Source organism: Chelonoidis abingdonii, chromosome 6 (assembly GCF_003597395.2).
Source record: "Chelonoidis abingdonii isolate Lonesome George chromosome 6, CheloAbing_2.0, whole genome shotgun sequence".
NCBI classification, from domain to species: Eukaryota; Metazoa; Chordata; order Testudines; family Testudinidae; genus Chelonoidis; species Chelonoidis abingdonii.
Window position 1 is genome coordinate 66,088,277 of NC_133774.1, and position 72,089 is coordinate 66,160,365.

Consider the following 72,089-nt stretch of genomic DNA (forward strand, 5'->3'; position numbering starts at 1 on the left):
CTTATGGTTTGAACTACTGAAGTGGTTTTGGAGGTTCAGATGGAGGGAAGCTGTAAGAGAGCTTGCAAAGTGTTGGTGGGACACTGCATACTCTAGAGTCACATGAGGGGCCTATCACACTTTTCAAGAGATGGCATTTGTTACAATAAAGTGGCGTAGCATTAATGGAAGTTATGTGATACTGCTAATTTCATAATAGCTAACAGCTCTTGTTAAATATTCATCAGATTCATTTTGTTTTGACATTGCACAGTATTGTGATCTTATTGCAAACAGAGGTGACAATAGAAATATAATATTTTAATGCAAAGAGTTTGTCCCAAAGTACAAACTGCTAAAAGTAGAAAACAGTACTGCAAGTTCATAATTCAGGGCAAGGAACACTGACATAAAATAAATGTTTCCAGCATGAATAGTGTCACTATGTAACTAGAACATATCTATTAGTCTGACACAGATCCTTGGTGTTAAGGAGGAGAGAATCTAGGCCACTGTTAAAATTACACCTGAATAACTTGCCTTCAACAATTTTCTAGTGTGAGATGTAAAAATAAATAAATAAATCATGTATTTATTTCTTCTCTAAATGTCCTAATCTACATACATCTATGCAAAATATTCATGAATACAGAACATTTTGCAGCATTTTAAAAAATAGTCATTAAAATAAATGCAAAAAGATGTTGTAAATCATGGTTCCTCAGTGAAATGTAGGTTCTATCACATCCAAACTGAGCCATAAAATGACACTATCAGGGAATGTTATCTATTTACCCAAAGTACATTCTGAAAATTTAGCACATAGATTAAATGCAGGAACTTGCTGTGAAACCTGAATTACAATTTATTAAGTTTAGTATTTCCCCAACAAAATACTGGAAAAGAAGCTACATGTGCTTCTATGTCTGGTTTCACCCATACAGGAAATTAAATAGCAGGATGAACAGAATATTTGTAAACTAGTATATGTCAAAAAAATTTCTCACAGTGAAATACATATTCATAATGTAAACTGAAATGTAACGATCTGCTTTCATCACTTTGCTGTACATTTACATTAAAATAACATATTACTTATAATCGCTGCTAGCATGGAAAGCTCAAACAGTAACTGATTACGAAGTAAAAATTAAAAAAGTAAAGTTAGGACCATTTGTTTATTTCATTGTGAGTAGATTACAAACAGACAAATAATAGATAAGATGTAGATTAGTCTGTTTTTCTTTATCTGTATTGTTGGCTGGCTTTTCATTTATTACTTTTATCCCGTACCTATATTGATGCATTTACATACAGGTACATCAAAGATATTAGTTTTGTACAAGGTCACTTCTAAATGAGAGAAGCGCACAATAATGAATAGCCAAGCAGAGAGAGAGGGGTGTGTGTGTGTGTGTGTAAACACTAGAAAATTTGCAAAAGGGAGAAAACACAATCACACACTTGCAAAAGGGCGATTTTTATTAAAAAAAGTTTGCAAACATTATAGCCTCTACTGTGACTGTTAATGCCTAGCCTCCCTTAGTAGGGATGCTGATAGAATCTGCTATAGCAGCAAGCTTCAAAGGCATTTTGGTTGCCTCAGTGCTGAAGCACTCCAGGTGTCCTGAAAACATCAGAGTGGCCACTGCTAAACCCTTTCACACTGTTCAGTGTGTGCTTCTCTCTGCATTGGCCCTAGTCTTGAAGTTAGTGACAAGGGGGACTTTCCTGGCTGTCTTTGAACAGTCTAATGCGGTTATCAACACTGTGACTAGCACTTGGAATTCTGGTTGTGCAATTCTGTGTCACAACCAATTCTAGTTATTGAACACCTGTGCAAGGCAAACCACTCTAGCCCTGTTTTTATCTGATTACAAACATATTTGGAATAAAACATTTTACTAATGAGGCAATTTTGTTCTTACCAGACCTCTCAGGATGATTGAGTCCATCAGCTTGAACACCACACAGGCTACTTCAGACTGAACAGGGGTCCCACATGTTAGTAATGTTTGTTGTCCAAGGAAAAGTCAAGGAATTTGAACTGATAAAGGTGAATGACAATGTGATGAGAATGTCCCTTCAGATCATAAGAAGTGTCTCTTCTGGATTTCTTGCACTGGGGAGATACAAGAGCTTCTCCATGCAGATATTTTGAATGAAAAAGTAGGAGGAATTATTTCCATATGACAAATCAAATGGAAGGAGTAGAGGTGGTGGGAAAATGTTCAATTGAACAGTTTTCTGTCAAAAAATGCTTGTAACAGGGCCAGCTGCCACCTGATCATCTCCTTGGGTGCCTCCTTTTTCTTGCTCTCTCTGCTCTGACTGCTGACTAGGATTTCAATTAGTGTCAGTTTTGGAAGGTATCATGATATATTTATCTGTCCACTAGGAAATTTAATTAGACCACCAAAGTATATTTTGCATTAAGCCATCAGTTGGAAATTACTTTTTGTCACCAACATCAGACCCAAAACAGACTTTTTAAAATCTTCATACCTTTTAAAAGTAAAATAAACCAAAGGCCATCTCTGGTGTGGAAGTAAATTATTTCATGCAGTTTTCCTATTGATTCAATTGAGTAAGAGAAGTCTGTGATATGCTGGGACAGTTTGGGAATCTGTCTATATAAACCTATGAGTTCCAGGTTGATATTACAAACTCTCTGTATGTTTATATCCTTATGGTTGTCTTACACTGCATCTTCATAATATCTATTGTATTAAGGGGAGAGCACTGGCACCTGGGTGCTGCATCCAAATGGGACAGACATTAAGGACCATCAGCAGTTAAATAAACTTACCCTATTATCACAATGGAGACTCATTGGATGGACTATTGATTTACTAATGACCAATCCTCTGCTCCACCCCTCTGAAAGGGGGTTGTGTACATGAATGCAGTATGAGGTCTCACACTAGGACTCAGGGCAGGTCAGTGGTGCTGTAGTGCTTTAATGAAGATGCTCTACGCTGATGGGAGAGAGCTCTCCCATCCATGTAGTTAATCCATCTCCCCAAGAGGTGGAAGCTATGTCAAGGAGAAAAGCTCTCCCACTGTCATAGCGCTCTCTATACCAGGGGTTAGGTCAGCATAATTATGTCACTCGGGGTAAGGGGGAGTGGATGTAAGTCTGTAATGGAGACCAAACCTAAGGACCAAAACTTAGGCGGGGGAGGAGTGTTGGGTGTGTTCTTAAGCAGAGAGAGACAGACCAGGACCAGGACCAGGACCAGAACTACAAAACAAGCGTAGACAATAGGAGAGCATGTGAAAGAATTCTGGACTTTCAAAGACATTAAGGCCCAGAATATTCCCAGGAAGGGGAAAAAAAACAAACCTGAGGCAAGGTCTTACATGCAGTTGTTTGTCATTTTTCTGTATATCTCTTGAGTTTTTGGCATGAGTAAAGTGTGTGTGTGTTTAGAAATTTGTGGAAGCAGAGAAAGAAATGACAGTTTGTTAGCAAGAGTCAGGCTAACTGTAACCCTAATAACGCGAGATTTGTAAAAGCGAGGATTGTGCGAGGCAAGTGGAAAAGAACTGTGTGAGAAGTTGTTTCAACCTTGTGTAGATAATATGAAATATAGACTAGAGTCTAAATAAGTGAGCAAAACAAGATATCAGGATGACCTATGTATAAACAAAATGCAGCTGTTGCTTATTATTGTCTGTAACAAAAGGTATAAATGCTTGCTGTAATTGTTTACCTGTTGAGAGACCTGTCTAGGAAGGGGAGACCCTATGTCCTAGTGCACTCTCTCCCTGCTGTAGCTGCTAAACAGAATAAAGTATCTGACTTTGCTGTCCCCAACCAAAAAGTGAGAACTCCATTATTCTCCAACAAATTCCTTTGCAGAATGTGTGTTACTTGCTCACACAGATACATAGTTCTACAAGAAACAAACAGTAGACCCTAGAGGTCCACAGCTTCTGTGGAATGCTGTGAGCAAGCAACAGCTATTGCAGAGACTTAGGCCTGGTCTACACTACACTTTTAAACCGATTTTAGCAGCGTTAACCGATTTAACCCTGCACCCATCCACACAATGAGGCCCTTTATATTGATATAAAGGGCTCTTTAAACCGGTTTCTGTTCTCCTCCCTGACGAGAGGAGTAGCGCTGAAATTGATATTGCCATGTTGGATTAGGGTTAGTGTGGCCGCAAATTGACGGTATTGGCCTCCGGGCGGTATCCCACAGTGCACCACTGTGACTGCTCTAGAAAGCAATCTGAACTCGGATGCACTGGCCAGGTAGACATGAAAAGCCCCAGGAACTTTTGAATTTCATTTCCTGTTTAGCCAGCGCGGAGAGCTCATCAGCACAGGTGACCAAGCAGAGCTCCTCAGCACAGGTAACAATGCAGTCTCCTGAGAATCGAAAAAGAGCTCCAGTATGGACCGCCTGGGAGGTACTGGATCTGATCGCTTTATGGGGAGAGGATTCTGTCCTAACAGAACTCCATTCCAAAAGACGAAATGAAAAAACATTTGAAAAAATTTCCAAGGCTGCATCACTAGCAGCCTTCCAGAGGAGATTTCCCACTCCTAAATTAGCCGTTACTGACGGTAGCGTTGTCTGGCGTTGCATAGGCTGGTCCAGATTGGGGCTATTTGCCTAGCTCTCTCTCACTTGTTGAGGGGTGCTCGCATCTTAGTTAGTTTTTTGGCGTGTCATGGCAGGGGAAAAGCAAGGTCACATGGCCAATTCAAAGTGTTGTTTTACGGCAAGTTTGCGAACGTTCGCAGCTCACTGGTAACGTCCCAAACCTCGCAACTATCAGTCTCCACTCAGGTTGTGCTTGTTTTTCCCTTCAGGGCCCTAAATTGTGGCGCGCATATGGTCTAGAAGCTCCTCATTATCAGCATGGATCTCCAAAAAGGCAGGGTCGCAGTGTTGAGAGCATGTCTGTGTCCGATTGTGCTTATTACTCTCGTGCCGCGCTGCCGAGCCGCCTCCTCTACCTGGTTCTTTTTGCAGCTCCTGGTTTCCGCACAGACTGCACGAGAATGCGTGAGTGTTACAAGTCCACCCTCTGTTTGTCTTGATCTGAGCGGGCCATGCTTTGCCCTGTGCTATGCATTTGCACAGTGTTCCCACCCAGGAAAAAGAGGTGTGAAACGGTTTTTTGGTCTGCTGCTTTCATGGAGGGAGGGGTGAGTGCGTCCCCGATACCACCCGCGACAATGTTTTTGTCCCCATTCTAAGGCTACTTGGGATCTCAACCAGATTGTCCAAGAGGCAGGTGAGACTGTGGATTTATGGGATATGCTCGGATAGCTTACCCACATGCATGCTCCAGAATGACGTTCTAGCCTCGTTACATGAGTGCAACTCACTCTAACGTCTTCTCTAGCCCATGTTACCCCAAGCGGGGTATGGCCGGCCAGGACCACAGATCTTCTCAGTAGTCCCGGATCATCCTGGCATTGTGCTCTAGTCTGGTTCCAAGTATTAGCCCATCTTTTTGCTATCACCGAAGGTTGCGTCCGCAGGTGTTTCTTGGACGGCCTCTTTTCCCGCTGCCTGGGGTTCCACTGCAGTGCCTGGCTGTAATGTTAGTTGGCCTGCTTGCGGTAGTGTATGTCCCTATCCAACCCCACCTTGCTCTCTGAATATCTTTCCCTGTCTGGAAGTTATCGGGTCTCTCGATGAGAGGTTGTGTTTACTGATGGTGTTGTTTGGTTCCATGGGGATCTTGGAGAATTCTTTCTTGAGGCATTTTGCTATTAATGAAAGTCTGATCTTTCCTTGGAGTTGTTTTTTGGTTGTCGCTCTCAGGTTTTCGATGCTCCATACAGTAGGTACTTGATTTCAACTAGTGGACAAGTTGTTGAACGTCGAATTGTTTATTGCCAAACGCTCTCTTGGAGCTCCCAGATGTTGCTTTGAGGTGCCGTAAGAAGGTCTGCTCTGTGCCTTAGTCAATGCTTATTTCTTGTTTGAGGTCTTTGCGTCGGTGCTACGCCGTCTGGGCGAGGGAATCTTATATTGTTAGTGTTAGGTGAATGTTGGATACTGCACTTCTTCCGATGTGGGGCTTCTCATTCAGTAGTGATTGGGTCGTTTTACTGATGGAGTTTAACCTAAGGATCTTTTTGGTCTTTGTCCTTGTGAATGTGAGGCCAACCTGGATGATCATGGCTGTCCACTACGTGCAGTCTATTTATTGCATCTTCTTGTTTGGACTGTGTTGCGAATAGAATATGTGTATATTGTGTCATCAGTCAAAGTTCCAGGTTCATCAATGCTGGCACAACGTTACCATTCTGGATTTTCCGGTTCCTACGCTCTAATAAGGTGGATGTTCTTTCATAATCCAGGATTTCGGGATAGACTGGAGGAAAAGAGTAAGTGGTGACATGACTAAGCATCCTGCTGACCTCAGTTCGCACTGGAAGCTGTTAGTGAAAGCTGCCCTCTCATGGATCAGCTCTACTAGGTGTATACCGATCTATATGTTAGTTCTTGAGGCAGTGTGTGACGCAGTGCTTGGCTGGGATGCCGTAGTGCCGGAGGAGCTTCCAGGGAGGTCTGGTCGTCGATCCATCTCTATGGATACGCTTTCTCCATTATCCACAAATTTAATAATGGTACAACGTAGGAGGTTCCACTCCTTAGGTAGACGGCTCTGACTAATTGATGCGAGCGTTGCCTATTTGTCTGGTCCCGATGCATGATCTGTTCTGCCTGGAAATCTCTGCCTGTTCATTCTTGTAAGTCTGGTGGGGTGGACGCGCATCCTCATTTCTCTCTAAGAGGACTCAGTTGGAAGAGGCTTCCCTGGCACGCTGACAGGTAGTTGTGATTCCCTCTATAGATTGGCTACAGTGTTGCTATAGATTCCTTTCTGGGGAGTGGTGAGTGAGATATTTCCCTCTTGTCTGTCGTTGACCGAATCACGGCTTGCTCCATATCTTCTCAAAGAGTGGGTGTCAGCATTCGCACTGAAGCATCTAGGTCGGCTTTCAGAGGCCTCGTCGGGGATGTCATTCGGTGCTCAGCCGCCTTTTCTGTTCTTGCATCATGGTGATAGGCTTTCTTGTGTTGTTTTTTAAGCATTCATCTCTGGTTGGTTTATGGCAAGTGATTTGTGGAAGTCCTCATTTGCTGGGTTGATGTCTGGTGGATTTTTGTGGTGCGTCTGTTCAGGTTCCTCATAAGTCCTGCCTCTCCATCTGTTCATCTGTTGTTGCGTATTCCTGATAGAGCTCCTCTTGCGGGCTTTAACGGGACTTCTGGCGTGCTGAACTTTCCGAGTAGCAGGTCGCTTCCTGTTATGAACATAACAGCTTGTTCAGTTACCTTTTGCTGTATGCTGCCTGCGCCGCGTTCTGCGCCGTTCATTCCTTACAATACTTTCCTGCTGTCCGTTCCTATATTTCGTCTCTTTCACGCTCTTGGGCTTCAGCATACGCTTTATTGAGCTTTGGCCTATTGCGCTCTAGTCTGCTCGTTGGTGTGAATGCTGCCTTCTTCTCTTTCTATCATTCTATCTTGGTCAAGGTCTGTGCTGTGATCCACTCTTTCTGCTGGTGTTTCTTAATTCCAAGCACTCCTGGCATACTGACCTAAGTGTCTCTCTCACTTTCTGCTCATCTGTTTAGTACACCTGTCTTCCTTCCTCAGATCGATCCTGTTAATAGCTGAAAACTTATTTCTTCAAGCATCGAGTCCAAAATCTTCCTTGATCTTCTGGTCTTTCAGAGGCTGACTTATACTTCACCTCTTCGTCTGACACGTCTACCAGTTCTCTTCAGCTTCAGTCGCAATCTGGCATCATTCTAGTTTTGGTCGCGGTACGCCGCGTCGGCCCTCTCTTTCTAACCTAACGTCCTGCAGGATCTTCTGAACTGTTCTTTAGATTGCAGCATGGTCAATTCTGAGTTTGTGCTGTCGTGCTGCGCTGGTTGATATTCCCAGGTACTCTGGTGTGGATCCCTTGTGAGGAAAAATGCACCCCTTAGACAGGTTTGTTATAGTGTCACATCGATCCACAAGATCTCCTCCGAGTTTTTTTCATCAGCTCATCCCAGAGCATGGGGGTCCCCTGACTTGTTCGTATCCTGTGTTGTCAGGTCCGAATTTGGCATGTAAAGTCTGCCCACCATAGACGATGATGTCTTTGTCTGGAGAAATCTCTAATATTGTTTCTGGGTCTGTTTGTAAAACTTTTCTTTGTCCTCCTTCTTCCGCTTTAGTTGGAGGCATAGGCACTGAACCAAAAACATTTTCATATGCTTAATGCGTCTTCATTAGTTTCTGACAGGATGCTTGTGATATCCTGGGGACCTTGGCCTCCCAAACCATCGTCGTGCTCGTCTGTGCCTGCTTGTGACAACATGAAGCCTATCCTGTGTGTCGGGTGCGTCGCTCTCTTCATCGTCCCTGATACAGCAACAGGGCCTCTCCTGTCACACAGTTCTGCTCTGTCCAGGCTTGCGTCCATCTTGTTCTCGCTAATGCCTATAGGGTCCAGGTGTTGCTCCCTCATCTTGTGCTGGCAACTGCGTCGTCTTCCTGACTCGTAATGGTCCTCGGATGTCTAGCCACCACTAAGTGATGGTCGGACGCCGCGTCTGCTCCTCTTCTAACTCTAACGTCCTGCAAGGATCTTCTGAACTTCTTGCTAATGCAGACATGGTCAATCTGATTTTCATGTGAAGAAAAGGCCGCACCAGGGACTCGAGTGCAAGTGCAGAGTGAAAGTTAAGGAGCTCAGACAAGCATAACCAGAAACACAAAGAAGCAAACGGAAGGTCCGGGAAAGTGTCGAAAACAAGCCTGCTTCTAGCGAGCTGCATGCAATTCTAGAGGAGTACCGCCACCAGTTTCCCCACCCCTGTCCATGGATTCCAAGGTGGGGGGGGTAATATCTCAGCCATGGCTGAGGATCTGCGGACGGGGAAGAGAGGAGGAAGAAGAGGACGAGCTTGCAGAGAGCACACAGCACTGTTCTCCCCAACAGCCAGGAGTTTTTCTCACCCAGACGGAATTATCCTCCCACTCCTCAAGCCACTAGCCCAGACAATGAAGCCATGGAAAGCGACCTGGTGAAGTGTACCTTTGTATATATAAAAATGGTTTAAAAGCAAGCATTTTTTAATTATTAAATTTGCCCTATAAGGACTTGGGATGCATTTATGGCCACTACAGTTATTGGAAAAGTCTGTTAACATGTCTGAGGTTGGAGCAGAAAAATCTTCCAGGGACAATCTCCATGAAGCTCTCCTGGAGGCACTCCAAAAGCCTTTGCAGAAGGTTTCTGGGCAGTTCCATGTGCCTATGGTAATCCTCCTAGTTGCAAGAAGGGTAATCGGCTTAGTGGCTTCCTCACGGCTTTCACCACACAGCGTCATGCATCTTCGAGTTGAAGACCCTTCTTTTTCCAGGGTAAAAGTCTCTGTTGTCTCTATTGTTGGCATTTCTGTAGCAGGTTGTTTTTTTTTTTTTTTACAGGTGGAGTTGCTAGCCCCACGCCCAACCCTCCTCCTTTATCCTGACTTGGGACAGGCAGATGGCCCCAAAGGACCTCTCTGGTGGAGTTACATGGATGCACACCGCCAAATTAATGTGCTTAGTGTGGCCGCGTGCACTCGACTTTATACAGTCTGTTTTACAAAACCGGTTTATGTAAAATCGGAATAATCCTGTAGTGTAGACATACCCTTAGGTGTGCCAGCAGTAGTTTCTGGCTGGGCAATCGATAGTGGGGATCCCATAGTTAAAGATGGGTGTCAGACATGGGTCTGTACCTCACGCATGTGCTTAATGGTCCAGAGCCAGAAACAGTGCCTAATCTTTGCCAAACCACAAGCACAAGAGACTCAAGATACTGGTCCGGTACAGTGACCAGGTGAGTGTTTAGGAGTGGGAGTTCATCCAGGATTTTAGTGCATGTATTACAGATAGAGAATGTCATTTAACACCTGGAAAAAAATTTCACATAAATGAATTTTTATCTTGCTTCTCTTTTTTCATTGTCTATATATTTTGTTTCATGCGGTGTGCTTTCTACAGCCCCCGCACCCCGCCGGCCCAGTATTTTCCCTTTGGAATTTTGTATCAACCCTGTACATTTTTTTCCTGTACAATAGCTATAAAATAGCATGTGAATTCCAATAATGGTTCTAGCCAAGCTCACAATGTTTGAGATTACTGTAGAATTACAAATAGTTATTTTATTATCATCAAAAAAGAAAAAAAAGTGCTATTTTTCACAACCTTTGTGTTTTCATTGATCTAGTTCTAACGTTCTTAACCAAGCTTGTAGACAAAGCAATACAGATAATTTGGACTTGGTCAACAAATCAATGTACGAACTAAGTTAAAAGTTTTGATAAAATGGAATTGTTAGCAGAATTGAACCATGCTTTTCAAGGCTCTGTAACACTGATTCTTCATATTACAAAGATTCCCATCCAGAAATCAATAGTTTTGAACAAGAGTTATATTGAGGCATTCAACACTACATCAAGGCAATTCTGGACTCCATCATTAAGGGTCTTTTCATGACAGGTGATTCAAAAGCTGTGTGTATTGAGTTTGCAGCATTGGCAGCTGGTAAGAAAGTACAATATCTTTATTCTGAAAGAAAACAACAAAACTAAGTGAGTTATACTAGTCAGTCCTCAAAAGGAGCTGCCCACAAATCAAATATGCGATTGACACATAAAACCATATAGTGAGCTAGTATAAACTTGTTGATTCCTAGGATTAATTAAGATAAGCTAATTAGGACAATTTTGAAGATTACATATGGGATATAAATTGTATAAAAGATGTATTGCTGAATTTGTTTCAAGTCAGAGGCTTTGCTTTCCTTTTCCAGTTTATCATCTTATATTACTATAATTGTGATTCTAGTGCTTAAAATAGCTACATTATATTTAAGACATCATCCATGACTGATTATTTCAGGTTCTGCATAAGAAGATTAGAACTGAGTATTACTGATTGACCCTAACAAAAGCACTGCCTACAGTATGCTACACGTTTTGGATGTAATGAAAGCCGAAAAAAATTGTTTACCAAACAAAAAATCCTGAAAACACTTCAACATCCTTCTCAACTGCATACTGGGAAACTGGAAAAAAAAAGTCTGTTGAGTTCAAATATAGATAGTATCTTGTTAGTTGCATGTACGATCTAGGAGAGGGAAAGAGACACATACACATGTAGCAAAAAGCCCAACCACACTATTTATAGGAGTACAACAAGAACAGAACCTGAAGACAGGGAAAAACTATGTACGTTTGATGTTTTTGGGTGCACCTTTTGACAAAAGACATGTAATTCTTTTTTTCTCATCTTATTTAACTTTTGTCACAAAGATGACGTATCTGAATTATCCTTCTTGATAACAGAGTACTGTATCTTGCCCTTTGTTATTTTCTACTTTCATAGGCTGCCTGACTATTAGCCTGGTTTAATTTCAAACTAACGAAAGTGGTTTTAGCCAACTGGTAACATGACCTTTCAATTTTCTCTATGTGACTCTTTCTTACATTGGGCATTACATTCTGCTACACCACCTTCTTGGCCTCAGTTTTAACACGTACAGGAAATGGCATAACCATTTTGTCTAAATTTTGACTTCAGATGCACATACATGTTAAATTAGTGGGAGCTATGTAAGTCAACAGGAACCGTGTTCATGTATATCCAGGGAGGAATGTGGCTCTTAGTGCTGAAGTTATGAAAAAAAATGGATTGATTACCACTGCCACAGTAACTGTGGCTCTTCAGCGAGGCTGTGTGCATAGATCTAGATTCATAATATGTGATGTATATCTTGGTATGCAAGCACAGACCTTTCTGGATGGTCGTGTGCATTGAAACTGCCTGCACACACTGCCTATGTCCTAATACGTTCATCGGGTGATACAAAGGAGAACTGGCCCACATTTTCTTCCACTAAATCAAGAGTCCACTTTGAGACTCCAAATAGCATAAAAAGAGGGTGAGGAAGAGTGAATCCACACAGACCACCATACTGAAGAACAGTTGCTAAGATATGTAAGCAACTGTTCTTCTTTGAGAAGTGTCTGAATGGATCTCCACTCTGTGATCAGAAAGAAGTCCCTAAATCCAACAGAGGTAGATGGGGGGGGGAGGAATCTCAATTGAACAATGATGGTAGAACTACCTTTCTGAATTGAGCTCCCAATGGTGTTACATAAGTGTAGGTGAGCAGAACCCAGCCCTCACCATCAGGCTGAGAAGCTAAATCCAAAAAGTAATAATGAAATAGGCTTCTAAAGGAGATTGTGAAACCCCTATCATTGGACACTTTTAAAAACAAGTTGAACAAACACTTGTCAGGGGTGGTCTAGGTTTATTTGGTCCTGCCACAGCACAGGGGGTTGGAATTGATGACTTCTTAAGGTCCCTTCTATACCTACATTTCTATGATTCTATGAAAATGCATTAAAAACCACATGATAATATTTAGGCCTGACTCATGATTTCTGAATGCTTGAGATTCACATTTATACAATGCACTCTAGTCTGAGAATGAGTGAACTGGGCGAAAACAATGGTAAATTGCTTGGTTGCCTGAAGTGAAAGGATAAAAGTTGGATGTGCTGGTTAAGAACTGCCTGACGCCTGACCCTTATGGAACACTGTCTGTGATGAGTGAGCTGACCTGGCTGCGACTAGGAATGTGGTTTCCAATGACAGATGGTCCAGGGAACATTCTAACAAAGACTCACATAGTAGTTCCATCAATTTGAAGAGCTCCACACATTTAAGTCTCAAAGTAGGAGTAGCTTCCAATTCGGTAGTAGGCTTTTTAATAATCTCAGTAATAGCACCTATTTCTTTCCATCAGTAGATCTCAAAGCACTTTACAAAAGAGGTCAGTATCACTATCCCCATTTTATGGATGAGGAAACCCGAGGCCCAGATGGGGAAATGGCTTGCCCAAGGGCACCCAGCAGGCCACTGGCAAAGGTCAGGAATAGAACCCAAGAATCATGAGTTCAGATCCAGTGCTCTATCCATGAGACAACACTGCCTTATCAGTATAAGTACAAGTGGGTAAAAGACCTAAATTGCAGTCTAGGGTGCACAGAGATTAGGGAGAGGCTGTATTGCTTTAAATGAAGTAGGTAGTCCAAAATGGAAACACTAATGAGGAACAGAGCCTATTTTATCTTTCCCAGACAATGCAGAGGGAATATTTTGATTTCTTTTGAAGATAGAGAACCAGATGTGCACCGTGAGCTGTGAAAGCACCAAAAAGGCCCAAAGCCATATTAATGGGAGTTGAAAATGCTCAGCACCTTGGAGAGGTTCCTATCATTTTGGAAGATCAGTCTCACGATTTGTACAATAATTCCTGCTGCCTGCACAGCAAAAACAGGATGGAAATTCTTCTGCTTGCCAGAACATCCACTGCAAATGAGAGCTAAGAGTAAAACAATCACACATTTTCATAATTTAGCATTATATATTCAAACGGGAAAACTTAATAGAAGTACAAACCAATTTACATTGTTAATTAGGCAAGGATGCTATATAATTACATCTTCATTTCTCTGTTCATAGGTACCAGTAACAAAAAGCACCTGGAGCTCACTTGAGAGGTGAGTCTAGGTTTTAATTGCTGCATAGTGATTCACTCTGTAGCCTCATTTCACATTAGCCTCTGGGATTTAAAATATTAATGAGCTGCTTGACTCCAAATCATCAGTGTTCTTAAAAACCTCTATTAAATCAGTAAATTAATGTGGCATTTTCTCACAAAGTCCTTTATAGTTAGCCATAACCCACTGTAGTTTCCAATTTTATAACAATTTAATCATTGCAGCATCTTATATGAATGTGTTCTGGACTCACATTGCAAAATGAGGATAAATTGCTGAGGCATCATAAGTGGCAGTAGCATTTTTATATATAGAGATCTGAAGGGCAATGATACACTATAAACCCACTTGAAAAAAGTGTAGATATGAAAGGTTATTTTTAAATATTTGTTGCTTCTAAGCACTTGGTATGGTTACCCATAATTACAAAATGCATTTAGAAAAAATATTTTCATCAGGTTTAGGCATGCATCACTTGATGGCTCAAGGGCTCTCAGTGCCTTTGCCATTTATTAAAAATGCATTCATAATAATTTGCTAAAAATGCAGCACACTCTCCATAACCAAAAGGAGGAACAAAAACCCATACACATATTCCCTCCACTGATCTCAGCCCTCGATGCCAAGATTTCCATCTTCACTGCACCTGCACTTTTGAAAAGGGTCGGGAAAGAGATGGGCTTTGCGGCAAGTCTTGAACGTCTTAAGACTTTCAGTTATTTCAGACAAAATGGAGAAGTGGATTTAAAGGTCAGGCTCTGTTCACAGAGAACAGCCTAATAGCACCTCCTGCTCTTAGACCTATAAGGTTACAACTCAGGGTGGTTGTGGTACTGAACAATGTACCCATTATACTGGTTATTTTGTTTTCACTCTTGTGTGCCAAAAGATACCCAATTTTGACCCATGGCTTTATAGGTCATGTACAATCTGTGAAACTCTATATTCATAAATCAAGATGTCATGTATACTTTTCTGATAAAGTTTTTTTTTCTACCACTAACACTGAATGACTAATTCTAGTGGTTCCCAAACCCTGTTGGAGAGAGAACCCAAACTCCAACAGTCTAGCTGATGGGTGTCCCTCTTGTCTTCTCACTCCAGGCCCCGTGACAGTTCCTACATCTCCCCTTTTCTCCCTCATGTGCTCTTTTTTGTTTTCTCCTTCCTGAACTTTCTCTTTGTTCTCTTTTTACTGTCTTAATCCTTCCCCTCCTCCTTTTTTCCTTCCTTTTTTGCATCCCTTCCTTATTTCCCCTCCCCATCTTCCTAGAAATTATGTGCATTTTGGTCATGGTGTGAGAGTGAAACCACTGGTGGCTTTGTGCTATGTGTGGTCTTGCAGCTGAGCTGAGTACTCTGGGAAGAGAAAGTTGTGCCAGACAGCTGCTGCCTGAACCTATAGCCAGATGAGCTGATGTGCTGTTGTTGCTATCTGCCTTAGAGCTGCTGAAGGAGTATGAAAAGAAGGCAGATGTGTTCTAGAAGCTATGGTAAAAAGACATTTGCAGCAAGGAATGGTGGATCTGAGATCATGCTGGTCTCTCAGCTTCTAGAGCTCCAGTTCATGCCCCAATGACCAGTCTTCCTCCCCTTCCATGTCTAGCTAGGGAAATGTAGCCTTATTTAATGAGCTAATTACAATTTCCTTTTACTCTGTTCATAATGTGATGCAAATTATTACACAAAATAATCACGTCATCATTTGTATAGACTGAAATTTTAAAGCCAACACAAGATAATAATTAGAGCTGATTACTCACGTTTCTTATTTTTTTCCTGTAAAATTCATAGACTGATTTATTTGTTATGAGAAAAAAAATCTCCACATTCTTTTCAAGCTGCACGGATTTATGAACAGAATACATTTTTAAAAGTTCTTCTTTCTCATCAGCTATACCACATGTTGAGGAATGTACAGGCAAGTTCTTAAAGTGAAAATTATTGCAATGTTGAGGAAGGTAACAGAATTGAGATTGTTATTCTTTTTAAGAAGATAAATCTAAGAAAGGTGCTTATAAATTTGGGTGGGATACATAGACTTGAGACTCTCATTGACAGTGAAAAAATTATACAGACTATCATAAGATGCTCTTTGCTTTTGCATATGATTTGTACATTGCATTGGTATTAAAAAACTTTTGCTGTACTTGTGTTTTCCACAGAGAAATTTTCAAAGATACAATGAAAATGATGATACATGTTATCTGAATGCACAATACTGTGATGTAAAGTTGTTGTGTCACCCCCTGTTACATGGCATTGGTGGAATACCAACACCATGGTAAAGATTGCCCCAAAACAAGGCTCCAGTTTCTAACAACCTCAGCCTTTTACAGGTTCAAAATCCAACTTCTGATCTAAATTTGTAGTTTGAGCCAATATTTTACCCTACTGCCCAGAATGTTGCTTTGATGGCAAGACATGGCAATGTTGTATTATTTACTATGTGTACCAGCTACTAGATATTGGTGGCCAGATCCTCAGCGAAACTGCTGCTTCAAATCTACTCTAAATTGGTGATTTTAGATATCCTGTCACTCCCAGTTCCCAGAGAGATTTATGCCATCTAAGGGTCTCACCTTGGAAGTTAGAGTAAGCAACTGGGAGTGAAGTCAGTCTTGTCTGACATTGACTCAGAGTGATTCAGACAAATCACTTAATTTGGAAGTAATTTGGTTTACTTATCTGTAAAATGGGTTAGAATAATACTGCATGTGTGTGGATAGTTATTTGATTTTGTGTAATATTGGATTTAATTAATCTTGTATAAATTACACGTGCTTAGTAACCAGGATATGCTTCAAATTCATCTCAAATAATTAATAGAAGGTTGTGATGCTTGCAAAGTACTTTGAGACCTAGGAGGAAAGGTTTAGAAAACAGTTTTATTTATACGTTTTGACTGGCTGTTACATGCTCTTCTCTTTACAACAGTGTCCGAGCAAAAATTAAAAGTTACTGTATTCTGCAGGATGATCCCCCCGCCTCTTTCCCCCAGTTCACTTACTGTGGCAACTCAACATATGGAATTTAGAGTTTTTTTCTGATAATTTTAACAGAAAACGAACAACTATACTAGAGGCGGTCTACTTCCAATTGCTAAAAACGTGCATATTGCATGTAAATCCTGCTGGTTGATAGACCCTAAGAATTGTGAAAACATTATTAGCAATGGATTATGAAAGTACCTAATATGAAGATAAAAATATGCTTATCTAAATAACTCAAGAAGGATAAATTCAATAGGAAGTCAACTCAAAAGTAGAAGAAATGCAGTTTCAGTATTCACTGCTGTTTTAACTCCCATCCCATTGAGCTCTGTAGCATAAAATATGTATCATTTTCTTTCAACCACGTTTGAGTTTAAAGTATGACAAGTATTTGATTTTGCTGTTCATCTCTGTGTATAATAGCTTGAGGCAATAGAAAAAGGATTGCCTTTGGTATTAAGAATGGGAAATTCTCTTTATTTGAAAAAAATAAAGACACATTAGACCCATTTCCAGATTGCGACATGAGCAACTGTTGCCTAATTTTTGTGCACAAGTACTATGACTGAGCAGTCAAATGGAGTAGCTCTACATACAAATGGGGAATCAGACTCACAGCTGACCATTTGTTTACATAATTATCCAGTTTACATGAGCAATTGTGGTTGTACACAAAGTAGGTGCAGAATGGAGCTCATTTTATTTTGAAAATTAGATTCCTAATTTTTCCACTTATTTGCCCTGTAAATGTCTCCAGATGCTCCAAATTAAAATAATGTTGAGGGAGCAGCATATGAACAAGGCTTGCTTTTTCTCTTCAATTATTTTGATCTAGATGCTATGGAAAAGACTGGAATATAACAAATGTTTTAATACTCCCAACAGGGAAGATAAAAGAATATAATCTATTACTTTGTAAACTTATAAACACTGATAGTAAGCATGTTATATATATTAAATGAAAAGATATTTCTCTCCTACATAATCTCAATATGTAAAGTAACATTCCCTTAAACAAGTGTGCTAGAATATTGTTATTGGGATATTGATTCTTCAGGAGAGTTAAAAATGGGAAATAAGAATTCAGTTTAAAAGTGTAGAATAACATGGAGTAGAATAACCGGAAATGTCTCAGAGTAAAATGTCTATATTGAAGAATCTCTGAGGACATCAGTGGAGGCTGAAAGGAAAATAAAGTGTTTTTTTGTTTTTGCTTTGCACATTTATTTTCTAAATATATCATTAATTGTTCTTTTTCCTTTTCAAGTGTGGAGCCCACATTACACATATAAAAGCAGTGAAAAGTGCTACCCCTGCTACCAGAGCCCTGGTTGGCTACAGAACTCATACAAAGCTGTGACTGTCTGTAGAAATTCAGCAAAATAAAAAAAAGTCACTTACATGTGATATATCAAGTGATGCTTATTTGTCCTCAATAATGTCCCCACCTCAGTCTTCATAGATGTGATATTAATAAACTTCATACATGGATAACAGGTTTCTTAAGGCTTTAGTTGCCCCCTTTCTATAGCTCACACTGTCTAGAGACAGAAAATGACAGACACGTTGAGTGAATGTCCAGAGTCTTCCACCCTGCTAAAACGTCAAACAACAGTTGTGAGTGGGGATTAGAGGAGATAAATTCACATGGAAATTAAGCAATTGTGTAGAGAGTATAATAACTGATTCTGAAAAAAGAGTAATAAGATAATGTGTTGTCATTCCATTATGAGATCCAGTGATACAAAAGGAAGCATCCCAGTCAGGTGTGGCCATGTTTAGGCCTGAAGAACTCCAGGAACTTTGCACTCTTTAACCAGATGCAATTCAAGGTACATTCAAATGGAAATATTCAACATATTTATATAAGAGAAATTGCCCAGAGTATCTTCTGCAGAAGACTGACAATAGATAGGAAAGCAATCCATAAAACAATAAATGACAAGTCATATCTAGCCTTTCCAAACTCAGTGATGTAAGCTAAATACATGGAAACCCTACAAAGAATTCACATATATTTTATATAGTGTACCTGACTTTTCACCACTCAGAAGCTCTAACAGACATTTAAACTACCTTTAGCTATCATCTCAATTACTGCATGCTTGCTAGGCACATATAACTATAATCTTTAAAAATGTCCTAGATATTAGAAACTATTTTCTTTTGAAGTACAACAGCAACAATATGCAGCTTGCTTGAGTATACTCATAGTGGATGGCTTCCACTTAAAGGCTGAGCCTGAGAACCTTTGTATTTAGGCAGTAGGATGGGAGTTATTTATTGCCTCGATAGTCCCTCTGCTAAAACCAACAAAATGCTTCCATTGATTTGCATCTCTTAATTTAATACACATCACCTTTGCAGATGGAGATATAAAAAGAAAGACCTCTAATGAGAATACCTTTAACCACCGCATTCTATCTACTCAGACAGCAGGCATTAGGCAGACATCAAGCAGAAACTGAATATGATCTGTTTGCCATTTGTAGATCATGGTTTTCTTGGGTCTCTCTTAATATTGCAGGTCTTAGCAACACTGGATGAGCAAGCCCTCATGCATCCCTGCATTTATAGAGAAGTTTGTGAGGATGGAATAGATAATAAGGACGTCTGGAATAGATAGTTTGAGAGGAGGGCTAAGAGGGAAATAACTGAACTCTAGAGACATTCTGGAATGTAAGGTGGAAGAAGCAGAATGTGAGTTGTGGTGAACTATGAATTAAATTTGGTCTCCAACTCAGAGCCATAACAAGGAATTTTTGCGTCCAAAGCAAGGGTCGGCTCTAGGCTCTTCAGCAGCAATTCGGCGGCAGGTCCCTGAGTCCTTGTCCAAGGGAAAGACCTGCCGTTCAATTGCCACCACCGCTTCATTCATTTTTCGGCAGTAATTTGGTGGCATGTCCCTTGCTTCAGGCACCCAAAGCAGAGGGGCACAGCTTTACCACAATCAACGGCGCTTCGATGGCAGCTCTACCACCGCCGCTTCTTCGGTGGTAATTTGGCAGCAGGTACCTGAGAAGGATCCACTGCCAAATTGCCGCCGAAGAATGAGTGAAGCAGCGGCGACAATTCGCCAGCAGGTCCTTCCCTCCGAGAGGGACTCAGGGACTTGCCGCCAAATTGCCGCCAAAGAAGCGGTGGTGGTAGAGCTGCCGCTGAAGTGCCACCGATCGCGGTAAAGCTGCACCCCTCAGCTTTGCACGCCTGAGGCAAGTGGCACTCCTCCAACTAACCAGTATATAACTCATGGCTGTATTCAACCCTATTTATACTTCTGTGAAGATTTCTCTAATGCATAAATCTAACACACATCCATGGCAAACAGGGTTTAAGATTGACGCCTGATTAAAAAACAAAACAAAACTGAATTGTCTCACTCATAAAGACCTGATTAATTGAGCCAGCTTAACTGGCCTGAAACCCCCATTTAACTTTCAACACAATTCAACACATTTAGCTCAGTTTTAGCAGGCAGGGCTATAAACTAGTGTCTACACTGGTGTTAAGTGGGGAGTAACTCAATTGACTTAAGTGGTTTTTTTTCCAAATCCAATTATTTCAAAGTCTAATAAAGCCAATATGGGGAGGTGATTTAGAAGGCTATGTCTATACTTCAAATGCTACAAGGGAACACTGCAGCTGTGCCACTATGTACCTCGGCAGTATAGATACTCGCTATGGTGACAGGAAGAGTTCCCCCACCATTGTAGTTAATTCACCTCCCCGACAGGCTGTAGCTAGGTTGACAGAAGAATTCTTCCATCAACCTAGCACTGTCTACACCAGGAGTTAGGTTGGCATAGCTGCATCTCTCAGGGGTGCAAGTTTCTCACACTCCTGAGAGATGTAACTATGCCCATATAAGTTTTCATTGTAGACCAGCCCTTAAAGTCATAAACTGGCAATAGAACTGTTAGGAACTAAGGTTGGGCTGACTTGAGGAATGAAAGGTAGAGACAATTGTGGTGTTTGGAGAACAGGTTTCTGAAAGCTTTACCTGCCTCTAGACAGAAAAATGACTATGAGTCAATGTCCACAATCCTCCACCCTGTGACGAGGAGAGAGAAAAAGAGAAACAAAACCATGCCCTAGCTTTTAGGTGAGTGATATCAAATGCATACAGCACAGCTGTATAACATTTTTCTTATTTCTGTTGCAAAGTAGTATGTAAAAAAGATTCAGATACTCTGACAATCTCAAGTATCCCTGGATGTTCATCCATCATCACATTTATTGTACTCAATATCTGTGAGAACAAAATGAGCAGAAGCTATTCAATGCTTCATTGAATTATTACATGTCAGTGTTATCACAGTGGCCATTATATGAAATGAATGTTTTTATTTAATTTTATTTGCCTATTGGATCCTCTCAGCAAGTCAGAACATGGAGCTATAGTTAGGTTATCTGTTCACATAAAATTCCTGACAGCACTTAAAATGTCAAGACATGGGAATCTTGTATTCTATTATGTCACTTGAATTAGAGCTGGAATGAACTAGTTCAAAAATTATTGGTATCTCTGAATATATCATACCTAGCTTATAGATAAAGATATATACATATTTTGCATAGAGATTTGCCATATAGATGAAAAAATGTAATGACAAATTCTGACTTTTTAATGGCAGTCACTGTATCACCACCAAGCAGGCAATATGTAGCTAAAGTAATAAGATGTCCACGCTACTCTTAGTATGTATGTGATATATGTTTTATAAGGATATATCTATTATAAACATAGTTCACACTTATATAGAGATACTTTCCATCCATTTATCCAAACTTCCACATATGTGGTATTTATGTGTATGCTTGCATTTGAATTAGGGCTGTCAAGCAATTAAAACAATCACGATTAATCGCACTGTTAAACAATAACAGAATACCATTTCTTTAAATATTTGATGTTTTCTACATTTTCAAATATATTGATTTCAATTAAAACACAGAATAAAGTGTACAGTGCTCACTTTATATTTATTTTTATTACAAATATTTGTGCTACAAAAATAGTATTTCTCAATTCACCTAATACAAGTACTGTAATACAATCTCTTGCTCATGAAAGTTGAGCTTACAAATGTAGAATTATGTACAAAAAATAACTGTATTCAAAAATAAAACATTGTAAAATTTTAGAACCTACAAGTCCAGTCAGTCCTACTTCTTGTTCAGTCAGTTACTCAAACAAACAAGTTTGTTTACATTCATTTCTTGTTTACAATGTCACCTGAAAGTGAGAATAAGTATTTGCATGGCACTGTTGTAACTGGCACAGCAATATATTTACATGCCAGATGAGTTAAAGATTCATATATCCCTTCATGCTTCAACCACCATTCCAAAAGACATATGGCCATGCTAATGAAGGGGTTCTGTTCACTAACAATCCAAAGCAGCTCAGACCGACACACGTTCACTTTCATCATCTGAGTCAAATGCCACCAGCAGAAGGTTGGATTTTCTCTTTTGGTGGTTTGGATTCTGTAGTTTCCACATCAGAGTGTTGCTCTTTTAAGACTTCTGAAAGCATGCTCCACACCTCATCCCAATTAAAACAAACAACATATGCTGGGTCATCATCCAAGACTGCTATAACAGGAAATATGACAGGTAAAACTGAGCAGGAGACATACAATTCTCCCCCAAGGAGTTCAGTCACAAATTTAATTAACACATTTTTTTTTAACAAGAGTCATCAGCAGAGAAGCATGTCCTCTGGAATGGTGGCCAAAGCATGAAGGGGCATACAAATATTTAGCATATCTGGCACATAAATACCTTGCAACGCTGGCTACAAAAGTGCCGTGCGAATGCCATGAGAACACTCATTCTCACTGAATCAGGCAGCATCATCTCCTGTAAATGTAAACAAACTTGTTTCGCTTAGCGACTGGATGAACAAGAAGTAGGACTGAGTGCACTTGTAGGCTCTAAAGTTTTACATTGTTACGTTTTTGAGTGCATTTACATAAAAAAAATCTACCTTTGTAAGTTGCACTTTCATGATTAAGAGATAGCATTACAGTATTGTATGTGGTGAATTGAAAAATACTATTTATTTTGTTTATCATTTTTTCAGTGCAATTATTATAAAATATAAAGTGAGCACTGTACACTTTGTATTCTGTATTGTAATTGAAATCAATATATTTGAAAATACAGAAAAATATCTACAAATATTTAATAAATTTCAACTGGTATTCTATTAACAGTACAATTAAAACTGCAATTAATCATTTTTTTTTTAGGTAATCAAGTGAGTTAACTCTGATTAATTGACAGTCTTAGTTTGAATCCAAACAAATGGCACATATGTGGAGATGACATTCAGGCAATAAATTCAGTCCATATGACAAGTTGCAGAACCCTGTGATAAATTCACTTATGTACCTTTTACCTGCTCACCTGCTGTGCCTCCTAATTTATTTCCACCTGGACTTATTCTAACATTTCAAGCCTCTAAGAAGTTCCAGAGAGCTGACAAGTTTTTTTTAAAAAAAAAATCAACCTGCTTTCAAATGATGTTTCTTCTTTTGCACAGAATATGGGATTTCCTCTCCCCACACAATTATATTGGGGTAAGACTTAGACTGGACAATATTCCGTGCCAGAACAGTGACAGATTAAGGTCTGACACTGTATCTCATGACCAAAATCCTATACAGTGGTTACACCTAAAATGTCTCCCTATTTCAAAGTTTTTACCAGTTTATGAGAGATTTTCCATTCACAGAATGTGGAACACCAGTAGAACGGGTAAAAATAATCATTCAAAAGAGTACAATGTGTACAAGTGTGACCTCTGTAAATGGGAGCTTCCTATCACTGGGAATTCTCTTTTTCCAGAGGATCACTAGCAGTGACTTATGGTCTGGAAGCTCCAAGAGACTGGACTATAAATTTGAGATAATTTTGTGTGTGTGTGTGTGTGTGTGTGTTTATATTTATTTATTTATTTTGAGGTCACTTGGCTACATTTTTATATTTTCATCTGATGTTGTTACAGTCATTCTAATGGTAATTAAGGCATCCTGTATTCCATATTGGAAACTTTTTTTTCCCTGTAACACATATGGAATATACAGAATACATGCAGTGCCCAGGAAGAGGGCCCCATTGTTATAGGCACCACACAAAACACTCAGTAAGAGACAGTTCTGCCCCATAGTTTACAGTGTAAACAAACAGGATAGACAAATAATGGGTAAGGAAACAGGGACAGGAAGCTAAAACAACTTGCCCAAAAAAATCACACAGTGAAAGCTTTAGGTTTCCTAATCTCCTTTTCCACTGTTTTACCTGCATTTCTACTGTAAGACACTGAACATCCTAGATAAGTACTATGCAGCCAGCCACCTTCCATGTGATGGGAATAAGTACAAGGATTATGTGACGGCAAGCATGTGGCTAAGAATCAGGCATGCTGGGTGAATGTACGTCAGCCTGAATTCAGTGAAGGGAGAGAAGTGCTTGAAGTGTGTGTGGGGGGGCGGCAGGGGAGCGTCATAAGTGTCAGAAAGGGTTTCAGATGTGGCATTAAAAAAAAAAAACAAGTTAGGTCTGAGGAGCGCACCCAAAAGACTGTTTTACCAAAGCTTCTGTTCCAAAATTATGATAGATCCCCCCTGCCTTTTTTAAAGAATATTTTAAACACTGAATCCAGGGAGAGCAGACCTAGGAGTGAGTTCTGTATTAAAGATTGGGAAGACAGCCAGAAAAGGGCCAGTAGGGGCCTCCACTGAGTAACTCTCCAGAGCTTCTAGGCAGAGGGTCTGGGAGAGAAGCCTGCAGGGAGCAGAAACTAGCTAGGAGAAAAGCCTCAGCAGGGACAGGGCTAGAATGCTGCACTAAAGAGATGAAGGCTGAGTGGAAGATTTGTCATGTTTTGAACTTCACGTTAATAAACCAGACCTCCTAAAAAGGAGGAAGTTATTGAGAAAACACCCACAGTGTGAAGTCTGAATAATGGAGAAATGAAGGGGACACAGGGTCCCAAACCCAGACTGGGTACAGTGTAGGGAAAATATCAGCTGAAAGTATTTATTCAGAATCACACTACAACCTAAAAGGATGGAAACTGGAGCATCCATGGGTGCCAATTGAAGAACAGGGGCAGCACTCCCACAACAAGGATTTTATACTGTGGCCTCTTGAGAGGAAAGCAAGTGTGTACTGTTTGTACAAAAGTGTCAGGTTATTAGTCTTTCCCCTGCTCTTGTGTACACTTTATTTGTACCAAGTCTCCTAAAAGGTCTGTACATGGAAAACACAGTCAGCACAAAATGAATAATAAATATAATCAGTAATGCTTTCTCCTTCTCCTCAGCCTTTGCTTGATCCTGCCATGCAGCCAGCATCACTTTGGCAATAACCGTTATGTCACTAATTCACCATTGTGACATCACTGCAAAGGGCTGTAAGGATAAGCAATGAATCTGTCAATTAGGGAAACTAGCATAGAACTGGAAATCATGTAAATGACATGAAAAGTGAATATAGTGGGGCAAATTCTGCACACCACTAGCATCCTGCTGATTTTCACTGACAACACCAGCCTGCATGGAGAGTAATCAAGAGTATAACCTGGCCCATTACCTATCAAAATTAACCCTAATGTGAAAGGCTTTCTTTGAACACATGGATTGCTGGGAAACATGAATAAGAGGTTTGCATCAAACTGACTGAGTGGCTGCTTGAAAATGAAAGAGCAGAGCTCGCCAGTTTGCAGTATGAAGAATAAGCTATACTGACAGATAGTATTGCTATCTGTAGATTTCTACAGTTCAAAGGAAAAGTCAGGGGTAACAAATTACACTAAGCAGCTCACTTTAAAAACGTAGCTTCAGTCATACTGGCAGAATTAAAGAGAGACAGAACAAGGACTTCACAGAACTCATAAGCATACAGAAGTCCAGAGAAGTCAATTATGGAACAGCTGCTGGAGGTGGGGCCTAGAGATAAAAAGTAGAAAATTGACCAGCCTCAGATCTTAAGGCATTCATGGTAGCAGATGAAAATATCAATTCCTCTGTAAAATTTGCTTTCTTTAGGTACAGCAGTCAGCCTCAGACAAGGAGATCAGGCTATTGACCACGTTAAAAGCTAAATTAAAATAAAAATTAACTTGAGTGAATTTAGGCCAGAACTAAAAATGATGGAACACAATAGTTTCACAGGCTTTACACTTTTAAAGTGGAAGAGAAAAAAATTCACTTAAATAAGCACTTAAGAGGACGTCCGCCAAAGTTGAAAAGTACTACTTGCTGCAGATAAAATTAAAGAATACAGTTAACTAGATTAAAGTCTGAAAGAATAACACTAACAAATAGGATCACTAGAGCCAGAAAAAATTCTACTATATTTTTGTATATATAAAGATCAAATTTCCATGTTTCACACTACTAGTTGAGTTCATTTTACAGGTTGCAATTAATCAATCAAGTGTGTGATCTTCCTGCATTTTATTGTTGAGTGTGTGTTTTTCTATCTTTCCATGTCCTCATTGCCAGTTAAAGAGTTATTATTCCTGATTCACAGTTATTGTAAATTACATCTATTTCAACTGCAAGAATGAAATAGAATGAGGGAATCAACAGAAACACCCAATGCCTGCTAATGACCTCATCTCACCATCTAGGGATATGTTAAATAAATTTGTGCTCAGGCAAGTTGTGTCAAGCCAACAAATTTCCTTTCAATTAATTGATCAGGACACATACGTGGATGAAAGACAGACACAGGAACAGATTTAAGTGGCAGGCCATAACTTTAATAACTCAACAATGGGGAGGAGTGCTATCAGCCCACCTCCTCTCATGTACCAAACATTTAAGTGAGTCCAGTATCATGTTACACGGCTCCCACCATAATCAATAACTCTGGCTTGACCCTCTGCCACCTACCAACAGGAGTTAGTTCAATAAAAGATATTACCTCACCACCATGTCTCCCTAACCCCTAGGACTCAGCTCACATCTGAATGGTTTTACCTGCTCTCTAAGAGGTGGTTAGAAGGTAACAGAGGATACTTCAGGTCTCCCCTTCTCCTTGCAAGGAAACATTCCCCAGAGAAATCCTGGGTTTCATTTGCTTCTGAGACCCGACCCTTTTATCTTTTATCCATGCAGAACACTAGCTGCAAGTTGCCATGGGAGCAACATTCCTGTATTAGCTCCTAACAGTAAAATTCCTATTATTACTCATTGTAACCTGATCTCTTCCTCCACAATGCTGTTGGGAAGGCAAACAAACGAACAAAAAACCAACCTCTGCCCCTCTGCCAATTTGGTTTCCTGATCTCCAAAACCAGGCAAATGGTCAGACCCACAGCATCCTGGAAACAGCTCAATATGTATCTCAGCCACAGAGGGAAGACAGGTGGGGCAACAATAGTGGGAAGGTGACCCCAGACACTTGGAGATGCTTTAACTTCAGGGGAGGAAGCTGTGGGAGCCAATCAGCTCCTCTAATACCCCCTTTGCCTAGCTGGCCAATGAGAGGCAGAGAAGCCCTTTCCCCATGCACACCCCCACATGCACTCTGAGGTACATGCTAATGCTCAGGAATATTTGAGGTCAAACTCTTTCTTCATCTTCCCAGGAGTTGGCCATCCCCATTCTGGTCTGACCAAACTCCACACTTCTGACACAGGGAGGAGCAGTTATACTGATGGCTCATGAAGGGTCCATTGTCCCCATTTCAGTCAACTAAAAGACTTCCATTGAATTCAATAAGCATTGAATCAGGCCCCAGCTGAATTATTTAAAAAAAACCCCAAAGCAAATATTGACATCTACAGACCACGAGCTTTCAGACTGGTGTGTGACATGTACAGATGGAATCAGGAAGAAAAAAAATCTATTGTACAACCAAGGGGATAAGAATATTATATGGATTAAAGTTTCCTCTTACCGTATCTGAATGTTTCTAAAACTGGTAATATTGTCAATGAAATCTATATTTCAAAAAAAAGTTATAACTTTAGCAATTAAGAAGGATAAGGATAATGGAGCAGAAATAAGAAATTTAGACCTATCCCAAGGCTATTAAATAACAAAATCATGAACACTGAACCTGAAATTCTTCAAAAAGGACTGTGATCATCACAGTCAGGAGAGAAAGAGGGCAACTCAGACACAATGACTTAGCTACAATAATAATGTGATTGATTAAACACTAGCCATAACATTAAATAGAGTATGCAGGAAACCAAATTATTTATGTGGACCTCTATGGTAAAATGCTGTAGCAGATAGGCAATGAAAGCCACTGGCAGAGAATGTAGCAACAGCAAAACTCTGTTTCTAGCAAAGGAGACCGGTTAAAAAAAAAATCAGTGTTGCTATGCTGTAGAGGGAAAGATCTATAAAGACTTGGGTTATCTTTAGAGACAGCGACAGCCAATATACTGCACGTAAAACAAGGCCAGGTATTCCAGTAAAAGCAGGTTCAGTCTAGCAGTTGTCTCATGTTTTATTATTTAGTCTTGTCAACCAGAATCAGGAGTAGACTAATGAGTAGATCTGGTCAGAAAATGTCCAATAATGTTTTTCCAACAGACAATGCTGATTTGTCTAAATTGAAATGTTTTATACAGACTATTTGATTTTGACGAAGTTGCAATCTGCCTGTTTTTCTGCCAGCTCACCCCCCTCTCTCCTCAACAGAGCCCAGGCCTCTAGTCAGTCTGAACACGAGCTGAAAGCTTAGGAGCTCAGGGTCCCAAGCTTGTAAACTCTCAAAACATAATAGCAACACTGGCTCAGACCAATGGTCAGTCTAGTCCAGTATCCTGTCTGACAGTGGCCAATGCCAGGTGCTTCAGAAGGAATGAACAGAATAGGGCAATTACCAAGTGATCCAGCCCCTGTAGTCCACTCCCATCTTCTGGTACTCAGAAAACTGGTGACACTTTGAGCAGGGGGTTTCATCACCATTTTGGCTAACCACCACTGATGGACCTTTTCTCCATGAACTTACCTAATTATTTTTTGAACCCACTTATACTTTTGGCCTTCACAACATCCCCTGGCAATGAGTTCTACATGTTGATTGTGCATTGTGTGAAGTAGTACTTCCCTGTGTTTGTTTTAAACCTTCTGTCTATTAATTTGATTGGGTGACCCCTGGTTGTTATGTTATGTGAAGGAATAAATAACACTTCCTTATTTACTTTCTCCACACCATTATTGATTTTATAGATCTCTTTTCCCTATCCTTAATCATTTTTGTTGCCCTTTTCTGTACATTTTCCAATTCTAATTTTTTTTTTTTGAGATGGGTCTTCTAGAACTGCATGCAATATTCAAGGTGTGGGCATACCATGTATTTATATAGTGGTTTTATGACAGTAATTGTCTATCCCTTTCCTAATGGTTCCTAACATTCCATTAGTATTTGTGACTGCCGCTGGCCATTGAGCAGATGTTTTCAGAGAACTATCAACAATGATATCACTCAAGAAAGATCTTGGAAACAGCTTATTTAGATACCATCATTTTGGTATGGATAGTTGGGATTCTGTTTCCCAATGTGCATTACTTTGCATTTATCACCATTGTATTTCATCTACCATTTTGTAACCTCTTCACAGTCAGCTTTGAACTTAACCATTTCAAGTAATTTTGTATCATCTGCAAAATTTTGCCACCTCATTTTTTACCCCTTTTTTCAGATCATTTATGAATATGTTGAATAATACTGATCCCAGTACAGATCCTTAGAGGACACCATAGTTTATCTCTCTTCATCCTGAACTATCCTTTGTTTCCTATCTTTTAACCAGTTACTGATCCAGGAGAGGACCTTCCCTCTTACCCATGACTGCTTACTTTGCTTAAGAGCCTTTGGTGAGGGATGTTGTCAAAGGCTTTCTAACACTGTAAGTATATTATATCCACGGGATCTCCCTTGCCCACATGTTTGTTGACCCCCACCCAAAGAATTATAATAGATTACTGAGGCATGATTTCCCTTTACAAAAGCTGTGTTGACTCCTGCCCAACAAATCATGTTCATCTAGGTGTCTAATCATTCTGTTATTTACTGTAGTTTCAACTAATTTGCCTGGTATGAGGTGGGACTATTCCTGTCTAGAGAGAAATTCAAATATTTTATATTTTGTTCTAAATCTGAGTGAACTATATTTTGAAACATCAAATTCCTCTGCAAAATGGTATTACTTTTATCTGCACATCTCTCCTAATGAGTTGCCACAAACAAAAAGCCTCCCCTTTCAAACCAGCATCCATTTGTGCAATTTTACAGTATTCACTTGCCACTATTTTTCATTAGTTTTGGTACAGAAGTTTCTGTCCTGCTTTGTTTGCTGATGTTGTCTAATGATATTGAGGTTTGAAAATGAATGTTCTAGCTTTAAGTAGTGGGATGCTCTTTTCTAAGATCGTCATTTACTCTCAGAATTGATGCATTTGCCAAAATAAAACCCAAAAATAATCTAAAGTGTATTAAGTTCTTGACCCAGGTAGAGAAATAAATACACTGTTTTCAGTTTCAATTTCTCAAAGCTCGATGGCACAAGCCATATCTGATTAAACTCTGCTACAGCAGATAAAACATCCTATCTCTGGTGGCATTTTGCTGTGATAAATACTGTAAAGCTTGCTTTAAGTTCTCTTTTGTCTTGACATTATTAACCAAAATCTGGAGAGGTACCAGTAATGGTGTTTCAGATGACACCTGCAATTGATTAGCAGTATATTGTCCTTACCGGTTGTACTGCTAAGGCATTAAACAGGTTTATAGGGCATACTGAAATAACCTGCATAAACTAGTAAATTCAGATAGGACATGGGTGTACAGTAAAAATAAAAGTTTCTGCTGAAGATTTTGTTGAATAATGCGTTCAGCAACATCAGATTAAATCACCCTGCATTTCTCTTCTCCTTTTAACCATCCATCCATGTACCCATCACCAATGTATTTAGCCACCTTTTCATCCCTTTAGGGGATTCTTTAACTACTACACAACACATGGGAAGTGAGATATGGCAGAGCTCATTACAATGGTGATAGTAGTTAGGACAGGACTGTAAGCTACCCTGCTACAGGATAAATAAGCCCTTTTGTTTTCAGTTTAAACTGATTTTTACTGAAAAAAATCCCAGGTTTTACAAAAATTATTATTTTTTCCCTCGATTTTCATCCTACTTTTGTATCATTCCAATATACAAAAATAACTTGTTTTATTAAAAAATGCAATACACTGAACCAGAGATATATATAATTACTATAATATATTAGTCTGTGTGTATCTGCAAAGCTGTCTGTTGAAGGCTGTGTGTTAAACCGGAAGATACACCAAATAAACAAAACAGGCATTCACGCAAGCTTTGGAGAGTGGGCACATCTGAACATACTGATCAACCTCACGCCTACTACATGCACATTTCAAGCTGTTAGCTGATTATGGTTTAAAGATTTGATACACTAAAATGGCAAGAAAATAGAAATCTGAATCAGAATATGTTTCCGAACATAAGAAACTATTTGCAAGTTTAAAAGAATAAACCAAACAAAACCAAAACAGGAGAAAAGGATGCTGTTGAGAGTATGCACTGCAAATGGTGTGGCACAATTATTCAGTGTAAATATTTATAGGCTAATAGTTCTAAATCTGCAACAGTAAACTGTTTATTCAAACTAAAAGTTTTTGGGGGGAATTAGAGATATATATTTTTTTAAACTTAGAGGTGGCATTGTGTTTTGAGCTCTGTAGCAAACCTCATTGAATTCTGTTCAAAGCATTTATCTACTGAATACTTTTCCCCCGTTCTTCTGTCCACCAAAATAAATCACTATATTTACGGAGGAAAAAATATTAATACTTCTTTTGCACTGATTTTCACCTGTTTTAGTTGTTGTAGTAATAAACACTGATAAATTCTTGGGAAAAATTAAATAAATTAAAATAAAGTTCCCTAAGGATAAGGGAGGCAGAAGACCCCTCAAAAGATTTGAGTGAAGCTTGTTGAGCATGTAGTTTCAAAATAGCTTGATGGGAGAGTGGCCACTGAGCAGGACCTGTAATATCTGTGAAAGAAGGGAAAGGAACGGGAGCAAGAAGAAAGAAATTGAAGTCCACTGGCTGTGAGGGGAACCCGTGTCAAAACAGTCTCTTACTTGCTTTTCTAATCCGCAAAGGAAGGGTTACAAAAAGCAGATCAGATAGTCTAATTATCAGATCACTGAACCTGCATATCAGACTTATGCCTAGTGAATAATTTCAGTAACCCAGGGATAAATTATAGGAACAATATTGGTTTATCTATATTAATGATCTAGAAGAGGAGTTGAGCAATAATGTGGCAAACTCCGCTAATGACATAAAAATGTTAGGTTAATTAATCTCAGGAAGCTTTGTAAGCAACTCCAGAAGGATTTGAAATTAGGTTACCAAACAACAGCGTGTTGCCAGAGGAAATTCAACATAAAGGAATCCAAGGTACAGTAGAACCTCAGAGTTATGAACACCAGAGTTATGACCTAACCAGCCAACCACACACCTCATTTGGAACTGGAAGTACGCAATTAGGCAGCAGAGACAAAAAAAAAAAGCAAATACAGTACAGTACTGCGTTAAACAAACTACTAAAAAAACCAAAGGGAAAGTTTAAAAAAGATTTGACAAAGTAAGGAAACTGTTTCTGTGCTTGTTTCATTTAAATTAAGATGGTTAAAAGCAGCATTTTTCTTCTCCATAGTATATTTCAAGGACTTATTTAGTCATCATTCAGTTCTTTTGTAAGAACAACTATAACATTTTTTTCAGAGTTACAAAAAACTTCTATTTCTGAGGTGTTTGTAACTCTGAGGTTCTACAGAGTGTAATGCAGAGGAGAGGAAGCAATTTAAACTATTCATACATACTGATGAGTTCTGAAATAGTTGTATCCTCAGGAAAATCAGCTAGGAATCATTGTGGATAGCTCAATGAATATGTCTGCCTCAATACACAATGCAAGTCAGGAAAACATGTAAGACACTAGTCTACATTAGAGTAAAACTTGAGTGATTAGTTATAATACCTTCAATAAGGTAATTAAGTAAAAAATGTTTACTAAAGAATAAATCCTGAAGTTACTACTTAGGCAACATTTTATTGACTTAAGGGGACTTCAAGTTTTAGCCCATTTGCAATGGCGACCCTTAAAAACTTGTCAATTGCCTTAGATTACTGAAAATGCTAAAGTAACATTATTTAGTTCTCTTCTTTCATTGTACTTTAGTAAATAATTTGCTAATTGTGACTTAAATAGATAAGGGATTTGTATTTGCAGTGTTCCTTATCATTTCCTAAGTATCCATATAAAGAAACTCCAGGCTCCGTATAAAAGATGTTCTAATCCCTATGTCTAATTATGTTTCTTAATATTGTGATCACACTTAAAAAACTTGCAAATTTCACTTCTGAAGATTACTTCAGAAACTGCATTATTCCCAAAGATGTCAGTATAGGATGTATCCGTCTAAGGCAAAACTTGTTTTTAAGGGTGACCACTGTATATTAACAATAACCATTTTTCAAGATGCTTTTTTTATAAAAGAAATATCTGACTCTTTCAGTGTGTTCATACAAAGAAAGGGATAGTTGTCATTCTTGTTGGAAAGAAGAAAGTTCAAAGCTGCATTGTTATAGTAAATAAATACAGTATGGCCAATCCCCAAAAGGCTGGCCCTTCCCACCCTAAATTAGCCTTTCCTATCAACCATAAGTGTACCTCAAAAATGGGATTTTAAAAAATAATAAATTGCAGTGATTTTATTTGCCCTCTGTTTTTTGTACTTTTAGGATTTGTATTTTCATGCTTTTTCTCCACAAGAATGAGGGCTAGAAAAGTACTTAAAAAAAATAATGAAAACTGAAATTCTCACCTAAGCACATGCCTCAAGAAACTGGGGCTTTAAGAAAAATACCAGATGCCACAAGACTCACAATAATATCAAAAGATTTGGCACCACTACTATTTTTAAGATAACAATGGTTTGGGGGCTGGAGGGGAATCCTAGAATTCACCTTCAAAAAACATTCAAACCTTCTGATTAACAATAGTTTCCAAAAGGAAAATAGATACTTTAATCTTACTATACTTTTCTTCAGATCTCAAGAAGCTTGTTTCCTGACTAATATTTACCCTTCTTTGTAATTAGCAAGAAGAACATCTATTATAGTATACTGCAGTTGTTCTTTAAGAAAGGAATAAAGAATTCAGAAATCCTTAAATAAATCAATAGTACAGTCTCACCTTGAACACTGAATTCTGTTTCTGTGATCTGTGATCAGGCTCCACATAATGTATAAAGGACCCTCGGAGGTATGACAAGAAGCTCACACTGAGACAGATATGGCCTTAAAGACTTTTTATTAAAATTAATAATACACCTCTACCCTGATATAACACTGTCCTCGGGAGCCAAAAAATCTTGCCGCGTTATAGGTGAAACTGCATTATATTGAACTTGCTTTGATCCACTGGAGTACGCAGACCCGCCCCCCCGGAGCACTGCTTTATGGCATTATATCCAAATTCGCGTTATATTGGGGTAGAGGTATAGTAAGTAAATGGTAAAATACCCAGAGTTACAAAGTTACAATTACGTTACTGCTACTCAAAAAATACATATGCTAATATAGTATTATATGCAACAAAGCTTTGGTTACTCTACTTACAAGGTTTCTTGATAACCTGGTGGTAAAAGACACAGGTTCAGGTTTCTCAATTCTTGAGTGAGGGATGCAGTGCTTAGAAAATGCTAAGAGCTATCAAAGCTGATTAGGGTTCACTTGACTAACAAACTTAAATTAAAACCTAATAAACAAACTAAGAATAAAACTTAGGGAAACCAAGCTTAGCCTTTGAAACTTAAAGTTTAAGAAGAACAAGTACAGCCTACTAATAGTAGCAATCATCATAGATAGATAGAATAGATAGAGAGGAGGAAGTAAGTGAGAATAGAGATGGAGTAAAGTGAGAGTGGAGTACTCTAGCGAGGTGGGTTACCTCTTTCATAGGGCAAATGCTGGAAATCCTTCCTCTTATGCCCAAATTTCATTCCTCACCCACAGAAATGTTAGGGTACGCTTACCCGATAGGCTAGTATGGTATGTGCGAATTGATGACAGATATGTACGCACATCAGTCTCTTGTGGTGTACTTGTTAAGTCTGTGGGTACAACATTGAAAAAACCCCTATGCCATTCTCCATTGTCTATTGGTCTAGATAAAAGGTCATAGACATAGGCATGGCTACTCATCTATTTAAATAAAAAGCTATAGGTCAACTTTGCTTTCTGAGTAAAAGGTCTTAATATAGATATGCTAACTTTGCTTTAGCTTAACGTACAGGATATCTGGCCTGTAGGTCTCTTGCATTACAGCCAAACTTACTTTAATATAAATCTATAAACCTATTTAATAAACCAAAAAGATAGATAGATATACAAGCAAGCAGGTTAGTCCTATTGGCTACAACAGTAAGAGGAGTTATGTTTACTATTCATTCTTTTCTATAAGAACAATGTAGTGCTCTAATTATAGAGGAGCAAGGGAACATTCAAAACCAAAAAGCAGCAAATTTACAGGCTGGTATTTGTAAAGTAAAACCTGAGGTTTGCACATATTTTCTTAAGAGCTTACCTTTGCATATGCATCTGCCACATTTGCCAGATGAGGCAAATTACATCCACAAGTGTTAAGACCCATTTGTCCATTCAAGTGCTTGCAAAAGTAAGAACATATTCTACATTGTCATTACTGAATATAAAATTTTAATGGCAAGGTGTAAACTGATCACTAGCAGGTGAAAGAAAAAAAATCCTCCTTGTGCACCATAGTAATCACATATACTGCACTGCATAACCATATACATCTTTTACTTGCCGTGATATGGAAATAGTGCTTAATATTAATAAGAGGACACTTAGCTGCTACCTGGCCATTCATTTCAGTATCATACACCAGACCTGCCCATTTAGGTAACTGGTGAGACACATCAATGTAATTTATTAGCCAAGTCTATGTTGGCTGTGTCTTCAGGTAGTCAAATTTTTTTTGTATATTCCCTGCCCCCACCCTCCTATGCCATCTCTAATAGTCATATCAAAAGATTAGTGTTTGTTGCTGCTTTGAGAGTAGATGTCTCATTTTAGGCTTAGAATTTACCTGTCAGTAGCAGACCATTATGTAGTCAAAATCTTTAATCTCATTAGTGTTATTGCTTTATTAACCTTTTCTTCTGCTTAATTAGTACTTTTCATATGCTGATTCAACTATGATTCTCTGTTTACCCTTTTAATCTCACATTAATACTTCTGCTCTGCTCCACCTAGCTTGCTTCATTTTTTTCAAAAGTCTAGTTTAGCCCACGGAGTCCACTAATCCTGAAAAGAAATACGATTTGTTTAAAAATAAAACCTTAATGTAATCTATCACTTTTCATAGTGCATTACTTTGATATGGGAGTATTAAGTAACCTTATCTGGTGTTTATAATATATAAATACTCATTTTTGTGAATGTGTTCTCTGGAACTGTCATAATAAATTTTATATGTTGACCAAAGAGGTATTTCTTTCATTCTTAACAGATATATGATCTTAATTCAGTTTCATTTGCTGCACTGGACACATATTAGAAATGAAGAAACAACTTGTTTGGTCAACATGTAAAATTTATCATGGTAGCTTTTTCATCTGGTCCTGTTACAGAACACAAGGTTTATGGTGAAGATAATCTGTCTTTTTTTGACATTTACTATGTTCAGCTAAGTTTTGTTTATAAAATGATAATTTTTATAAATAGCCTGTCTTGTACTTAAAAAAAAGAAATTTGGAGATGATATTTTCATTATGCCCAGAAGTATTATTGCAATCCGCTAGATGGGTGGATAGTTGCTATAAGCACTAGTTGGATATTTCATATCTGACAATTCATTCAACATATGTATATATTTCTCTGTTCACAGAACTGTCTGCTATTTGGATTTTTTTGCAGGATGTATTTATTACTTGAAATAATATTCACACAAAATAAAATTTTAAAATGCCAAAATGTTTTTCTGATTATTTCCTTGTCTGTATGTTGCAGTTTGATGAAAGTATTTGATAGTTAAAATTCAGGTTGTATTGACTGATTTAAGTTGGATACATAAGGTATAGGGCTGTTTTTTTACCCAGGGGAGGCAAACAGTTATTATATGTAATATTTGTATCTAAGCAGTGGACCCACCAATCAAATGAAATTAATACCAATATTTGTCACCATGCATAGATTTACAACTCTGCCATTTAGGCATGAATTAGAGAAGGTTTTCCTGAATTCATACCACTGTTTTGACACTAGAACTGATCCCTCCCTCCCCATATTACCTTATTCAGTTTCCACATGACATGCCCTCTTTCTTTCATATATCCCATCACTTTCTTGATGAAAGACTCTTGTGATCGTTTGGCTTCTCATGGATTCTGCTATTGTATTTTCCTAGCATTTCTTGCTGCTTTCATCTGTGCTCTTAGAATGTATATTTGTCTGGGTTTGATGATTCTTGGTTCATTTATTAACCTGGCCAAAACAGGCTATTTTTAAAGAAGAAATAATCTCTTAAGTTTTATTAACTCCATTCAAAATGTTCTGGCTGTTAAATTATTCCTAAACATTTTTGATAGAATTCTTTGTATTTTAAATGACATTACTGTGATTTATGCAGTTATGATTTGACAACAGTATGTAAATGTACGTAAGTGATATTTGAATACTAAGACATTCTTAATCATACTATGCATAAGCAACTAGGAATCATTTTATTTAAATACAGCTACTATGAATGCATTTAAAGTGCCCATAATTTGCAAATGAATACTTTTGAACATTGTTTTTTTTACTTTTCCTTTTAAGGCTGAATAATCAATTTCTTCCTCTCACAATATTTGTAAAATGCATTTACAAGCTTCGGGATTTTATTTTCTTAATGGTATCTCCTTGCAAAACAATGAAAATAACCTGTTTAACCAATGTACAAAAGCTATTTCCATGTGAAATGTGTGTGAGTATTTAGTAGAGTTACTCGAAGACTAAGTCATATGAGACAGTAGGAGAGAGAGAGAGACACTCCGGTATTCATAATAAGCATGCATCTGCGAAGTGGGTACTCACCCACGAAAGTCATGCTCCAAAACATCTGTTAGCTGGCCTGGTCTACACTATGCGTTTAAATCGATTTTTAAAGAACGTTAAATCGATTTACGTGTCACCGCCACCACTTACATGCCCTTTATATCGATATAAGGCTCTTTAACGATTTCTGTACTCCTCCCCGACCGAGAGGAGTAGCAACTAAATCGATATTAACATATCGGGATTACGGTTTATGTGTGGACGGAAATCGACTTATTGGCCTCGGGCGGTATCCACGTGCACCACTGACCGCGTCTGGACAGCAATCTGAACTCGGATTGCAGGGGTAGGTAAACAGGAAAGCCCGCGAACTTTGAATTACATTTCCTGTTTGCCCAGCGTGGGCTCTTGATCATCAGCCGGTGCGATGCAGGTCCCAAATCCCAAAAGAGAGCGTCTATCATGGACGTACGGAGATACTGGCATCTGATCTCTTTATGGCGGAGACAAATCTGTTGTATCAGGAGCTCCTACAGAACACGAAATGCCAAGCGCTTTGAAAAATCTCCAGCTACCACCACTGCATGTCAAGTGAACGGAAACCAGAACATCCAAATGACGCTCATGGAGGAGGGAGGCGGTACTGAGGACTCCAGCTATCCACAGTCCACAGCAGTCTCTTTAAAAGTATTTGCATTTTGGCTGAGCTCCAATGTCTGTTAGATTCAAACACAGTGTCTGGCGTGGTTCGGGGAATAGCTCCTCATGTTTCTTTTCCCCCCCACCAGGTGAAAGAAAAGGAAGAATCATTCTTGACTTCTTTCAGTGTCACCCTATGTTGTACTGAATGCGGCTGGTAGACCGCAATGCTGCAGCATTGAAGAGCAGTATCCGCTTCTCTCCCCTCCCGTGGATAGGGGTTGCAATAGGACTGGTAACTCTCTCATGAACCCCTGGAGGTGCTCCAATGTTTAAAACTTGAATATGGGGCGCCTGGGTAAGAACAGGAATGATTCCTCGTCCTCCCAGTGATAGGACCCAGTAGATAGGACAGAACATCTGTAACCGTCTTCATCATAGCAAAACTGGGGGCTGAGCTTCAATCAGCCCCCTCCCTTTCCTGTGCTAAAGAAAAGATTCTGTACTGCCTGGACTGATCATAGCAGCAGATGCTGTTGCTCCTTCTCCCCCACACCACTTAATGTCCTGCTGGACTATTCATTGCGCCGGGAGGCTGCCTCCCCCTCATTTATGTCACTAACAGTGTTTCTCCTGCTTCGTTATTACTTCATGACACAATTGCAGGCATGCCACGGTAGCCCAGGAGGTTGGGGGAGAAGGAAGCAACGGCATTGGTGTTGTTCTGCAGGGGCACCCCCCGTGAAACTGACACGACAGCTGTGCTTCTGATACACTGGTTCTCTAATACACTTGCCCCTTTTTCTGGCGAATGACTCTATTTTTAAAACCATAAGGAGGTTGGACACGGGGAATCAATCCCATTTTGCTTGTTGCATGCGCCCCTGGGCTGATTTCAGCCGGGGCACTCATGATAGCAGCGGACAGTACAGAGAGAGAGATAACCTCATTTCATTGCCAGTTTACTCCGGCAGTGACAGTACAGAACGACTTGGTAACCATCTCCTTGCTATCATGCCAAAAGCAAGTGAATGCCTGCTGTGTAGCGCTGGAGTATCGCCTCTCTCTCCACGGCATCGAGGTACCACTACGGTGCCGGGAAAAAAAAAAAAGCTGAATGGCTCATGGTTGCCTTGCTTGGCGTCTCTGCCAGGGCAATCAGGAAATGGCGCAAAGGATTGTCCTGATGTTTTCCCGGAGGAAGGAATGACTGACCGCATTTCCGAAACCACGCCGCGACAATAATTATTTCAACCAGATTCCAAAGGGGCGGGGGGACTGCGGGAACTATGGGATGAGCTAGGAGAGCACCACAATCAACGCTCAAAATTTCGATTTAGCCTCGGACCCAGAGCACAAGCCGGAATTACTGTGGCCTAGATGTGGGCTGCATAAAATCAATTTATAATATCAGTTTTATAAAACCGATTTTAGCTATTGGATATTATCCCTAGTGTAGACGTGGCTATGACCGGTGCCACAGGATTCTTTGCGTTATTCATAAAAGTAAATTTAACGCAAATCTGAATGCAATTTCTAAACTTGGATTGATCTTAAAATGTATGCATTTGTTATTCAGGACATAAATGGTTGTGGGTATTTACTGATTTGATAATCCCAGGGAAAAGTTAAACCACCATATGGTGTTGAACCCTTGCGGTGTCCATAGTAATAATCCTATGTTCGCTGACACTAAATATGTACGAATACTGGCATGGAGGGAGCATGAAGAGTGCGCCAAGGGGCCACCTATTCCCTAGCCAACGGAGAGAAGGTTTGCTCTTTAGACATTAACCTACGAACATGCTTGCCAATTTGAACAACCTGACTCCCAATTAGAGCACTGCTTCGTTAGAGACTGACTCCAATTAGAGCACCTGACTCCAGTCTATGGGATACCTAAACCCCATGCTTCAGTCCAGGACAGGGAACGCAGGATGAGTAGAGTCATTGAGAGAACCAAGGATATGCGCCTTGGAGCAGAGATGACAGACTCCTGCACGAAGAGAAGAGTATTTCCAGACCGCGAATAGCAGGTCTTGAGGGAGTGCTAGCGTAGGACCCTGGGACCCAAAGAAACCCCTAAAACCCACGAGATCAAGGGCACCAGGCTTGTATAGAAAGAGGCAGAAGCCCTTCACAGCTGGACCACGGGTATGAGAGGGAGAACCCAGGGGAAGAACCCGTTTAGGTCAAGCTGGCTTCACACAACCCCAGAGCCCCTGGGTTGGGACCTGGAGTAGAGGGCGGGCCCAGGTCCCTCCCTCTCCACTCCCCTCCTCCAAGGACACTAGGGGAGTGATTAAGAACTGGTTCAGAGGCAAGCAATATCGCCCTGAACCTAACCCAGAGAAGAGAAAGCGCGAGACCCAGAGAACAATACCGGCAATTTGCCACAATATACATTTAACTTTTAATGACCACAATGCCCATGTGAAAGCCCAAATGTAAGATCTTGTTATTTATTTGATAACAGGTAACCACATATGAAAACAAGGGTCTGCAAGTTTTGGGTTTGTTTTTGTTTAAATCAAAACATGCTTCAGTATTATCTACAACTCTGCTGAATTATTCTATAAATAAAATAACCATACTGTCTCCCTCCCAAAGCTGTATGTTATGAATTTATATATATAGGTAAGTCAAATCTTGTTGCTGAGAGAATTAAAATGCTGTTTTTCAGGGGAAAAAATCTAGGTAAGTTCTGTATATATTTAATTCTGATGAGATGATTTTCTCTCCTTATACAGCAGTAACAATAATGTCAATTAAATTAAGTATCTTAATGTGAAAACTGTTCTACCAATTTCAAACTAATGAAATGGCTAATTAAGGTGAAGAAGGGGAACAATTATTTTGTGTTTGACATTGAAACTAAACCTTATATACCGTAAATGCACCAACATAATGGGTCTGATTTCCACAATTGCTGAGCAAACAAAACTTCAAATTAAATCAATGGGAGCTGCAGGTTCTCAGCATCTCTAAAAATCAGGCCCAAGATGATGTTCCCCCTTATGCACAACTGTTGGCTTTAATACCCGGTGTAAGATTAACAATGCCTTTTAACATCGTTTTCAAGGTATTTTAATTTTTAAGAACTTCACAGATGGACCCACACCAAAACCTGGGAGCTGGTGAGAGCAAGTAGAATATTGTTTTGTTCAGATTATGAAATCGTGTTTTGGGATTGTTTTATTTAGTTTGTTTTAGAGGAGTTGGCATTTGTTGGGGTTGATGCAAGGAGGGCGATGATGGGAAGAAATTCAAGGGATGGACTGGATAAAGGCAGACAAACTGAAGAGAGAGAGGTACAAAGAAAGGAAGGGAGGAGACAGAGCAAGCAGCCCAGGGGAGGAGGGTATCTGAAGGTTTGCCGGTGTAGAAAAGGATGGATTGAAAGTGAGATCAGCAGCCAATGGCAATACAGCAAATCAGAGAGGGGAAATCCAAAAAGTTTAAATTACAGATTTGCATGAATAGGATGACATCAGGAGACTGGCCCCTCAAGTCTCAATGCCTTGGGGCAATTGTGTTTCTGGACCAAGGAAAGCTGTAATTTATTCACTAACCTTGCCTCTAGCTGTAGCTCGCTGCTTTGAGGAAGAAGCCCGGAGAGTCTGGGTATTTCTTTGCAAGCTCCTCATGGCTACAGAAGCTCACCTTGTGGAGGAGAAGACAGGGGACATGTCCCCCTGGACATGGTGGTGACAGCAGAAGCTGGACTTTATCCAGTGCTGGCTGCTTTGGGGAAGGTATTACTACTCAGACCTTCATAGGAATGATGTGGTATGTTCTTAGTAGGTCAAATTCTCAGCCTTATAGAATAAAACAAGTTGGCACAGTAGGAGAGTAACCTTAAATAAAAATGAAAATATTGCACCAGCATTCAAGCCTGCAGGTACCAGAATCTGGAAATACGCAGAACCCATGGCATTGAACCACAACCACTTTCTTCTGGCAGGCGCTTTTGAAACATCCCACATAGACTTCTGCTTCCAAGGGATGTCTTCCAGCAACTAAATGTATTCACCAGAGTCCACTCTCATATTTTGAAGTAAAGCAGAGGCATCCATTGTGGTTGCAAAGTGAGTTATCCTGGCCTCCTGATCACCTACAATCTATTTACCCATAAAGCTAATGATTTGCACCTCTCTCACTCTCTGCTAGCCCTATTCTGACTCTGAAATCAGCTATTGCTGTAACTGACATGCCATTTCTTTGTAGGGGTATGGGAGAGGACTGCATTCAGACATCTTAACTATGGACATGTTTTCCATCTTGTCAGTGTGACCAAGGAGTCACAGAAAGTGTGTGAATACAGCCATCTGCTATACACTTCTGCCTATCTTCACAGCTCTGGAACTATGCCACTTTTCTGCATAGCATTCTAGTTTTTTTTTTTTTTTTTTAATCTTATACATGGGTGAACTACAGGTCAAAAATTTGGCCCAATAACTCTAATATTCTCCATTGATAAAATGCAACAATTCCTTATACAGACAAAAGCATTTCTTTAATAAAAATGCATATTTGCTTTTATTATGAAAATCTATCACTCATCTGAACATAGAACCAATTCTTGTCCCTATAAAACTGCATCTTTCTTTCAGGAATTAAATTTACAGAAGGAATTCAGTCTGAGTTACAGCATATTTCCATCAACCGGACAATTAGTCTGTTGCCATTTAAAATGTGTCTCTCTTCAAACAATATCCAGACAAACCGAATCCTCAATTTTTCCGGTACTTTAATTTGTTTAAAACATTGCAATGATTTCAAGAAATGATAAGGATGTGTGCATCTGTAACACTTGATTGTGCATATAATGAAATCACAAGTGTAATGAACATTTATAACTTTAAAGTTTTCTGGGTTTAGTAAAGGATGCAAATTAACATCTTATCTAAAAGAAAAAAAATAGCCTATCAAGTTAAAGAGCTATATTCCAGGGTCGAAGCAGATATGAAGAATAAACAATGTTTATTCATTTGCTCTAGAGCATTACAATATGTTGAATAGCTTTAGAAATAAAAGAAAAAGCATGACATGATAAGGAAGTTAGATTTTCATGGTACCTAAATGGCTACACCAAAACAGGTTAAAAACAACTTATGAAAAAGGTTGAAACGTTAGTGGATACTGCTGAAGGAACAGAATATTGATTATATAAATTATTTGCATACTTGATTGCTAGCTATTGCAGATGAAGAATTATTCATTTGAAATGACAGATTATTTCATGTTTACAGGGGGGGGCTGAAAAGTTGTGACGTGTGTCAGGCATGTTATAAAACCAGTGAAATCCAAGATTGTCTAGATCTTGTAATCTCAAGCAAAAATAGATTTCTTTTAGTGTAGCTTCCCTCTAAGCCACTACAGGTGGATAGAGGATAATTTGCCCCAAAACACATCACTGTAAAATGTGGTCCCCACAGGCTAATGGCAGATATACCTATGATCATCAGTGCACAGGAATCTGTATGGAAGGGAATTAATGTAAATATCTGAGGTGACATTTAATTAACAATGAAGAAAGTATTGTTAGATCAGGAGTTTTCAAACTGGGGGTCAGGACCCCTCAGGGTCACAAGCTTATAACATGGCGGGTCACGAGCTGTCAGCCTTCAGCCCAAACCCCACTTTGCATCCAGCATTTATAATGGTGTTATAAAATTAAAACACTTTTTAATATGTAAGGGGGGTCACAGTCAGAGGTTTGCTATGTGAAAGGGGTCACCAGTACAAAAGCTTGAGAACCACTGTGTTAGATTATCTTGACACCATAATATCACTCCTGAAAACTGAAACAGATTGACATGTAAAGTCAATTGGTGTCTATTTGGCACTGAAGAACTTGCACAGTGTTATTTAAGGGCCTGACTGAACAAGGTGTTGAGCACACTCCAATTAAAGCCTTCAAGAAGGTGCAAAGCAGGTTCAGACCTTTTGGGTCTATCACGTTAAACCTATTTTATCACTTTGTCTGGATACTGCATGAACTGAGGTAATATGCAAAGTGGCCGTTTTAATAAACAGTTATACTTAAGCTTTTCACCTACATTTTACAAACAATCCTCACAAGACTTCTAGGACATAGATGAGTACATACTGTTGGTACATATCCCTAAAATCAGGTAAGCCGGTAAAAATCCTAGGCATAGTGATTTCCCAGTTTGAACTAAGGAGACTGCCTATAGCAAACTATTGTATTATAAAGGCTGCATTTAGTATCTGTCCTGTTACAATCTATTAACTCGAGGAAATGTGGACAGCAAAAACAAACAAAGCCTTTTAAAGCCCATAGTCTCAAGAATCTTGACTGGCATCTTCGTATCCTGAAATCATTCCTGATAAAGGGAGATTAATTTAGTCTTGAGACTTGCTCTTCTTAGTTTCATATTGTAATCATGAAATAGCAACTACCACTGTCTTTTCTCATAATTTTTCAGAAGCAGCAGCAATACTGTCACAGAAATGGTCCAAAGTAGCAATAACCACCTCCCTGAATTCCAATAAATTTCTGCATAACTTCCGTACCCTGAAGGAAATCACCATCTTTAGGTTAGACGCAGTAACTCTTTGGACTATAAAAGCATAGATGCTGGAACTAGGGGTGCTGTTGCACTCCTGGCTTGAAGTTGTTTCCATCATATACAGTTTAGTTCAGTGGGTCTCAGCGCCCCTGCTATAAGGTAATACTCCTCGAAGAGAAATAAATCTGTTTTGTCTGAGGCCCTAGGTAAGAGTGATTATTTTAGAAATATCAACTACATAAACTCTAACTGTAAGCACCCTGGGACAGGGGAACAGGTCTACTTCTGTTTGTACATTGCCTAGTGCACCAGGACCCCAGTCCTGGTCAAAGTCTCTGGGTGCTATCGAAGTATGACTACTAGTAGTCATTATAGGAATTATAACATCTCTGATAACAGCCGGAAGATAAATTGGAAAGGTGAACTAGGTCCAGAAGGGAATCTCTCAAATGAAAGGCACTTGCTATAAAAAACACTGAGCCTGAGGAGGATCTGGAGTCCCTTGATAAACTCTGAAATACTGTACACAGCAATTAATCGAAATACTGGATTGCACAGTAGTATTAGATATAAACTGCATAAAATTATTGATTCTAGTACTATGTAAGGGATTAGTGAGGCTAACAGAATAATATGACATTCCAATCACCTTGGTATAAGAGAACACACTGCTCAGAGCAACCAAAATGACAGAGTGCTACAGTGATATTAGCCATTCAGAAAGGTGGTGTGTGGGGCGGGGGGGGGGAACCAACTAGCTCTTTGAAAAAGAGAAAGCAAAGATCCTCAAGTAAAACTATGTTTAAGCGAACAGAGAGGATAGATGCTATATGGCTATTTTAAACAAAATAAAAATAGAAGAACAAGGAGACAAGAACAAGGAATTTAGGTTGAATTTCTGGTCACAGAAAGTGGAACATATGTACAAGAGCAAAGAAAGAGACAATTATCATAATAGGGAACTATGTCAGTTTGAGGCTTAATGATGTACAGGTCTTTTGTTTTTCTAACGCCTACAATTCCATGATCGTTTTTAAAAAGGAATGAGTCACACTTGAATTTGGAGGGAAAATTATTGTAAGATACAAATTCCTAACACTAAAGAAGTGACTTAGATAGAGAACATGATTTTCTTACAGTGCTCATCATTAAAACATCAACATTTGCCAACAGTGTTTATGAGTTAGAGGTCCCTCTCTGTATAAAAGCAAAATAACTTGTATCTCACTTACAGTTCTGTAGAAACTAAATATTGATTTTTAATGGAAACCACAATCTTTGCAATTATATAAATTCTCTTATTCCTTACTCTAACCCCACCACTCACTCTTTGGCCCTACACCCAACCTTCGCTTTCTTATCACCTGACACATCCATTCTCTGTTCTGTTTATTGATTTTTTTCCACTTCAAGAGGAGAAAAAAAGTGTCTGGCAGATTTTTTCTTCTGTTTTGTAAGTACAAAACCAGTAACAACTCAAGAAAAAGAATATTGAGATTTTAAATGAAAGAATAATGTACAGTTTTCCATAATGATTTTCCAAGGCTCATTCTAGCAGTCAGTAAAGGCTATTAGGGTAATCTGTTTAAAAACAGAAAATGATGCAGACCACCTCATAGAAAAAAATATTATTCTTTACTTCACAGACCTCAAAAAGGTGTGGCAAACTGTAAAATAAAGCTAAATTTACAAGTTGGGAGTCCAGTTCCTTTTACTTAAAGCAAGTCCCTCTTAGTTTTCAATAGAAGGTGCTAGAAGTTCACTGGACTTCTACTGTGAAGTGTACATGGCTTCTCATTCATAAGAGAATACCTCTGTGGCATGGAAAGTAACATCTGTTGCGAATATTTCCATGGTGTTTACAGCTTCTCAAAATATCAAGGGAACCAGCAAAATAGGTCAAAATACATTTTATAGGAGAGGACAAACAAATTCTGAAATAACTCTGGGTCATTCCAGAAAAGTTGCTGTCGGTTAGGCACCATTGACTAAACCAGACACACACCATCCCAGAATTCTGAAGGAAATAGCAAAGGAAGAAGGGGCTCCTTCATAACAGATGTTTAAAGTTTCATTGAAAACAGGAATAAACCAAAGAATCAGAGTGAAAGAAATGACCTTGGAAACCACAGACCTGTAAGCAGTGGTGCAAGTAGGAATCCTTTCTTGCCAATACACTGCACTCACAGGACGGACACAAAGGAAGGGCATGTGACCTCACCACATGACTCCTCCCTACCCCGCCCCCAGTCCAAGGCTCCCGCACTCTCCTCAGCTCCTTCCCATGAGCCATCCATCCAAAGTTACCTAGGCAGGGTGGGTTCTGTCCCCCTCCTACTGCACTGAAGACTTCTGCTGTACAGACCCCAGGCAGGAGGGCTTAGGATACACAGCTGTATGGAAGGGCTGGTGGTGGTACAACTGTGCTGGAGGAGCTGCTAGTGTGGGGTCCCGGTTCGGGCTCTCTCGGAAGCCACAGTGGGGAGAGGAGCAGAACGTCCAGCACTGCCCTCTGTCCTTCCATGGAGCTACATATCCTCTGTCTGTACAGCAGCCCCACCAGAGGACAGTACAGGTACGGGACCGCTGAGGATGGTACAGATCTCTCCCAGGAACCGCAGTAGGGAAAGAAACAGAACACTGGCAGTTCTTCTGGCATGGCTGCTGTACCACCCCCAGCCCTGTCGTCTGGCAGGGCTGCTGTGCAGACAGAGGAGATGCAGCTTCATGGAAGGGCTGGGGCGGGGCTAGGGGCAGGCTCCTCCTCTGGCTTTCCAGTACACCATACCAGCCATAAATATCTTATTGGTACAACGTACCAGACCATACCACTGTACTTGTACCATTGCCTGTAAGACTGCTTTTTAATAACGGAGAGAAATACCAGAAGTCCTAATCAGAAACACGACTGAGAAACATTTAATAAAAAATAATTTGATTAAAGAGAAGTCACAGCATGAACACTCAAAAGAAAGAGCATGCCTAATAAATCTGCCAAACAGTTTTGAAGAGATAATACAAAGTTGGCGGGGCAGGGGGATGAGGACATAATTTACCAAGACTTCAAGAAAGCTTTCAATATTGTACAACACACAAGACTGATCTACAAGGTCAGCAAATCTGATATCAAGGAGTAAGCTGTCTGAGGGCAAAACTGTCTTGCAAATGGAAAATAAATGGCACTAGGGAATGAAAATACTTGAGGATGGATGGCTGGTGGTGACAAGCCACGAAGGTGAGAAGTGAATTCTATTTAATTGATCTCTCATCAACCCCGAAAAAAAGAGTAACATTCAATAAGGTAACAAAATGTGCAGATGGCAGAACACTGAAAGGAGGGATGAAGTATAGACCTAAATTCTTAAGTGTTAGAATAGATCAAAGGCTAGCAGACTATGTTAATATGGTTACCTACTACCTACAGTTGGGGCCAGATTATGCCTGGTATGCAGTATCCTTCCCTGGGGGGCAATGCAAATTTGCCCCATATCAGGGTTAGGCCATGCATACACACATTATATATATGCCTTGTATGTGTGGTCAGGTGCCTTACCACTAATTTTTTCCACAATTAGTTTCTTGGCAGTGGCATTTCTCAACACTCCCCACTTAAGTCTGGTTAAGTACATTTCACAAGGAGGACCAAAAATTTGCCCTGTTTTTCTTCTCCGGCACTGGAATTTCCATGGAATCCGGCAGCATTGGCTTCTTTCTGAATTCTGGATGAGAAGGTAAAGACTCAACTTTTCACCTCCCATCTTCAATAATGCTCTGAGCAACAATCCAAGTTCTGGTTTCAAGTGGTACATTTCCACATGCAACCCAGAGCTCTACCACTATGCACACTGAGGCCTAGAGAACTCTGTGTACACAGTGCCTTCAGGTCCATGTTGGTATCTGAGTCCAATCACTATTGTGGCATTGATTCTGAAGTCATGCAAATTCAATGGCAATTGTGAAAGAATATGTACTACAGTGCCAGAAAATACTTCATCCATTTTCAAATGTTGCAGCCTAAGCTGTTTCCATGGCAGTTTCTATGACTGAAGAATTTCTATAGGCCCTGAAATAAGGTATCAGGATACCAGGTTGACCTTTTTTCCCTTTACAAAGGCATGATCAGAAAAGGATCATTGCTTATTGGCAAAAGCACAAGGATTACATATGCTTTATGCAAGGATGGCAGCATTATGCATGGAATATGCAAGTGTCCTTGATTAGTCATCATCCCAGCATTAAACCTTGAATGGTTAAACTTTTTCATACTAAACTCAAGCCATGCATAAGTCAAGGCATATAGCTCCTTCCATGCCTTGAATAATTTATCCCTGCATTATCCTTGCATTTCGGTCCATATGGGATTGAGTCACCTTTTCTTCTCTGAATGAAAGCCCCATTCACAGATTCTGTGCTGGCTCTTATATGCATCTAATATGTCCAGTTTAAAAGAACATGTATGGACAGTAACAGATTCCTCATTGCATTATTACCTTTTTCCCCTCAAGGTACATATATGCAGTAGTTCATTTGGCAAAAAACTCCCACTCAATCTCAAAACCAAAATCTATTGCACCTTTTGAAATGTTTGTGATTTTCTTCGTACATGCAGTCAACAGGATTTCTTTTGTATTTTTATACTACTTCAACAACACAGCCCAATTCTGTCATATAGTTATCCAGTCTCTCTCATCTCATCTCTTGCAAACTGGTTTCCTTTGCTTTCCTCTCTCGTCTCATCAATAACTTCATATACTGGCCACAGGAGATAAACCATTAGCCTAAATCAGTCCTAGCTGATTATTCTATTAAAACTACTTCAGCAAGTTATGGGAACAAATGAAATTTCTAAATAGTTCAACTTAGTTAATTCATTGCATTGGGATGCAAGATATTTAAATTCAAATCCAGTTTTCAATCTGGCACGTCCACGACTAGAAGGATGTGAATAAATGCCAGCAGGGCCGGTGCAAGGATATTTTGCGCCCTAGGCTAACCTTCTATCTTGGGCACCCCCCCCCCCCAAATCACATACATTATACACAATACACGGTCACAGAGTAACATGTTATAATTTAGAATTTATGTTTCCGCGTTTTAAGTTGAGCAAATTTAGAAACAAGTTCCTCCAAGTCAATGCTGTGAGCAATTTCATGTTCTAGTGACAAGGTAGATAGCCCAACAAGTCTTTGTTGCAACATTGATGTTTGCATGTATGTTTTTATCAACTTGAGCTTCGAGAAGCTTTGCTCACCACTGGCCACAGAAACTGAGAGAGTCAAGAGGATGCGAAGAGCAATAACTGTGTTAGGGACACTATCTGTCAGCTGGGGGTCAGGCCTGTGGAGAGGATGGGGTGAGGGGGTTTCCAGCTCAGAGAGACTGGGCTCGGAGCTGGGGCTCAGGGCTCTGCGGGGGATGGGGTGAGGGGGTTTCCAGCTCAGAGGGACTGGGCTCGGAGCTGGGGGTCAGGGTTGTGCCTGGGGGCACTGGGGCAGTTCAGCTCTGCAGGCTGCTGTTCTCTCCAGCCATCCAGGCACAAAGGGAGCAGGAGCAGGGACCAGCCAAGGACCAAGGGGACAGGAGCACAGGCACCTGAGGCCAAGCTGTGGGGAAGCACTTGCTTACCTTGCCCAACGCATGAGCATTGGGGTCCTCTTTCTTTCTCCGCTCCACCAGACCACCGCTGAGGCTCTTTTCTTCTCCATGCCCCTCGCTGGGGCTCACATGGAGGCTGAGCCAGTGGGCAACCCATGCTTTCCTCCAGAAGCCCTGGTGTCACGCTGCCCTCGCAGGGCTCCTGCCACATGCCCTAAGCAGAGCTGCGCAGCTCTGCCCAGCCACCGGGCACTGCTCAGACTGAGGCACCCTCAAGAGCAGAACAAATGGTATTTCCTGTTCTCCCTTGTAGCTAACAGGTCTATTGTCAGGATGCCCCAAGCTGCAAAGAGGACTTGCAGAACACAGGGCTTCAGAGATCACTTGTGACTCAGGAAAAATTCCAGCTAAGATGGATTATGAGAGGATTCTGGATGCTGGGCAAGTGATTGGCTTTTGGTATGATAACCTCTTTGATGCAGATCTGCCACAGCCTGACTGCTTCATGGCAGAGCACACTGGCATATTTCCCCCCCAACCTTTGCCTGTTCACATAATATATCACGGGTGCATTGTTGGTAAATACATGAACCTCTGAACACTTGATGCAGTCCAGAGAAACATGATAAGCACTGCAGTACCTTGAAGCTTCAGGACATTGATATGTAGTGAAGCTTCCTGTTCTGACCACAGTCCCTGAACCTCCAGCAATCCCAAGTCTGGGTTGCTAATAGCCATGCAAAATAAATGCTTGACATACATTCCTCTGATCTGTCCACCAGTGTAAGGAGTTCCGAATAAATGGAGGGAGGCAGACCAACCTGTCCAAGGGGTGAAGAGTCAGATGGTAAACTGTCCTGAGCCACAGTTGAAGAGGGCAAAGGCACAACTTTGCAAATTGAACCACCTGCATGTGTGCACACAGGTGGGCCAAGAGCCTCAGACATATGTGAACTGTTATGGAAGTTGATACTGCAGACTGAGACAAAGGCAATACATTTTCTGCAAATGATTGGTCAGCAAAACTGCTCTCAAAAACTCAGTCTATTAGGGCCCCACTAAACTCAATTTTCTGAGCATGGATCAATGTTGACTTTCTGGCATTTTTGATTAAATCCAGACAAGTAAGCGCAGTGTAATGCATTTGTGAGAAAGGACTTCTTATCTGGACCTGCCCCTTGGTAGACATGTGAAATCCATAGGCAGTAGGTTTAAAAACAAACAAAAGGAAGTATTACTTCACACAATGCACAGTCAACCTGTGGAACTCTTTGCCAGAGGATGTTGTGAAGTCCAAGACTATAACAGGGTTCAAAAAAGAACTAGATAAATTCAAGAAGGATAGGTCAATCTATGGCTGTTAGCCAGGATGGGCAGGTATGGTGTCCCCAGACTCTGTTTGCCAGAAGCTGGAAATGGGCAACCAGGGATGGATCACTTGATGATTACTTGTTCTGTTCATTCCCTCTGAGACACCTAGCATTGGCCAAGACAAGATGCTGAGCTAGATGGACCTTTGGTCTGATGCAGCATGGACGTTCTTATGTCTTCCTGTATCTGGACTTCCTCCTGAGGTACACCGTCAACATGCCCATACATTTGGTAAACATCCAGGATGTGGAAGACTGACTGAAAGGGAGAATCATGTACTGAAGATTATGGTTTGCCATGATAAACTGGAGAAATCTTCTGTGGCTTGGGAGAATTGTCACATGGAAATAAGCATCCTGAACATCCAGATCAGCAAACCAGTCATTCTGAATCAACACGGGGAGAGTAGTTGATAGGTAGACCATTTGAAACCTCATGTATCTGATATATTTGTTGAGGTTGTGGAGGTCAAGAGTAGATCTTACCCCTCCTTTGGATTTGGGAACAAAAAAGTACTGTGAATAAAAGCCCTGACTGTGGTGTTCCAGAGGAATTTCCTCTACTGCTCCAAGAATCAGTAAAGAGTGGACCTGCTCAAGGAGAAATATCTCATGAGAGGGGTCCCTGAAGAGGGATCGAGAGGGAGAGCAAGGAGAAGTGGAGAGGATCTGGATAACATAGCTCAATCTGACAGTGCTTAGGATGCAGCTATTGGTTGTACTCGAGCCCCAAACATTGTAAAAATGAGACAACCTGTCCCTGAATGGAGGCACAGTAAAAGGGATTGATGACTGGACCATTGCTCTGGACCAAGAAATCAAAATGGGCACTTATGGGGGGCACATAAGGGGGCAGGCATGTCAACTGAGCAAACCCAAGACCTGACTGTCTCCTCCTCTAGGACTCACACCCCCTTTCTGATGTAGTCTCACTATCTCAAGGGGAAAAAGGCTGCTCCAAAGGTGTGTTGCAGATGGCATTGCTGATGCTGTTGGCTCCCATAGTGGCACCTCTGCACTGCCACTGTGTACACCCCCAGGGAACATAGGGTGGCTCTAGAATCCTTGAGGGAGAGCAGAGTCATTAGCCCAAAAATAGCACTCAGCCACTAAAAGGAAAATCCTTTATTGCCAGCTGTACATCTGGAGCAGTGCCCAAATTCTGCAGCCAGGATGCCCTTCTCATGGTCACTGCTGAGGTCATAACCCTGGCTGGAGTGGCTGCGATGTCCAGTGTGAACATCCAGTGTGCATTGATGTGTTGGCCACTAAACAGCGTTCAGTGATGAACGTTCAAAATTCCTCTCTGGAGTTTTCAGGCAGCTAGTCTGCAAACCCAGACACAGCCATTCAGTTCACAAAGTTGAATAGCAATGCTTGCTGGTTAGCAATGCACATCTGCAAAGAAGGGGAAGTGTAAATCTTTCTATCTATCTAGTCCATCCATTCAGAGTCCTTATCCTGGACTTAAATGGACTTTAATCTGTCTTGACTCTATCATTTACCACAGTTATGACCAGGGAATTTGGGGGCAGATGTAAGTAAAAATATACATTATATATATACACACACACACACACACACATATATATATACACATACATACACGCACATATACACATATATATATCTATCTATCAAATCCCTGCACCAGAACAATGGAGCATTTCTCCATTTGCTTTGTGGTAGTTGGTCCAGAGAAACTTAGCAGGGTGCAGGAGGACATTGTTAATAGGGAGGTGACTCTTCCAGAGGTGGATGCTGGCAGGATATTCAACAACTTATGAATTCACTCTTCAAAGTTCTTTTCCACTTTCCCTTATGGTACTTCTTGACTATCAGTCTCGTGCCAGTATTTAGCCTTAGATGGAGTTTACCACCAGCTTTGGTCTGCATTCCCAAGCAACCCAACCTTTGGGAATGCAACCCAAAGCTGGTGGTAAACTCCATCTAAGGCTAAATACTGGCAGGAGAACAATAGTCAATAAATAATGTAAGGGAAAGTGGAAAAGAACTTTGAAGAGAGAGAGAGAGTTCAAGAGGGTGTGAAACCGTTAAGAGGTGCCCATGGATGGTGTGAGGCCATAGTGGCCCCCAGCATGGTGGGACCGGGTCTTCTTGGAGTCGGGTTGCTTGGGAATGCAGCCCAAAGCTGGTGGTAAACTCCATCTAAGGCCTAACAACTTATGGGTATTCTCCTCCAGGAACTCTATCTGAATTCCCAGGGAAGCAACCACACACCACAAAAGCTCCTTTAGTACTGAAGGAGAGGAAGAGAGTCAGGCACCGCTGAATCATCCAAGGATGAAGAAGAGGCAATTAACTGCACCAAGGCTGGCTCCCACTCCTGGACTGATGGAGCTGGAAGAGGCTGCTGCATAGGTTCTGCACAGGGATGGCTCACTTTATGCCTGAATCTGGAGTGGATTCAGGATTCCTGCTACCCATGTGCCCAGTGATCTTTCCTTACAGTGTATCCTCCATGACTGAGGGGTGTCCCACAGATCCCAAGGAGGCCATGGGCATAAGGAAAGGCGCTGGTGATCAGTACGCAGGGTGCCACCACCCCAACTGTAAGTTGAATGCCAATCCTGGTGCCCATGATGCGCCATAAACAGTTCCTGATGTGAATCACACATGTGAGCAGGAGGAGGAAAACTGTGACCTCGACACTGAAGAGCCTCAGGTTTCCAGGGAAATGGTATTACCAGTGCCAGGAGCAGCAGCATCTCCAAAGTCAGCAGCAGCACCAAAGCAGCAGACTGTGCCAAAGTGGAGGGTGGTAAGAGCCATAACAGTAACATCGGTGGTGCTGAATGCAATGGGGCTAAGGAGGTCCCTTGCACCAAGCCTGCTATTGGCCCTGCTTCCACAAACTGTGGACAGAGAACGTTGAGGTACAGTGCCAAGAGACCCAAAGGTTCAATAGCCTATCCAGCCAATGGGGCTATAGATGATATAGCCCTGGTGAAGTCCTGGACCAAGGGAGAGGTTGGGACAGAAACGCAGAGAAGGTCCATTGCTGCCTAGTACACTGCCAGCATGGAAACAGCCAGTGCTGGTATTGTCCTCATCGGTACTGGACTGGCCAGAACCAGAGTCAACAGTACCTCCCTGCACTGTACTAGGGAGTTGTGCCTGCACCATCCTGAGCTCTGGCACTTGAATCATATCAGTCCATGCTCCTTCTGGGGGAAGCAAAAGAGTCCCCACAAGACCTGGAATGGTCTTCATTGGACACATGGAATCTTTTCCTTGGCATACTTTATGGGAGAATGACTCCTCTGTCTCTTTGGAGAGACACCAGCTCTGGAGCGTGAAGCAGCAGCACTTTCGGAACCTGAGGGTGACCTTTGATCCAACAAAGGTCTCGGTGTTAAAGCAGGCTGTGTGGCCTGTTTGAGCAGGTGCTGCTTTAGGCAAATTTCGTTCGCCACCTGAGTCCATGTCACAAATGACCTCTCCCACATAATAGACAATGGTCATACTCTATTCTCTTGTGATTTCCTCACTATTTAACTAAACGTAACTAACAAACACTAACACTAAGGTTACTACTAACTATGAACAACTAGAAAAAATACACTAAAATACAGAGAGATTGTGAGGTAAAGAACCACACAGAGCTCTGACTCCAGTTCCTTCCTGCCACCTGGGGCTAAAAAGGGTCAGAGTGGTGCTACCTCATATAGCCAGGGGAGGAGCTATGGTCAGAAGGTCTGAATGCCCCCTCTCACAGGTACTGCTAGGCAAAATTCTCTGGCTCTGGTCCACAGGACGTGCACACCTCAGTGGAATACATGGCTGTATCTATTCAAAGATGAAAGCAGCCTAGATTACAAAATTCCGGTCTGGTGTTGTTTTAGTTGATTATAAAGGTGGGCCAGTTGCAAAATTAGGATCCATGTCTCCATTTCCTTGAAGTCTGGAGATGGTAAGTTCTGTAGTTGTGATTCAGACCCACCTCCAATTTAAAGTTATAAAAAGAGTATGGGTGTACAGGGGTAAGCAGAGCCTGTTTTTCTACTGCCTTGTGTCTTGCAATAAATTGAGTTTCTTCAAAGTGGGCATAAATACTACCAGATCAGAATATTAGCTTTTTCTACCCCACTTTGCACAAATAATTGGTTGCCCAATATGCAAAGTACTAGGGACGATCAGGCACAGAGTTCAAAGGAAATTGTGTACAAATGTGAGTAAGTATATGAGACTACGTGTTCACCTACAAAAGCTCCCAATTAGATATTTGTAACTTGCTATCCTATCAGTTGATGACATTTCCAAGGCATCTATCATCATAGCATTTAAACACTCATCAAGAAAGAGAACATCTGACACTGTTTGCAAAACACCCTGTAAATTTGAAATCCTCTAAAATTAATTCTGATCTTCTAAACAAAAATTTTATTACCTGTTTGTATCTTGACAGCATGATATATATGTTTATAGACTTTTCTATAGTGCTTATCACTGTAGTGCCTAAGGGCTCACAAATATTAGTTAATTCATCTTTGCAATACTGCTGTCAGATAAAGAGGTGTTATCCTCATTTTACAGAGGAGGGATAGTGGTACCGAAAGATGAAGTCATTTACTCAAGATAATAACAAGAAATCTGTAGTTTAGCAAGAATAAAGAAAGCAACAGATCTTCTGAATCCCAGTGCCTTTAACTAAAAGATTATTCTCCCTCTCAAGACATCGTTGCTAGCTGCTTGTGGAAACAATCACCTTATATTTATGAACCTATTCATGGGTGTCACCATATTCACTACAACCTTCACCCCTCATTGGATTAAATGCCTTTTTCTTTAGAATGAAGTAGATGAAGCTAAACTCCTACCATTACTAGTCAAGTAATTCTTTGCTTTCACAGACTACTCAAGAAGGCAATTCACTACCTGGTATCATAGCGAGAGTCAAGGTCATGACTCCACACTTGCTTCCTTTGTATAGTTTTCCTGCAAGGCAGTATATTATCTTTAAAGATTATTTTTATTGAACTCTTTTATGCACAGAACCTTGAAATGTTTAAATAAAGAGCACATATATTTTAGTCATGTTGTGCTGCGATCTTCTCATAATTCTGCTATACACTATACCGCAGGTAGCACTGGTATTGACAAAAGAATGCTGTGATTTCCAGAAACATTGAGCAGCTCATTTAAAAAGAAAGAAAATAAATAAGTTCACCCACAGATCTTAAGTCCTTTACTTTATGATCAGTCTTAAGATTCCACATTTCCATTATCTACAAAACTCTGCAGAAGAGACCTTGGTACAAACCCAGTCACTGCCCACATGTTCAGGTTTGTTCATCAAGATACATCAAGAAGCTGTAAACTGGAAGACAGTATTCTGGGAATTAAATCAGATCAGAAGGTGATGAGTCTGAGGTGATTAATGCCTACAGAGACTGGAGACCATAAACTAGAAGATAATCTAAACTATTTTATCTAACCTATCTAGGTAAATTAGACTGAATGCAAAGCACTGTATCAATAAAGCAACCTGGTTTCTAGAATCTCCATAGCCAATATTGTCAGAGCACATAAGCTTCAAAACTGGAGCAAGGTTTTCTCAAGCCACATCTGCTACATAGAAACAGTTTTGCCATATTACAGGACATGAGACTGGAACTTGACTGAAGTACATCTCTCATTCTCACAAGTTAGTGTCCAAAACTTACCCCATTCCTGGGATTTGCCTTAATTAAGAGAGAAATTTTGTTAAAGATCTTGTCTTATCACCCCGACCCAAGTTGTTCATTTCCTCCCATTTTACGTTATTTAAAGTTTACTCTATTTCTTGCCTCAATATTATTTAAATTACCAGAAATATTTAGGGACTCTATTTTAATATCACAGATGTACAACTGCCCCTTTTCAACTAATATATTATGACTACAGAAACTCTCATTCATCACAATTCCATTTCCTCCTGATGCACATCTGATGCCTATTAGCAATCCCTTCCATTGCTGTGAGGTAGTATAGGAGGTCTAAAGCTGGTTTTGTATCTTTGTTCTCTTATGTGAGCTACTCTACAAAGGCTATATCCTGAAGTCCTTACTCAGCCCTCTTTAGATCTTAGCTAGCTAGAATTAAGACTCAAGGCTGCACTAGTTGTTTACTTGTACTCTTTCTACTGTGGACAAATTGAACCTGAACCAATTCTTGGCAAGATAAAACTTCCATTGAATTCAGTGCAAGTTTTGAAAGAATAAAAACTCAGTAGTGTCTTCAGGATTTATACAGCTTCTGCATGGTCTCATATTTATCACACTAGCATCTTTAAAATATATTTTGCCTCCGTTGTATGTGCTAAATATAAAAGAAAATGACAAAAAGGAAACTTGCATTGATAAAATAACGAAGCAAAGTTGGTTTTGCAGGCAATGTTACATGTTATAGAAGACAAATGTGCTGAGATCCCTGCCACCTTGGTTATTTGGTACATTATCCAGATGTTTGTTTTAACTAAATTTATAATTACATGCTTCCCCTTCATTTCAATCAATGATTCCGGCTCCCCACCACCATTTTTCATCACAACAAATTTATCTTCAGAACTAAATGAATATTGAAGCAAACTTCAGAACACAGTATGTTGCAAGAAGCATCCTCAGCACCTGAGCATTTTAATTGTAAGTTTATAATACACATAAGACCTAACTCTGCCATCTTTGTCATGCAAAAAACTTCCCATTAACATCAGTGAGAATTTGGCTGATGTAAAGATTTCAGGAGCAATCCTCAATGTAAAAAATACAAGTTAAACAAAATATACAGCTGCAGTTCTTACTTCTAGATATTCAATATTCCTTTCCTCTAGTTTTTGCAAATGCTCTGTCTTACAGTGGTCAGAATTGAAGAATCAGCATTTAACAGATTTTACCAAAACACAGTTATTTCCTCTTCTCAGTGTAGGGAAATATCACAAATAACAGAATGTGGGAAATTATGACTTTCTAAAGGCAACTACTGTATCCTTGGAAAGAAAATGTGAAAAAAATAAATTTTAAATGTTTATAAAATGTGCTTTTGTGTATTTGCTTTTGGATCGTTATTACTACCCTTTAAAATACACATTCCAACACAGTCAGATATTGAGCTTATTACAGGACTAATGATGAAGTTTATGGCTTTGTTATACAAAAAGTCAGACTAGATGATGCAATGGTTCATTCGAGCCTTAAAAATCTATGAGTGGCATATATAGTTTGCCAGGTTTCAGAGTGGTAACTGTGTTAGTCTGTATCAGCAAAAAGAATGAGGAGTACTTATGGCACCTTAGAAACTAACAAATTTATTTGGGCATAAGCTTTTGTGGGCTAAAACCTACTTCATTGGATGCATGCAGTGGAAATACAGTAGGAAGATATATATACACAGAGAACATGAAAAAAAATGAGTGTTGCCAGACCAACTCTAACGAAGCTAATCAGTTAAGGTGGGCTATTATCAGCAGAGGGCCATATACATTGGCCAAACCGGACAGTCTCAATGCAAAAGAATAAATGAACACAAATCAGATGTCAAGAAATATAACATTCAAAAACCAGTTGGAGAACACTTCAGCCTCCCTGGTCACTCAATTACAGACCTAAAAGTCACAATTCTCCAACAAAAAAAACTTCAAAAACAGACTGCAAGGAGTCTTGGAGTTCTACAGGGAGAAACTGCAGAACTGAAATTAATTTGCAAACTGGACACCATTAAATTAGGCTTGAATAAAAACTGGAAGTGGATGGGTCATTACACAAAGTAAAAACTATTTCCTCATGCTAATTTCCTCCCTACTGTTACTCACACCTTCTTGTCAACTGTTTGAAATTGGCCATCCTGATTATCACTACAAAAGTATTTTTTTCTCCTGCTGATAATAGTTCACCTTAACTGGTTGGTTTCATTAAAGCTGGTATGTCAACATCCATTTTTTCACATTCTCTGTGTATATATATCTTCCTACTGTATTTTCCACTGCATGCATCCAATGAAGTGGGTTTTAGCCCATGAAAGCTTATGCTCAAATAAATTTGTTAGTCTCTAAGGCAGGGGTAGGCAACCTATGGCACACGTGCCAAAGGCGGCACACAACTGATTTTCAGTGGCATTCACACTGCCTGGGTCCTGGACACTGGTCTGAGGGGCTCTGCATTTTAATTTCATTTTAAATGAAGCTTCTCAAACATTTTAAAAACCTTATTTACTTTACATACAACAATAGTTTAGTTATATATTATAGACTTATAGAAATAGACCTAAAAACATTAAAATGTATTACTGGCATACGAAACCTTAAATTAGAATGAATAAATGAAGACTCGGCACGCCACTTCTGAAAGGTTGCTGACCCCTGCTCTAAGGTGCCACAAGTACTCCTCATTCTTTTTGCAGATATAAATTTTGGATATTTAAATAAAAGGGAAAACCCGCTATCCCATAATACAAAGCCATCTGAATTGCCACCCGAAACAATGCAAATGGAGTTCACCTGTGAAAGTACTCATGTTTCTATCAAACTTTTCAGTATATCTGTAGATCCAATCAAACTTTAACCCACACTTCTGCAACCACTTTTCCGCTTGTGTTTCAAAAACACAATTGTGTGCAACAGTATAAAACGTTATTATTGTTAAGATCATTCTTTCAATAACGTCAAAGGTCATTTTTGCTTAGGTGGTCAGATAATACTTATAATCAGATTCCCACAGCAAAATTTGGTGTTCACTTTTTGGAAATGTATTCTTTATTACAAAAAAATTAATATTTCTGGCCACTCTGTGATTCTGGAATTCTCTGTAATGCAGTAAAAATTTCATATTCAGACATCTGAGTTCTCCTTCCTGTTTTGAGTTCCCTGTGATCTTATCTAAAAACTTATTGTTGGAGCTTGGCAGAAAATGGAATTTCTGTTTCATAGGGAATTCCAACATTTGGAAAAAAAATGTTCATCCTGAAATTTTGAATTTCCATCCTAGCCTGGGATTTCTTTATTTCTTATGAAATGGAAATTCTGGGGGGAAAAATCTATTTGTAAACATTATGCTATTTCATTTAAATAACATCAAAACATTTCATATTAGTATTTTATATATTATAATAAATCAAAACAAAATGCTTCAGCATTGTCAAAACAAAAGTGACTATCAAAAGAAGGAAATCAAACTGAATCATTTTGAAATTTTCCTCCTGAAAATTTCACTGAAGTTAACACACATCTGTGAAACATTTTGATTTTGACAAAACTGAATTTTCTGATGGAAAACTGTTCCGTCAAAAAAAATTTGATCACCTATACAATTGCCTATGAAATTAAATATTCATCATCCCTGTGTAAATAAATCACATAAATCATACAAATTGTCCAAAATACTGGTGGTACACTTTCAGAATCTGGGCCATTTGTGAGACTGTTTGTTATGCTCAGATATTAGGTAGTGCTTACTCTTAGGTACTGCTTCTCAATACTTTCATAAGTCACTAACTCAGCTTTGTTTCCTACTTCCAGCAGATTAGGAGAAACAATTTGAGTTGTATGCTGCTGTTATCAAACAATGCCTGTCTGCATATGAAAGAGGAATACTTTGAGCTCAGTTCTGTGCTTAGTCCACTAGATCAAGCTGCCTCTCATACTGCCTTTCCTTGTGGCCATATTGGCTGCTCAGCAGAGGAGTAAGATCAATTGCAGACAGTCACCCAACAGCCAGACTGAGCTTGTGGTAGACCAAAAAGAGTAACCCCCTTCTCCCAAGCTGTACATTGGCCCTGGCAGAGTACCCACCAAAAATCTGAGGGGTGAGTGGCTATGGATCACCCTACGTAGTTGTAAAGTGAACTGTGAATAGTCCTTAATTTTTAGGCATGGAGTCCTAGCCACAAATGCTAGACGCTCACTTCTTTTTAAAAATTAAAGCTGAGCTTGGCCTTGAGTGTTAGGTAAACCCATGGCCAAAGTAGGGCTACTCACTCAGGTGCCATTCTAACAGATCTGCAATAAGTCGCCACTCAAGTAGTCAACAAACCCAGCTGCACTAACTTACCCATTTCCACTTCAGATGTTCTGCAGCTTTTCTGCTCATTTGCTTTTCATTTCTCCGTAGTAACAAGACATTTGTAACAAAGATCTTCCCATTCTGTACTTCTCAGTGAGAGGCCTTATTGGTTTTGAGCTTGTTTTTTGAAAGTTAACTTAACGGGTATTCTTCAGGGACAGCATAAAACAATAATTCTGCAGCAATATAGAGAAGCTTGCTGATTCATTATAACTTGCTTTCCACTGCTGTTATATAAAGAAATTATGTAATAGCTTTTTCTAGTGCTTAAGCTACTTTTTAATATCAGAAGGAAATGATTTGCAGGTTGTTTTTTTTTTTAAAAAAAAAATATCAGTGCTGGTATCTGGCCGGAAACATGTTTAAAGGTCCCTGTTCCTGCAATGTATTGATTATGGAAGCATTGGATAGCAGTGCTATACAGCAACTATGGCTGCCCTTCCATTGTGAAGCCCCATAAAAATCCCAAATGACCTATTTACAAGTTTAATGGATGTACTTTTCATGAATCAAAGTTAATGGTAATTATAACATGGCCCGTGCACTAAAGACATCCAAACATGATATTTCATATCAAATTAACTGTGATTTAATCAGAGGACATAAATAGGCCATTTAATGTGCTGTACATCAGTTACAGTATATCACCACATATGTTTTATGGTATGGCAAAAAATAAAAGCCATATTTAGCAGAGAATAAGCCACATTAAAACAACATTAGCTACTGTGTTTATTCTTAAAGAGGGATAACTTTCAGCCCGGTGCCCACAATGAGTAGCTGTGCTGGTTCTTGGGAGGATGGTAAAAATCCTTTCCCGCCCCCCCAGCATGGAGCCAAAGGATCTGCTCTATGGGCATTACTGCAGCCCCTGCTTCTAATGCACTCCCAGCAGAGTAGAAAAGAGAATCAAGACATCCATTGATGGATGGTGAACAGAGAGCTGCGGTGGAACTCAGCTCTGTGCCATGCTCTATGGACGATATCTAACCCATGGGGAATGCCTAAGTCCGTTAACCCTTGACCTCACCCTTTGCACAGTGTGGGATGCTTTCTCAGGGCACCCAGTACTATGGGTAACCTTGTTACCTCCTTAACTCCAGCATAAGAAAGTCTATCTTGTGCTAGTTGGGCATCAGCTTTAGTACACACCAGCCTTCTAATCGCTCATGCATTCTCCTCAGAACTCTAGCCTTGCTTTGCAGGTAACTGTAGATACACCTCAAACTTCAAGCCTCCTTGAAGAATGTTCCCATGTAGTAACCATCTTCTGTCACTGGACACTCAAAAATTGCCAAGTCCATTGTCTCCAAAGAGAAAGTAGATACACCCAGCCTGTTAGATTAGCTAAGGATTCACGCTTTCTTTAATATATTACATTGTGATGAAGTTATAGTAAAACTAAGAATAAATGTATTAATAAAGAACAGAAATTTAAGTAAAACTAAGCGAAGACAGCAGAAACTGAAAATGGTTACAAATAAAAGTAAAATGTGCTTCTAAAAGCAGGAACACAACTTTAGCAGGCTTTAATCTTTGTCTAAAGCAGTTTTCTCACCTATAGCCACCTCTTAGCATCACCAACCCATATGGCAAGGGCGGGGGGGATGCCACAGGAAAGCATCACACACAGTGGAACTGCACCAGTTCCACCATTAAAGGGTTCTCTATGGCTGCAATTTCACTTATTATTTTAAGTGATGCATGATTTACTGATGTCACATCAAAGGGAGACAGATAACTAAAACCCTGTTTAATGCTTTGAAAATATAGGACCATGCGCAACATTTTTAAAATGGCAGGTCTGAAGTAGATGCTCAAAACTGAACTTGTAATCAAACTATCCATTTGTACATGCATTTCCAATTTCTACATTCCAATCTGGTAAGACTGACACACACACACTTTTGTGCATGGACTTTTTCCCATGGACTCTATAATTCTGATGTAACAGGTTCATGTTGAGCACACACATTTGAAAATGTATTGATAATATTCCCAGCAAAATGGATAATAGTTCCTAGTTGTGACTCAGATGCACAACAGGCACTGTTAGAGGTTTCGGAAAACCTACCTCTCCATTTGCACATAAACATATATTAAGGAGTCACCTCTACCTAAACATTACAATATCTCCTATTGAAAATAAAATAGTGATCCAGTCTCTGAGGCTAAAATTTAAAAGCTACTCAATCTACTGTCTGAATTATTTGTTCAAATTAGTAGCAAGAAGCCAGGTAGGAGAGGCCTGGAGAAGGTTGCAGGCACAAATTATACAGTGAAGCCAAGAGACCCAAGAGATATTTCCCTAAATCTGCAATACTTTATTATTGTCACATGGAATCTATAATAATTTCAGGACAATATGAAGTGCTAAATTGTGCCCTTAAGGCACAGGACTGTGCTGGGAGCAATGAGGAGTCACAACTCTGCACAACGAGTTCAGAAAGGCCTTGTGCCTCAGAAAGAACAATTTCTCACTGAGGTTGCTAGTGCCAACAGGATTCATAGTCCATATCCTTCTCTAGGTTCAAGCTACCTGCTCCTGTCAATGCACTGAGACTGCCCCAGAGCCAGTAGAAAGGGGTCAGGGACTGCAATTACGGCTGGGCTCACGGGGCTCTGGGTAAAGGGCTGTTTAATTGCAGTGTAGAGATCTGGGCTTGGACTGGAGCCTGGGCTCTAGGATCTTCCAAGGTGGGAGGATGCTAGAGCTCAGGCTGCAGCCTGAGCCCAAACTTCTACACCACAATTAAACAGACTCTTAACTCGAGCCCCTTAGCCAGAGTCAGCTGACATGGGCCAGCCACTGGTATCTCATTGCGATGTACATAAGAACGGCCATACTGGGTCAGATCAAAGGTTCATCCAGTCCAGTATCCTGTCTGCCGACAGTGGCCAATGCCAGGTGCCCAGAGGGAATTAAACCTAACAGGTAATGATCAAGTGATCTCTCTCCTGCCATCCATCTCCACCCTCTGACAAACAGAGGCTAAGGACATTGTTCCTTACCCATCCTGGCTAATAGCAATTAATGGTCTTAACCTCCATGAATTTATCTAGTTCTCTTTTAAACCCTGTTATAGTCCTAGCCTTCACAACCTCCTCAGGCAAGGAGTTCCACAGGGTGACTGTGCGCTGTGTGAAGAATTTCCTTTTACTTCTTTTAAACCTGCTGCCCATTCATTTCATTTGGTGGCCCCTAGTTCTTATATTATGAGAACAAGTAAATAACTTTTCCTTATTCACTTTCTCCACACTACTCATGATTTTATCTGTCATATGCCACCTTAGTCTCCTCTTTTCCAAGCTGAAAAGTCCTAGTCTCTTTAATCTCTCCTCATATGGGACCCGTTCCAAACACTTAATCATTTTAGTTGCCCTTCTCGGAACCTTTTTTAATGCCAGTATATCTTTTTTGATATGAGGAGACCACATCCGTATGCAGTATTCAAGATGTGGGCATACCATGGATTTACATAAGGGCAATAAGATATTCTCCATCTTATTCTCTATCCCTTTTTTAATGATTCCTAACATCCTGTTTGCTTTTTTGACTGCCACTGCATGGATGTCTTCAGCAAAGTGTCCTCGATGACGCCAAGATCTCTTTCCTGATTAGTTGTAGCTAAATTAGCCCCTAACGTATTGCATGTTTAGTTGGGGTTATTTTTTTCCAATGTGCATTACTTTACATTTATTCACATTAAATTTCATTTGCCATTTTATTGCCCAATCACTTAGCGTTGTTAGATCTTTTTGAAGTTCTTCCAAGTCTGCTTTGGTCTTAACTATCTTGAGCAGGTTAGTATTGCCTGCAAACTTTGCCACCTCACTGTAGAAATATCCTTAGTGTGCTATACAAGGGGATGAGTCTGCTTGCACCCTTTTTACCTGCACGTGCATGGAAGGACCTATCACAATCTAGCCGTAAGGATTAAGCAGGGAAACTGCAGTTTCCCTTAACAGTAATGGGAAGTGTTCCTAGAGTTCTTGCAAATTAAAGGCCACTTTGTGACATTCTCATGGTGATGCACAGGGAGTGGAAACAAGCAAGAGCCCTCCCTTCAATGATAACCCACACAAGACCAAGTCATAACAACACTTCCTATGCTTGGGGAAGTCCAGGGGCAGCTCTCTTGGTATGTAATGAGGAACAAACCATCCCCCAGGGTCAGGACTACAGTCCCTTTCCATCACAGCACCAGTGGAGTGAGTGAGGTTGCTACACCAGGAAGTGCAGGCTGCAACATCAAGAATATGACATTCAGTGCTGTCCACTCTTGCACTGGAGGGAGTACGTCACTGCACTGCCTCTATACTCAGGCCAGTGGCTAACTGCCATGATTTGAGCCTACAACAAGAACACACTTTTTAGTCTGTGTTTTGTAGGACTGTGTATTTAAAGGAGAAACAAGCTCAATTGTTTTTCAGTGATGGTTTAGGGTTGATCTAGTGTGACAGGGTTGATCTACTCACTGCTGGATGGCACCAACTCATGGTGGTTCTGGGGGATTAGCTCAATCAGGCCAACAGCTCTTCCAGCAGTTACACTCCAACAGTGTATTCTCTACAGCCTCTCTCTCTCTCCAGGAAGCACAGCATCCTCTTTGTGACTCAGCCCTCTGGCTAGGTCAGTACTGTGGTTTCCCCTTCTGGGTGCGGAGAGTGCATCAAGATTCTAGCTCTCCGGTTGTCTCAGACTATCTTCTGCTTCACTGCCTCACAATTCCACTCCCACAGTTGCTGGCAGGGAAACCCAAGCTCACCTTCTACTCTGGGTTCTGGCTCAGGGAACCTCTACACAGCAGCCAACATCCATTTGCTGCTTCTTGCTGTCTTTCTCTTAGCTGTTTCCATACTCCTGGTTTTCCCCTCTTCTGTGGATTTGCCAGTCTCTTCACTCCTTCCTCCCATGGAGTAACTTTAGAAAACTCATCTCTGCAGCTCCTCTCCTGTCTCCAAAGGAGCAACTATAGACTTTTCTCTGTTGTCTCCTTGGCTTCCTATTTCTTGTCTTTTGTAGAATCCCCACCTGTCCCTCACAAGTGAGGTGCCTCCAGCCTAAAGCTCCTATATTTGCAGCCTAATTAGCTGATTGGGCCCACCTGGCCTAATTCAGCTCTTGGGGACCAAGGGCCAGTGTGGGGACCTCACCCCATCACACCCTGCCCATACCAAAGGGGTGGGCAGAACTGCTGATAAATAGAAAACCCAATCTGAAAATACAGTTCTGCAACATTGGAGTAAGAGGTGGAAGAAAGTGGAAACTACTTTGTTCTTCATATCATAATTTGAAGAAAGAGGCATTCTGATGTGTATGAAGATTTACTGTCTATTATCAAAGGGAATTAAAAAATCAAATTTCAAATCCAATTTTGAAAATCAACATGAAAAGAAGGAAATGGAATGAAGCAGAAGTGAATGTTATTGTGTTTCAACACGGCATCAGGCCTGTCACTTTAAAATAGCATATTGGTGGGAGGGCAAAGAAACCCTGCTATAGCACTGGTACCCACTCGTAAATTGGGGAGTTACATTTTATCTAACTGATTCGTTTGAACAGAACAATTAATGTTTTATACACAGACAAGGGCTGAGTGCCTCTGTAACAGACATACTAAATACGTAAGTAGTGATCACTGGCTTATTCTACAAATGCCAACCATTAGGACATTCAAAATCTAATTTTTCCCTTTGCTGCTTTGGTTTTATAATTTATTGTATTCCTCTTTTACTTTAGTTGGTTCAGCACATGCCAAGAGTTTGACTGAATGTGGAAATCATCCGCAAGCTTAATGTACTCCTGTAATTGAGAAAAGCTGTTGAAAGGTCTGAAGAGGCTACGGCACCAACCTTGACCAAATAGATACATAAAACTACAAGGCAGAAGACAGTAAATGTATTGAATTCAAATGATTATGATAGGTTCCACTTTTGGTAAAAAATATCAACCAATCCTACCAAGTCATTTTGGCTTATAACATACAGCACTAGAAAACAGCATGCTCTCTAGTTTTCCTGCTTTGACACTACTTGCAAAATGCCTTAAATGTTGTGCAAGACCCTATTAGAACACACAAATATAGTGTTTTCCATACACAAAGAGGGCCACATTCTTTTAGTCTAAATCAAAACTTTTTTATCATGTGAATGAACAAAAGGAATGTCTCTATGCAAGACAGCATAATGTCTCTTCCCTTTAACAAGCTGCATAAGTGCTGAACACAAATGGCAGCCACACACAAGCGGCAACAAACTCCTAGGGACAAAAAGGTACATTACAAAGAAAAGACAAAATCATAACTGTTATGTAGTTACGTACAAGACAAACTTGTAAATGACTATATATGTGTTCAAACTTGGTCATTGGAAGTCTAACTATGCCATATTTTGTGAGCACAATAATGAAAGTCCAATGAACATGAGCTCTAAAAGTCTACTTTTAGTTGAGGTCTCCTCCCTTCCTTCCTTCCCCCCCCACCCGTATTTACAGCTGAGCAAATTAATTTTTCAGTTCAGGGCTGAACCAAAAAATATGGGAAAAAATGTTGTTTCAGGTTGACCTGAAATTGAAAATTCACTTTTTCTTGCCAAAACAAAAACCCACCAACCAAAAAAACCGCACACCTGTTTTTGGTTTAAACTAAAATTTTGTTCTACCTGAAATAAAGTTTTCTTCATTTTTTATTTGGTTTTCAGGTGTTTTTTTACCTTTTGTTTTTATTTTTTTGAAATAAATATAGCTAACTATCGAACGCTTTCTCATAGTCAACAAAGTTGATGTACAACGAGGAGTTCCACTCCATAGACTGCTCGACTATGATGCGAAGCGTTGCTATCTGGTCCGTGCATGCTAACTGTGTAAATGAAACATTACTTTAAAATGAAGTTTTTCTTAAAAATATCTTTTATTGGACAAAACTATTTGCAGAATTCAACCAGAATTTGCAAATCATTTCAGTTAAGCTGAAACTGCACTTTTTGGCAAATAAACTATTCATTTGAAAAAAATCACCCAGCTCTAACCCCAGCATCAAGATTAAGAGGTATTCTGGAAATAAGTCCCTCAGAAGGCAGAGTTTGCTAATGTGCACAAGCAACCCTAATGTTTAGGTGCAATTCCTGATTGATTTTGAAGAAAAAAAAGAAAGGAGATCAGAAAGAACAAAGGCAAGGCAGGAGGCAGCAAAACGAGAAGGAAAGGAATACAGTAAAGAGAAAAGCAGGAACTCACAAGAAATTGAAGTCATCTGTTTGCAAAACTAGATTAATTTCTATTCTCTATTATGCTCATCAACGTTTCTCAGCTCCTGACCTGATTTGGGTGTAGTTGGCTGACAACTATTCATGAATGGCTATAATTGAAGATACCATCATTCATATTAGAAGAAACATTCTAACTATCATGTTTTATGTTCAGTGGAGAGGCTCTGATTTGATCATGAACTGACACAAAGGGATAAAGATCCATATACTGTGAAGTGTATGACTGCTTCCTGGAAAAAAGCTGTAGAACATCTGAAGTGGAAATGGGTAACTTTGTGATGCTCACAAGGGGATGTGTGTTCAGGCATAGTAAGTACCCTATTTTGCCTGAACTGTGTTTGCTTGTTCAATATTGTTGTAGAGCTAAAGCTCTTTCATTTACATATGTTTTCCAAAGGAAGTTCTCTACCCTTCAGTATGGAACAAGGGGTCATTACATCTCCTTATATAAGGCTAGATACATGTGAGATGCTAAGCATCCCCAGTTCCCTTGACATAATAGCAACTGAGTGTATTTAACACTCTGCAGGATCAGCCCAAAGGAATTTCAGGAGAGAATGTATTAGGGGCATGACAGCTATCATACACAGTGGTGTGTTTTTAATCTGGTTGGTTTAGCATTCTAATAATAAATACACACACACACAATGGCTTAGTCCTGAACTACTTAGGCAAACTCCCATTAGCCTTAATTGAGGTTTGCCTTTCAAGACTTGGCTCAATGTTATTTGGTAATGAGCATGTTGGTATAAAAGAAGGCTCTCTCTTCTAGTGGAACAGAGATAAGCAATACTCCCATCTAGTGATGCAATGCGTAACCTAACATTTTAAGAAGCTAAAAACTATATATTCAAGTATATTGCACACATATTTAATTCTTTATTTTATGTAGATAATATTCCATAAGGGCGAGACAAAGGATTGCAAGCTTTGAACCTGGGACAATAGGTATCCACATAGTGCTCAGGTCATGACCACCACCTTGCAGCTCACCTGAACAACTTTGAAAAGGGAACTAATCAAGTGCTAGCTTACAAAGGGCCTCACACCTGAAGCCCCGGATTGGGGGAAAACATCCAACACCCTTGACTCACTGAGGAGCTCTATTTAAACCAGGAAGAGACTAAGGAAGTTGAGCAACCAGAGGAATCTCTGGCTGGCTGCTATTATGGACTACTCCTTCTTACCTGACTCCTGCATTCCTGCCTGCTTGTACCCTCATTCTCATAGACATCTGTCTGTTCCCAGTTCCTGCTTTCCTGCTGCACTCCAGGTCCCTGTTCCTATACCTTACCCTCATGCTGACTCTGACTTTTGGGTTGGTAGCTGATCTGTCTCCAACTTTGACCTTTGGATTGGCACAGGACTCTAACCATTACACTTGACCACCCATGCCCCCAGGCATCATGCTGTAACAAACAACTCAGTCCTCTCTCTTCTACTGGAGAGTAATTATTTCCTTCCATTCACATATTATGATTCAGCCATACATTTTTCTCACTTTTCAAATAATTTTCATAAAACCTTTTTATATCAAAATTCAGTCTCTTGTGAATTATTTTAATTCAATAAATTTAAAAAACGTAAAATTTCACAGAAATTGGATTAAATAATCCTGCCACTAGTTCAGCTGGTCAACCCATCTCACACACAAATTCACACCCTGCTGTAGCCTGATTGTGATCATAGCTTCTCAATTACCCCTGAAAAATGACTTCTGTCTGGACCGGTCTGGTACTCTGTGTGAGAAACACATGTACTCTTAATCCTATGGTCTGGTTTTAGAATCCCCGTCAAGCTACTCTTACCCACCACAGAATCTCTTTATGATGGTTGAGAAGAGTGAAGTGAGTTCTGTCCACCCAAACTCTTTTTTCCTGACCCTTTCTGGTAAGCTAGTACCGTTTCCTCTCCAATGATAAGGCTTTGGATGAATACTGCTTCTAATTCTCTGATTCCTTCACAAGACACTGCTGCTTTTCCTCTTAGCAAGCATTGGTCACTTTAAGTCTGCCTGTGCAGCAGCAGCACAATTTATCCTCTTTCTGTTGCATTGATGATTGCACTAGGCAGAGTGCACATACTTTCCCAACACTATAGATCACCAGGTCTGGAGAATGCAGGCTGCAGCAGATTTTTGAGCTGCAAGGCTTCAATTCTTATGGCTTGTCCCTGTGAAGAAACACATTGGCTCCTCAAGCAATGTTTTCCTTAGCCAGACAAAGGCCAGGTCTACACTGCGACTTTAAATCTGTTTAATGGCCGATATACCGATTTAACGCTGTATCCGTTCACATGACGTCGTCATTAATATCGAGTTAAACGGCTCCTTAAATCGATTTCGGAAATCCTCCCAAACGAGAGAAGTAGCGCTAAATTCGATAGCGATAACTCAGATTAGGGTTCGTGTGGACGGAAATGACATATTGGGCCTCCGGGCGCATCCCGAGTGCAGCACTGACCGCTCTGGACAGCAATCTGAACTCGGATCAGCGGGCAGGTAAACAGGAAAAGCCCGCAAACTTTTTGAATTACATTTCTGCTTGCCCGTGTGGAAGCTCTGATCAGCACGGCTGGCGATGCAGTCTGAAATCGAAAGAGCTCCAGCATAGACCGTACGGGAGATACTATGTCTGATCGCTGTATGGGGAGACTAATCTGTTGTATCCAGCTCCGTTACAGAAACACGAAATGCCAAAGCGTTTGAATAAAACTCCAGGATACACAGCGCTGCGGTGACAAGCGTAACGGGAAGCCAGAGACTCAATGGGCGCTCATGAGGGAGGGAGGGGGTATGAGACTCCAGCTATCCCACAGTCCACAGCAGTCTCTGAAAATTATTTGCATCTTGCTGAGCTCCCAATGTCTGTAGGTTCAACACAGTGTCTGGCGTGTTTCAGGGAAAGCCTCTA